Source organism: Diprion similis, chromosome 7 (genome assembly GCF_021155765.1).
Source record: "Diprion similis isolate iyDipSimi1 chromosome 7, iyDipSimi1.1, whole genome shotgun sequence".
In the NCBI taxonomy this organism is placed as follows: Eukaryota; Metazoa; Arthropoda; class Insecta; order Hymenoptera; family Diprionidae; genus Diprion; species Diprion similis.
This window is the reverse complement of record NC_060111.1, coordinates 8,127,427-8,199,515: the sequence shown is the minus strand read 5'-3', so window position 1 is coordinate 8,199,515 and position 72,089 is coordinate 8,127,427. Positions and strand designations below refer to the sequence as shown.

Sequence of the window (72,089 nt, the reverse complement as noted above, 5' to 3'; positions counted from 1 at the left end):
TTAATTATTCCGTGGAATTCGAAACCCAATTTATCTTTCGTCTTCAAAGGCCAATTTATTATTTCATCCTCAAAGGCTTTAAGCATGAATTTTCCTGCCGTAATATCCTTGTAGGTTCTGGTACCTTATCTTTTAACCGTCCAAATATGTTATATCACCATTTAGTCAACCTGATTTGTAGGACCTTCAATAGATAATAATAATAGGAGTCTATGATTCATCAGTGTGATGATTTGTCAGTATCGAATATTTCATTAATCGGATTTTGGCGACATTTCTATTTGGATGAATTATTTATACATGGCAAACCAACTTTGTAGTTGGTTTGATACATTTTTTGCGATGTGAAACTCCGATTTTCGGATTGTTTTTAACAGCAAGTATCGAACGAAGATGATATGATTGTTTAGGAAACAAGATACAGAGATAGTAGCGAAAAGAGTGTGAAAATCTGTGAATTCCACAAAAAAGTTTCCAAATCCGTCACATCTTCAAAAGTAGTTTAAAATTGTTGAAAATCACGGAAAACTGGCGCATTTTCTTAAAATTTTTCAGAAGCTTCTGAGTCCTTTCCCCAAGTAACAAAATCTGTCAAGTCCAATAGAAGGAACAAAATTGTTCAAGATCACCATTCTTTGCGGTTTAGTAAATCGGAGATACCATTTAAACTCTTAGACAAAAACATTATTCAGAGTATTCAGAGTATTCAGATCTTCAATTACCAGGATACGTTTTATTCTTCAAACGACAAATTTTTTGCAATGTTCTTTAAAAAAATTTTCGTGACTTCAACGAGCTCAATCGTACTCTTAAGAAATCATTAATACCCTTCAAATTTTCCAGTCCAGTGAAATTATTCTGAAAATCCGTTGTATCCACACACCAATTGATTAGTGATAATGGTTGGAGGTGGATGGCAGCTTAATTACGACGATGTATTCCCGCTGGGGTGTCTGGAGTTTGTAACAAGAAGTGATTAGCGTGAGGTAATTAATTCGTGGTTCGGAATCCCGTAAAAATTAAATACACCGGATAGCTTATAGTGTTATCGGCTCAGTAGAGGATCTGCGGCAACATCACGAATGTCCGTTGGGTAACGTTTAACGGAGGTTTACGCAGGTTGTTAAAGCGGGGGACTTATGCCAGTCGACTGTGAACTGCGGGATGCTATGGGATGTCCAATAATAGCTCTTAGCGTCAAGCATTTACCGACAAAGTACCTGCCCACCCTCAGGTACACACAGTGTGCAGGTGATCACGGCTGACCGGATACCTCCACACAGGTGAATCTATCCACGTGCGCAAATGGATGCGCGTCATACATTGACGCAGGTGTTAATTAATGGTACTGCTTCAACGCTGAGCTCGGTCGATCCGTAATACACGAGGAGGATTGCGTCGACGACAACCCATCACAGCATGGTCCTTTTGGTAATCCAATAACCATCGCTCGACGGTGTCCTTCTTTCTCTGTTGGAATCTGAGGATGAGGCAAAAATTCCTTTTACATTACGTTTTGTGTGACAAAAATTACCGGTGACATTCATTTTCTACAAGAGCTCCGTTAGCAAAGTGCTGTGGGAGGCCAGTTTCACAGGGTGAATAAGATGATGCAGATGTGGTCGGTGGAGGGGGTGAAGTAATGAGGAAGTTGCTTCTGATAGGACCGAAACTCCGCGGAGCGTGTCCGAAGGCTCAAGAGCTAAACACGTATAAAGGATCCAACGTCGTTCGTAGGATTCTGACTGGCCCACCCGCTGCTGGGCAAAACCACCGCAGTGCCCTCCAGACGACCAACTTATAAGACTAATTAATGCTCCGGATATTTACGGGTGTCGTACTAGGAGTTCCGCGGGCCACACTCCTCTGCTCTGGAAACCAATTATAAGTGTCCCGGAAGTTGGAACAAACTGCGGAACCAGCTTGGAAATTGTGAACTGGTTCCTGATGGTGCTGCAACCCCTGAAAAGTCGAATGATGTTATACGTGCATTGTTGAAATGTTGATGATGATGATGATGATAAGTCAAGGTTAAACTGTTGAAAAGTCATTTGTTCACAGATTCTTCACGTTCATGACTTCTGAGAAGGTTCATGGTTCTACATACAGTTTTAAGTTCACGTCTAACTTTGGCAGTTCATTATCAATTATCACACTGATTCCGCACTGTCATTAACAATGTAATGTTGGGGATTAGATGTATTTTTTTTACCATCTGAAATCTTCAGATTCAGAAACTTGTGAAGCCGTCAAGGACGCGGTAACAAAGCGTTTCAACCCTCAACCTGCTAAAGCGATCGTTGACTTGGTACTAAGACTTAAATTTTTTCCAGCCAGCGTTCTCGTCAAAACGAAAGGAAAGTGATCCAAAATTAACCAGAGACAAGCCTGTTAAATCGTCAGATAGGAAACGAGCAAATCTCTTGTTCGTATGGAGATTGGAGAATATCTCAAGTGCAAGTATGAATGAAATACTGTGACATCAATTCATGCACAATATCTGACGACGACCATCAATGGTTAAGGCAGTGTTCTGATTGATTTCGATGTTGACGTATATATCTTCAAATATCGAAGTCGACGTATCTCAAACGCGAAAAAGGGCTTCACAGCCCCATTCCATACACAATTATAGAAAACATGACAATAATTTCGATTGAACAAATCTATCGAGGCATTAGCTACGGGCAATTGCATAACTTCGAATAGGCAAAGTGAAACCATCAGTCGGTGAAGGTAATTAGAACGCACTGCGTTGACGATACAACATAAATCCATTTTGCCCACCCCATCCATCCATCATATCCCACCGTAACCTGGATATAGTGATCCCATAAAAATCTACCTGATCACTACTTCCTTCTACTACAGATATACTAGAAACTGAAATTTTACCTTCAAGGCAGGTATTTCTGTGAAATTGTAACTTCACAGAAAATGTTCGAAGCTGTCTTGAAATTTCATCGGAGTAAAATACGTCAGCAATTCCTATATCGACAAAATATTTGTGATTTGCCAGATTATTTTCACAAGATTTTCAGAGAGTGAAAAATAATTTTTTGTCGATAGACAGTAAACACCGTTAAAATTATTCAGTTATCGTGAGCTTGATAGATTATTCGTGAATATAGTTTTCACGGAAGTCGTACTTCCATATTACACTGGGGTTGAAGTCAGTTTTTAATAGTTGACAATAGTAGTTTCAGACAATTTTTTCCTGTTATCGTCCTAGAGAATAACCTTCACCCTGATTCCGTACTATTAATTTTTAACCGCTTTTCGATAGTCAAATATCAAGGAATGATGACTTATTTTCGTATTTGATCAGATTCATACACAAATGAGTAACATAAAGTACTAATCGATGAGATCTGCTCACATTCATATCATTACGGAACGATCAAAATATTTTGCAAACAAAATAGGATAATTTACTGATTCCGATCCAGACAAACCCTATTTTAATACTTCCAATTACATAAATTCGAATAGTAATAAATGTTCGGATAGATCAGTTGTAATTACTGTGGTCTCATAAAATTGATCTAACCTTCATTACGGTATTGAAATAGTTTCATAAAATACGTAAGAACTGCAGTCGAGTCCGAGAAATTCGACGAAATTTTGAAGGGTAATGTGCGTTTGGGATGTTGAAAAAATAATTGCTCAAGTTTTTTTTTCCAGGACAATACGTACATGACAATAAATTCCTCTCGTAGTCGACTTACTATAGGGCTGATACAATAAATATGAGCGATACATTAGCCGATGAAAGACTCGGGTTCCAAGTATGAGGTATCTGTTCACTTATTAATATCTTGTTGTAGTAGTGCAACCTGTATATCTTAGGGGAAAATATCAAGACGAGCTCGGAGGTGTCGCGATATCAACAACGAACCAAGGCGTGTTACATTTTATCCTAATTAACGTCACTGTCATCAAGTATAATTAATCGCTTTGCAAAGCTAGAGACGCAACGGAAATCCGAGGCAAGCCATCTTGGATGCAAGAAAAACAAGTCTTACTCATTCATCACTCTGCAAATCATTACCTTCATAAATACACGTCGTGGTAATAAATTGAGGAAATATAATTAGGTCGATTTTTTACCATGGCATGCATTTTTCATTACCAGATGAAGTTACGTTATCTGGTGAAAACTACTTCACCGTGGAATCAAGATTTCGTTAACCTGATATTACGCGCGTGTTGGAATGGATAGGAAATTTTAAGCCACGCTATATACTGACGACACACATTTTGAGCCCAGTTCCATGAGATTTCATGGTGAAATGACGAAATGGCAGCTGATCTGGTTTTCGATTATGAAGAACACCGAAATCTCATTTTCACGACATTTGTTACCGACATTACGCGCATGTCGGTAATGAATGCGTGTAATGTCGGTAAAAAATCATCGGCAGGCATGAAAGGTCAGTAACCAATGTCGCCAAAATGAGATTTCGGTGTACTTCGTAATCGAAAACCAGATCAGTTCCCATTTCGTCATTTCAGCATCAAATCTCATGAAACTGGGCTCAAAATATGTGTTTCATCACCGCCGAGTGACATCATACCGGATAGTTCGAACCATTCAGTGCAACTGTGAAAATTTGGCCAATTTCTGTGGGTGGTAACCAATCTGTAGATTTTTTTCCAAATTTTGAAAAAGTAAAAAGACGCTCCACTTTTTGCTAAAATAAGGCATTAATTGCCTAAGTTTCACTCTGATCGCTTGAGCGGTATAGGAGTTTTGCTTCCCCGCGTTTTCGAGGTGTACGACGCTTCTTTATAAGCACTTTAAGCCCTGTCAAGCCTGATAAGATGGGATGGAGCAACGTCTCCTTGCACGCATGTCACAGCTTTGCAGCAAAAGTAGTATGGGTAGGACATGTTGATATGGTTGGCGAGAAATAGTCTGGTTGTGATAATAACGTGAGTGTCTGAATGTATAGAGCAATTGATATAGAATTGTAATTCCACCTGCAAAACGTTTGAATCCTCTCTTGAAAAGAATTGATTGAAAGCTGATTATGCTTCAGCGGCAAATATGAATAGTGACAACATTATGTGCGATGATTGAATTCGATTCGTTTGATCTCCATGGCTGTGAGCACACGTGGGCATCGTTAGCTCGTTTGCTCACAATAGCACTCAAAACTATTTGTCGCACGATAACGTAAATAATATTGAATTGGAACTGATTGCAGAGGGATTTCCTTCCGATAAGCACTAAACTAATATTTGTACCGTCGCTTGTTTACCCAGAGACACTCTGAATACAATTATCAAATCGAATTTCATCTCGACAGCAAAATATAATTGCAAATTTTAACGGGCTTCATAGATTTGGTGAACAAATATTGCATATTTTCTACGTATAATGTGCGTGATTACGCTACTAAGTTTGTAAATGTCATGAATCTTAAAATCTTAAAGGTCAAGGGTTACCTGAATGTGGGCTTACTAGTCAGTAATCATAATGTAGATGTTAACTTCACGCCATACGAATATCCTACATGGTTTCATGAATGGTCTCTTTTAATGATTCCACAGTACTTCATCAGTCGCTTATTGCAACATGATCATCTCAGCTTCGTTTCATGCTAATTGTTTTATCAAAATTTCAACCGCCCACTGAAAGCGCTTGCAATGATTTCGTCATAGTCCAATAAAAATTCATCAGTCAACCACTACCATGAATCACATGTGTATCCCCATCTCACTAGAGTGAATCGATCTTCGTCCCACTTCCGTTAAATCCAACCATTATGCACTATCCAGAAACTCGTATATTACATCGTACTAATTCCACTTAGAGGCACTCAAGCAGCAGCTTGAGTATCGTCATAATAAGCTACTCCGTCGGTAACCACTTTCGGACGTGTACCTAATTGAACAACTTGAACGTCAATGCCTATATAGAATACTCGATGTCGATTCACTGTTAATACTTTCTTTCCTCCCTTGGAACATCCGAGAGTCCATCGATCCTGAAGCAACGATGAAAATTATGCAGAAAAACTACTGTTATCAGTCGGTTCATACTGGGCTAATTGGATAAATGCCGTAATTAGTCTAACTGAATGACCATAAGTGGACAGCATTTTTTCTGTTTTGTTGGTCAGGGCTGGACGATCGGGTTGATGGCTTATACAATTGAAACAACGAAATTGGAAGAATTCTTCCCAGAATGAATCTCTATTTCAATTTTACTTCCGGTTCAATTATTTTATACATTTCCAAGGTGACATAACACCAACATTACCATTTTTTGCTGCAGTCTTAGGCATGACTATAAATAAAAATAAATAAACAATATACCGACCGTGGTAGCGTAACACCAGCGTGCGAGACTAGGAAACGGAAGGACTCAGGTTAAAATCCCCAGGGAATCTAGGAGAGAACCTGAGCGACAGCCTGCAAGAATATAAGCCAGGTCACTTCGTACAGGCGCAGGATCGAGAAGCTGAGGTTTGAACATGTACTATGTCAGGCTACACCTGGGCAAGGCTTTCTGCAGACTTCCTGACCCTTTGTGCAAATGCAAGAGTTTCTATTGAATATTTTCTGTCGGCTGCAGGTGTATAATGGTAGTTGGAGACCATTGACTTCATGGGCGCAGAAGAGCAAAATAACCTTCTGCGGATACACCTTCTAGGGTAGGACCGGAAGTGCGGATATTGTTGTTGTCGTTGTGATCATTTTCGTTATCTTAGTTTAAAATAAGCAAACAATTGCATATTATGCATACTTCGAAATTGGGCTAATAGTAACATTAATTGCAGTGTTATTGGTGTTATTTAAGCAAAAGATCATCGGAAAAATATTTCTAGAGAATCATCGCTGAACCGGAAAACTTTACTCTGATTTTTAACGGCGTTCAAAATATATTGCGTGGTTCAGGAACCGGATTATTTAACCAAACGTAGGTCGACGATTAATGATTGGATCTATTAGAGAAGTTGATCATTCTCAAAGTCCAATGAGAATGGATATTATAAAGCTGGAAGAAAAATCGTTGCACAGACTTGAAAAAATACACAAGAATCTGTGAAATTCTGTAAGTTGTTTTACAAAGTACTTCGAAATATTGCAGTGTCTGTCACGAATTCACTAATAATGAAAATTCGTCAAACTTGATGAGTCTAGTGGAGTAGTTAAACGAATCGGTTGTTTCAATTCTTATGAAGTGTAGTCAAGTTCATAAGCCAGACTTCCGTTTTTTCTAATCAATATTTGGGTCCGTTGACCTAATGAAACTTGGTTGAAAAAAAACAGACAAAAAAAACACCTAACGAATGTGACTGTACACGCGGCTTCCTTACTTTGTGAAACGAGCTGTGCAATCCGAAAAAGGAAAACGGGAGTGTTTCTAGGCGAGTGGATCTGGTTAGGCTCGGTGCAGGACGCGAAGTGGTTGATCCAAGCGAAAGGAACGAGGAGGGCGAAGGTCGCCGGGAGTGGCATGGCGCGCATTAATGCACACCGCCGTCCCTGCAATCACGAAATTCACCCGCGACTGCCACAGGAGCACCACCGCGTCACCACGAACCCCACCACGGTTATCGTGGTGGGGATCACCGCCGAGTGTGACGCGTCACGTGCCAAGCGTCCATGGAAACGAGCCTTTCCCCCTTCAACACACCCAGCAACCCTGCTGCCTACCCTCCAGGCGCGCGACACTTCCATGAACCACTCTCTAACCCAATTACTTCTGTTTTCAGAAGTTCAACGTTGAAAGAGCCGCAGTAACGAAAGCGAGCGACCTGTGAGGGGTGGCCTCCTGAAGGAACCTCGGGGTTATCTCCCAACGTTGTTAATGCAAGAAAGGATGCTGAAAATGTATTTCGCAGAGTGGGGGGGAGGAGACGATGTCACTCTGGTGCTCGCAGTAGAGTCGTCTAAAAGGGAATTTACGTTTTTTCATATTCCAGTAGGGTATCCAGCTAAATTCGTTTTTAAATTCTCGGTGCAAAAGCGTTCTTTGAATTTGAAATCAATGCGGTAATTTTCGGATGATTCCTTCATTATATTCACTGAATTTGAAAAAAATAATAATTCTTTACAAATTCATTGTATCAGAGTTTAAACTTTGGGGTAATTTCAAATAGAGCAGACCTGTAACAGTTGACTTGGAAACCAAATATTCTCTGTTAGTTGAAAAACGTTTCGAAATTAACGACGAAGTATGTTGGGTGGCCTGCTACTGAGGAGAATAAATATTGGTACGAATTATTGGTAGGTAGCGCGTTTAAAGTACTCTTAACTGAGCAAGAACTGCGCGTGTTGCCAAATTGTGTAGATTTTAACCAGCAGTAGTTTCATTATTTATAATCTATGCTGAAGCGTTCAGTGATCGTTTTTCGGAGTCACTTTAAACTGATTATATTACTTGTGTTGACTTAAGTGATTATGACCCGGTAGGTCTGTTTTACCGATATTTTCACCCCTTAGCGGTAGGCAACTCAACATAGCTTGGCATTTACTTGGAAGCACTCTGTATGCGCGAATTTTCAGTACTTACGGACATACCACACATCCACCTAGCCTAATTATCTATATGAGAAATCAGTTATCAGACAAATTGGGTAAAACACGAGAAACCGAAAATTTAATATCATCTTTCACTGTAATGTTAACGGATTCCAAGCTTGTATTAACAGTAACTAACATCTAACTTTTGATTCCAATAGTTAAGAACGTAGCGAATTACATTTGGTGATTCCGAAAGTTTTTTCCAATTCATTCTCGTTAGAACTGTCAGTAAGACCCATTGTCTTCAGCAGACTACCATGGTTAACGTTTTGTGATAAGTACGCTTATAAACAAATGCTCTAAAGAGATTGCTTGAAAAATCAGACATATGTCAGAATTGTATTTGTACTGACGGTGAAAAAATCCAACCGTGGTACCACAAAAAAACAAACCGATAACGGACTATAAATTGGAAACTATAATTCAATACGAACGGGCATAAACAGTAGCTGGATCCTTTTTCAAATCCCATGAGCGTGATTACCGACCTCCCCCCTCCCTGATCCCCCAGTTTTTTCCGTCTCTTTTTCTCTCTTCATTCAAGGGTTAGGGAACCTGCCTAATTGATGGTACAACTGAGATTTCCTATCTCATCTGCCCGTCGTGTAATTCCAGAACTGTCGTTCCTTGTTTGTTATCATTTAATTGAACAGCTTTCTTTCGGTTGATTTCAATGATCACGTAAGTGCTAAATTGTTCGATGGAGGATCCACGAGTTTTCCAAGGACCTTCAACGAGCTCTTGGATGAGTAGGAACTAGAGTTACATTAATTAGAAAAAAGTTGACATCTGTGATTCGATGATGCAGAATTTTATCTGTATACTCGTTTCACTCAGTATTTTATCTATTTCTTCCATCAGCTTACCACTCATTTATTTCATTCAAGTTTTCTCATGCTCCGTGACTGCAGCGTCGAGCCATGCCCTAAAAACCTCGAACAATTACGCTAATTAGAGAAGGAAGGGGGACGGCGTCACGACGGATTTCGCACCGTTCCGAAGTTTGAATGAATTACAAAACAAAGCTCACGGGATTAAGAAGTCTTGTAACTTTCTTTGTCTTTTTTAGTTCAAGTGGTTGTTCACTTTTAAGCCAGAGAAATGTGCTCCTTGTTGCGCGTTCAATCTCTTGAATTATATCCACGGTAGGGTTTCACAGCTTTAATTGCAAAGTAAAGGTACGCCTCGAAAAAAATCCTTTCGGAAACTTCGCAAAAATATACTTTTTACTGTTTTTCTTTCTCTCTCTCTCTCTCTTCTTTCAGTATTGTTTTTGCCGCTTTTACGTAGCACGGCATTCCTGTATAAATTGGTGGAACGTTTCGGATTGAAGGCTCAATCATTTCAATCAACGAACAATGAAATATGTCTGACGAAAAAGTTTGGCCGTAAAGGATTCTACGATCCAATCACAATCTATGAATTTATGGTCTACGGACATATTACAGCAACTCAGTAAAACTTTTGATATTATAAAATGGTATCTATTCAGCATTATCACGAAAGCAAAACGAGCAATCAGCTGAGTTCGAACTGATTGTCTTTTTGATTTTTTTACAATCTGTAAATGCTTCAGACTCTCTCACTTTATCATCGGAACAATTAACGTGGAGAGGTTCGATTCAACCGATGTTGGCCTTTTGAGTTGCCTCAATAAAATCGCATTTAGCCAGAATAATTATTCGGACGAAATTAAACCGATGGAAAAGAGAACTGAAGTAAACTCTTGGAATAACAATCGTCAGAATCAGATTAGTTACTTTGCTTTGTAACATTACTTGAAACATTAGTCTATAGGTACTTTAAAAAATGAGCTACTATTTCAACTATGAAACGTCGTTGCTTCATTTGAAAAATTTAATATACTTGTACTATTTTTTTATGAAAAAATATACTTCTTCGTTTCGTCTTATCCTTTATCGTACCAAAAATCAAATAAAAAAACGACGAGTATAAGAAAAAAGTTTTAGACTCTACACAATTACTGTAAAGTTTATTGGAATCGTTTCGAACCGATACAGAAAGAAACTAAAAATTTATCCATTGACTGAAAATTCATCAACGTCAACGTTAAATTGAATGAAGACAAAGTCAAAGCGATGCACTAGAAACGATGTATCAATTCTCAAACTAATTAGAGGTTCACATAAAACGTTTTCAGATTAGTTTAAATCGAGTGCGAGTGACTTCGTCTAATTTTGCCAAAGGCAAGGCGCGAGCGTTCAATTAGACGCTGTGATTTAATCCTGCATATGCAAAGTAGTCCCTTACGATGCACTGCAGTTGATGCACATGCCACTGTGTGAGGAATTCACGTATATCTAGGTATGGAAGCCTGCATGTTGATTTAACTGAAACATCTGTCCCATATACATGCCGGATGCAGAAATTCTACCCCCTGCTAACTGCACGGTGATTTGCCCGTGGATATACGCGTAACTACCTAATTTCAATTCTCGTGTTAATATTCATCCCCGGCTAGTCTATGTTTGATAAATATTCAGTATGCCCGGCGTAGCTAGGGAAGCGCTTTGAGCTGCAGTATTCCAGAATCGGCCATCGCGAGTATCGCAGTTTTAGAGAAATATGCCCAAGCCAGCACTGCATACATGCCCGTAATTATTATTTACAGTGAGAAGTTGATTTTTGATGAGGTTTTTTTGTTATAAACAAATTACGAAAATTCGTTCAAACTCTAGTTGAACATAAAGTGGGATTGTAGTCTTGTACTTCGGTGGTTTGTTCTTGATTATCTGAAAAAAAATTTCCGGTAACTTTCTGTTACCCTCAGCTGAGAATTTACGTTTACACTTTGAAACGATGCTCTGATTATCCTAGACTATAATAAACAAGGTATACGTTGGGCGCCAGACGCTTTAGCGTCAATTTTTAGACAAAAATAACGTTTTATGGCTGGCTAGGCTCAGGTACTCACACGAACTGATGGAGCAGCAGTATCCAAGGCAGTTAACGATAATTGAAGAAGTAAAAGAAATAAAGAAATAAGCTCGAGTCAAAGAATCACCTTTTTTCTTTGTTCGTCAGTTGAGTAAATCCCTTAAAGAAAACTTATCGTTAAACAGCAAAAGAAGGTGAGAAGGACGGAAGATAGTAGAATTTAAAGCAAAAAAAGAAGCCAACGATAATGCAAAACAATACAAGGTAAAAGATAAACGGTAGCGATAGAACAAACGATAGCGGTAAGGAAGAAGGAAAGGAAAGGAAAATTAGCTGAAGGAAATCACCAACCTTAGCGAGCGAAGTGATAGCGAAGCTGTTTCCTGGCGGGTTGAGCGTAGAATAGACTAAGGATGAGTTCAGAGTCCGAATCACCGTTGTCGCCGTTGTCGTCAGGTGATTCTTCTTCCATTTGATTGGTCGTTTGTTCCCCACCACAAAAGTCATCCCTCTGTGGCGAATATCGGTTACGACTTGGTCATGCGTTTCCAGAGATTGACGCTAGATGGTGCTCGTGAATTCAACGTTGACACCAACTCGCACAATTTTTCAGCTGCTTCACCTTACTTACTGTCTAGGTTGCCTATCATTGAAGATTCCCTCGACAGAGGCAGGTACGTAGGCTGTCTCCACGAAGGTTACCGAATGGAGAGCAACGTCTCATTGGTTCCTTCCATCATCGGCTTTGTCGTATAGACATCCCGAGTCGAAATTTAACGCCACACAAGGATCTCACGAGAACTTCATTTAACCCTAAAATGCTGCATTTCTTTCGATAACTACGAGCTTTAGGCGCTAAAGAGGGTTTCAATTCCCATGAAAAACCTCTCAACGGTGGAACCTGAAGGTGCTAAGCAGGCGTTAAATTTCGACTCGGGAGTGACCTTCTTCCCACCTCTTATCATGGAGGCCAAGGAGTCGCAGGACTTACGTTTACAGCAACTCAATGTTCGTGGATCATGACTCACAATGATTATAGTACTTACTGATAAGAAGGCTGCTTCAGTCCTTGGAACGATGGCTTTATCAATCTGGACGTAGAGTTTTGGAAGTCGGTCTAATACCTGGCAGTACCTGGAATACCTTGCCAGGGACGCGTTTCAAGAGTTTTCTTCCACTTTGTGCCCTTATGACGGGCCATTTTGAAATGCCACGTTAAAAGCAATACCCAACATTCCAAGTAATCATGCTACTTGTCTTTCAACTCGTTCAAGTGAATTCTATTCAGCTCGCCTACGACAATTACATATATAGTAAATCAGAAATAAATTAACGTCTTTGTATAAAACGAGATTTTATTAAGTGAAAGATATTTTGATGATGATCATTTAATTGACTATATTTTCTCGAAATTTCAACAACATTTCAGTGTAATATTTTTTTTTTTCGAATATAATTGTGAAGTGATCGAGCAAACGTAATTTTAATCGGCTGATCAACGTGATCATGTCCATTAATTTCTGTACAAAAAGCTTGCATCAGAATTTTGTAACAATGGCCTCAAATAGCTGGAAGAAATATGTTATAAGTCTCAACACTGGTCGTTTAAAGATTGAAGCAAATCTATCGTATTAAATCTGATATTATACAAAATGATTTTGAGATTTTTGATAACTCCAAATTAAATTTAGATACAACTGTTATCATACTAAACGTGGTTTGCTATGCCAATTGTGAGTCGCAAAGATCTTGGTCCGAGCTTTACCGAGCTGAACAAAGCATCAAGATGGGTATATTTTCAGACGTAAAAGAGTGGCGAAGTATTTTTGTTCCCTTTTCACCTCCTCCTGCGCTCTTTTCTTCCCTTTTACCCTTTTCCACAGTATTTTTCTTTCTTTTTCGTTTCTCGTGCCGTATACGAAGAGAGATAAAAAGGGCGAATTTCGCGTGCTGGTCCGCCTGAGATAACAGTCCCAACCCTAGGATGCCGGATGAATAATTCGAAGCTGACCAAAGAACCGTGAGACAATGAAACCAACCAAGCGAAGCGACAAGCGACTTTTCCACGTGCATATTCGACCATTTCAACTATCCTGAAGGTTGAATAAATGACCGGTTTAACCCAAAAGGACGCTGATGATTCTGGGTTGAGGAATTTTTTACTTTGGTGATAATAATCTTTATTTGGAAGGGCTTTACATATCAGCTCGATTAATGATTCATGATTTTTTATATGATTTTCAGCAGATAATAGCAGTCCTGAATTTTTACAGATTTTTTTCTTTCAATCGTTAAATCTTTATAGTTATTTAGAACAATTTCAAAAGGACGGTTTTTTGAAAATCGACAAAAATTCTTGAAAATCTTCATCCAAAATCTTCAAGACGGAACAATTGTTTTTCTATTTTTGTAGTACTTTTAAGCATTTTGAAAAAACAAAGCACCATGTTCGAAAGTTCCAAAAACTTTTTAAAAAATTACAGAATATTCTATCTTTAATTCTGAAACCTTTCACGTAGGAAAACAGAATTTTTGGTAATTTTTAAAGAATTTTCTGAACGATAAAATATGATGTCTTGTTTGTTTAGAATGTTTCAAGTTCTAAGCAACGAAAATATTTAAAAAATTGTTTCATCATTAGACGAGTAGCAAAATGATCGCAACAAAAAATCCGATTTTTGAGAATTTTTTGATACTTTGCAAAATAGCTAATTTCTAGAAAGCATGAATAACCATTAAAAAAACCAACGTCTGAAAGTAAAATTCAGAAAAAAATCGTTGATTTTTGAGATTGGAAAATCTTACAAAAAAAAAAAAAATTGTCAAGCGAATGAAGAATGACGAGGGGAAAATCATTGATCGTGCCGACATGGAAAGTTTCACTTATTTTCCAAAGTTTTGAAATAATTGGTCTTATCCTATATTCATAATAATTGTAAAATTGTTTTTAACGTAAAACAAAGATTTCAAACGTGCAATCTTCCCTCCACGTTATTAAACTCGTTTGATGTTGCCTGTCCATTATCGGGGCTCGTTTACGTTTGTCTGCGGGCTCGAGATTATCATTCTTTTTATTACGTCCTTCTCGTTTTACGCTTCTTCCCGTTCCACTGTCTGGCCTTTTTTCTTTCATTGCTTTCCTTTATATTCTAAGGTGTTCTCGTAATGTCCAACATACCTCTTTGTCTCTTATCTCCATACTTTATATATTCTTTACACCCTTTTCACACCGGGGCTGAGATTTTTCTATTTAATTTCGCGTCCGCTTTTAATCATAACGTTTAGGTACACGATTCGAGCTCTGTTCGCTTGAGTAAAGGCGAGAAAAATATCTGAGAGAAAGCTGACAAAGATTTTCGTTCACTTTTCATTATCATTCTTACTATTATTTCTCCACCTTTCTTTCGACATTTTTTTACTCCCTTTGTACCCCTATGCGTACCTTCAACGTTTGTCACCTCGGCAATAAATTTTACTGACTCGGTATTTGCTTCGTAAGCCCGGATCATCACTTCACGAAGACACGGAAGAACGGATGCCTCATACTCCGGTACACATCATAAAAGAACTTCACGATTCATCACCATACACGAAAATCTTTACACAAAACTCACGAACTTTATTGCAAAATGTAATCCATGCAATTAATCAAACTATAAATATATCGAATATTGGTATAAAAATGATTATTATCGAGAAGAAAATAGTAGTGGGCATCATATTAGTTGATGAATTCGAAAAAGAAGATCAGCGTTCGAAAATATTCGATAAATCACACTGATTACATTACCTTGCAGGTTTTAATAATTGGATTTGTAAATTTTATCTCATTTGTAACGAATTACGATTTGTGTATTCGAAGGTAATCTTCTCTTCTCTCTCAACGCGTGGTTGCATCGATGTCATGGATGATTTTCATGGGTTGATGTAATCTACAATGTCGTTTTTGTTTTTCTGCTATTTGCTTGTTTATAATTCTGTTTACAGTTTGATTGCCAAGGCCTGTAACGGCTCCCAAAAGTACTCTCGAAGCAGATCAACCCCATGCTGGTAACGAAACTCATAGTCCATTGGTAGTTCCCCTCCACCTCCGTGGCTAGTCTCTCTGGGGATTAGAACCGAGTTGATTGTACTAGAAATTTCACCGTCGAAAACGGTGATTAGTTTACGCAAGCGATCTGAGTGAGCTTTTATCACGCGAATTCGATCTTTCTAAGGCACAAATGTCAAGGACCAGCCGATAATTAGTTCCGAGAAGTGTCTACTCGTAGAAAGTATCTCCATCTTTGTTCTTCCCGATAATCGAAAAGGATGCTGGATCAGATGATTGCCGGTTAATCTCTTTAATCAGTTCTCTTCAAGCTGATTCAAACCATCGATAACAAAATTAAACCTCAGGTGACGTTCCCCCAAGAGCCAAGAGCAAGGAACACAAAAAATTATGAGAAGAAATTTCGAAGATTGGAGAATCGCTTGGAGGGGAAGCCTGTATTGATTCACTGGTACACAGAAATTGATCGCAAAATTTTCTGATTATTATTTGTTTTATTTAAATTATTGCTATCGCCTTCGATTTTCCCGCCACCGTTATGTCAGAAGTAATTTAAGTAGAAAATTGCAATACCGACTCGACTACGGTCCTCTGTTCAAGTCAGCGTGCAGAGTCCGTGCCTGCCTTACCCGTCCCCAGTAAAAAATATTCTGTTTTACCGACACATGAGGACTTCATGAATTTCGTATCCTCCAAAAGTACCTCCATGGTGCAGGAATCTGATGCCAAGGACGTTAAAGTCGAAACTATCAGCAAAAATTAGAAGCACTCTTAAGTGTGTCTACTATAAAACTACGTCTACAGAAAATTTGACTAAAAAACAATTTGACTAAAAACTATTCGACTCAAAAACAATTTGACTTTAAACGATTCGAATAAAAACTATTCGACTAAGAACAATTTGACTAAAATAACCTGGATACAAAACTTCGATGAAAACGGAGGTCGTGTAAATGATGGGTATGAATTATTGCAATCTATCGATTATAGTACGAAATTATTGTTTATATGTATGTGGTAGCGATACTAGCCACGTGGGTACTCATCCCTTCAGCCCTGAGTTCAGAGCGCACAACAATTGGGTGAAGCAGGAGCCGATGCGAATCGTACGCGGACCGACTTACTTCTGATCCATTCGACTGATAACAGCTCGCTTTTATTACCATCAAACCACTAGCGCCATCTGTCGGCCCGGAATGGTTTGCCGAGGTTATGTGACAGTGCTTGAGGCTTCTTGTCTCACTATCGCGTCCACATGTATATACTCGGAAATCCTAAAACTCCAATAGTTATTATTGCATAAATTATTCCTAAAGTTCCAAAAGTTTCTTTTTTCCTGATCTTTGAGAAATAATATGAGAAATTATTCAAAAATCTGGTAAGATTAAAATATAAACTTCTGGGTGTCCAAAAAATCAAAATAAATGTTGGTATAAAATTGGATCTCCTCCTCCTGATGGGTCAAAAAATGTTGAATTTAAATTTCGATCTCTTAATAATATAGTAATAGCTCCTGCTAATACTGGTAAAGATAACAATAATAAAATTGCTGTGAGCTTTACTGCTCAAATAAATAAAGTTAATTGATCCAATTTTATTCCTTTTAAGTGTATATTTAATATAGTAGAAATAAAATTAATTGCACCTATAATAGACGAAATTCTTGCTATGTGCAGAGAAAAAATTGTATAATCAGTTGACGGTCCTGAATGACCAAAATTTCTTGATAATGGAGGGTAGATTGTTCATCCTGTTCCTGTACCTGAATCAACAATTCTTCTAGATAATAATATAATTAATGAAGAAGGTAAAAGTCAGAATCTTATATTATTTATTCGCGGAAAAGCTATATCTGGTGACTTTACGTAGCCATTCGTTTGACGCGTACGAGGCTCGTGACGATGTGACATAGTTTACTCATTCCCGATTACACTTGAGTCTCGCGACCTCACGTGATTCCTCTTAAGCGTTGTTTAATCGCGTCCACTAGCTACAAATATATCGATTTTCAATTATCAATTTTCACCGGAAAATTCGAAATTTAAAATGAACTGAGGTACGATTGATTATCGCTGGTGTTTACAGTTTCAAATTACATTATGGGATATTCGAAATTCTTTGAGTTGAGAACATCTTTTCTGTGAAACTATATTATTAATATCACTAATGGTGGGACCTTCACTTTAAATGATACACTGAGTATGTACAAAAAGAACGCGACCGAACTTATCCGGAGGAAACGTGATCTTTTGACGCGAGCGACGAGCTGAGCTTTCAGTGGGGGTTTATAGTTTCTCGGAAAAATATTTCTCTACACCCCCGAAGCTGAACTTATTGAAAGGAAGACCTGTATAGGGATTTTTTTAGACAGTTGATACACATCTCACTTGAAGGATTTGACCTCGAAGAAAGGAGCGTGTCGTAGGAGTTCCAGGCACACCATGTATACTCACTAGGGTGTTCTTTTTTTATGCTGTTGACAAATTTTCGCCACCCCATCCCCCAAATTAACTTCAGATAATTCAAAAACAATTACCTAATTTTTTCAGATTCTTAACTCAACTCTAAGATAGTCCGATTTGTGGTCGAAGTTTCTTATGGAAATAACATGGGAAAATTTTTTTTTCTCAGTATATATTTTATTGTAAAAGTAATAATGGTTGAAATAAATTTGTAACTGTAAGGCTTTAGTCGGCATTAGTGCTACTATCTGGAAAAAAATTTACATAATCATACCACGAAATCTCGACGTATTGCACACCCTCGAAAGCTGAGTTTTTTTGCATTTACAGAATGTGGAATTCATCTACATTTGATGGTATCGTAATGTAAATTTTTTTACAAATAGTAGCACTAATGTCGACTAGAAACCTCACAGTTACAAATTTTTTCAAACATTATTACTTTTACAATAAAATATATACTGAGAAAAAAAGTTTTCCCATTTTATTTCAATAAGAAACTTCGACCATCTAAAGGCAACAAAAATTTTTTCCTTCTTTTCGATCTGTAATTATGCAACTAATATATCGTCTTTAAATTCTCGTTCGCTATTCGGTGTTTGCGCGTCTATTCTGAGCTTTTCAAGCTTTCCTTCCTCCTTCGCCCTCTCTTTTTATCACTTAAGAGGCTGGTTTTACGATTACAATATGAATTTTTTAAAGTGGATTCTAGTGCCACGCACTTGGAAAACATTGCTTGAAAAAAGACTAACTAATTTGTATGTCTAATAGGTACTTAATTTTTTCAATCGGAGATGTAAATTGCAAGACGGAAATTAATTAAAAACTAATTGAGGAATCAGAGAATCAAGTTTTGGGGAATTTATTATTCGATCATTATGAAAATCAAAGATCCGATGACGAAAAATTATTTAAATTTCACTCATTTCAGTCGATATTCAAAAAATGTATGATATACGTGGTACGATTAGATTTTTTTTTTCAGATTTCACTAGATAAATGCAGAGTATCTACTTTAAATTTAACAAAAAATCGATCGATAATTATCTATAACTTGTACGCATTAATACTCTAATTAAGTGATATACTCTAATCGTAATTTTGAAATACTTATCTCACATTAGTTCCACAGATTGGACTGCATTTTCTTTCAAGATTATTGCAAACTCGAAAATAATTTTTTCTTTCATTTCCGGTACGACTTTGGTCGCAATAAATACTCTCAACAAGATCCATACTTTGTGAGATAAAGATGAACACAAAGACTGACAAGTTTGCAACAAATGAGGCCTTATCTCAATCGCTTGTGGTTAATATTATCAGAAAAAAACCGGACGTAGTCTTCAGCGTGACGTATCGCGTAACATGCTAGCTCAAAATGCGATTGGAAAAGACCTCGTTTTAGAATACGATTAAAAGATACGCTATTTCAGTTCTTGATTGGAAAAAGAGTTATCTTAATTACACATTCATTTTTACTGAAATGAATTATTCTATATGTAAACTTGGATGTACGATAAAAATTTCATAATTCAAATCATCAAATTAAAGCTCTCAGATATATACGACAAATGATTTAAATTTCCTTTATTACATAATCAGCATTACCTTTCATCTTCTAAAGCCTTCAACTTTTGTATGAAACTTTTCTCGTATCTCCTCTAGTTTACGAGATTTTCGATTGAGGAGATTAAAAAAACCACCCGGCATCGTCTTCTTAATTACCCTATTTAGTTAATACTGCGTAAATTTGCTCATTTTTTGGGGTTAGATTCTTTTGAAATGTGTAAACAATTTTTTGCTGTTATTAGAATTTTTGAAAGCATTGATAACGTCAAGTTTTCAGAGAATCTTTCTTCACTGTTCAGCCAATCCCTTTGCACAAGGGCTGCTCGTAAATCTTACGCGATGCTACTTTCATTATCTTTTTACTTTCACAACCTACTTAAGGACGTGTGATACAAAATCTCGATGTACAATCTCAAAAAAAAAAAAAATAATAAATCGCACGGCGTACTCCTTTCAGGAATTTCAATATTATGTTACAATTATGACCTCATGAAATAGTCGATAAAAAGAAGAAAAAAAAATTGAATGTCTTTTTGAGGCACTGGAGTACCTTATGAATTATAAAAAATATATGAAAATGAATAAATGAAAACAAAATAATAGCAAGTTAGTACTTGATAATATGATATCGACACTAAACATGGAAAATAATTTTTACACACATGACGATGGCTAGTCTTAGTTTTATCTGAAATTTCTTGTAATAAAGGAAATTTAGATCAATTATTCAAATTAATAATCATGATTCACGGTCATAGTTATTCAATTTAAATGTCAATATTCTTCGATTTTTTATTTTGCGAGTATAAATTCGAACATGCTTACCAAATTTCAATTATTACTGCAGTATGTGTAAAAAATGCATATTCAAGTGCAATGCATCACGACATTCGTTCTATAACTTTGTGTCATGAATGATATTTTTCCTCCGCTACACTCTTGTGTTTCTGCTTTAATTTTTTTGAATTATTTCGGATACATTTATTTTTGCCGTACTTTTTCATTTTTTTAATTACTTATTAATAATCGTTCATTTTATTTGTTATTTCAATACCATTTTGTACCAAATGTCATATTTGGCAACCCTGAAGAAACTTTTGATTCAAGTTCGAATGAAAGATCTATTTTATTTATATCTAAAGACCGAGTTAAATTTTAAACAGTCTTGTCATATCGATAACCGATATTGTCAACGCCAATTCGCTCAGTTTGTGGATATCGACACGACTTCCATTCATTTATTTATAAATATTCCGAATCTCATTTCGAAGATTTTTTATTTTGTGTTATAATTTACCAAGTTCAAGTAAACGTGCAAAGTATTTTAAGAGGAAAAGATTTGGGCTATAATTATGAAACGTTCATGAATAAATGAAAAGTGAACGTAATAGGAATTAACAGTCGTGGCTGACATCAACCAAGTTAACGATTTTAGTTAAACAATTAACAGTTTCTTATCATGTGAAGATCCATGTCTCGAAGTAGGATAGAAGTGTATAGATGACTGATTTGTCTGGATGATGTATTATTCTTTTCAATTACAATCTAAATACAAATATTAGTTTGGTATTATACAAGTGTTTCGCTGAAAAACATTATCACTGTATTACACGGTTAGTTCTGTATTGACTGTGCCAACAATAGGAAGTTACATGAAAAAAAATTGCACATATTGTTCAGATAATTTGAGGGCACGCGGGGTGAGTAACAGAATACTTAAATTGCATTTGCTTAGAATTGTTTGCAATTTGTTGAACGATGAGCATGGATTTTTTTCATAATTGTTCACCGGATAAAGAGGAAAAATTATCAATTGACAAAATTGATTTTCAAGAATAATGACAAATAGCATTTTTCTGAAAAGACAATCCAGTTTAGTAATTTGAATTTTTTCCTACTTATCAAAAATCTTACTTCAGTTTTGAAATAGTTGTGAAAGAATAATGATATGGGTACTTGATGGCGAACTTAATCTTCCATAAAATCTGACACTTCCTGTCGGTTACGTATTGTTGTGCGGTCCAACTCCGGAAGTTCCGTGATAAAACAGCTGTCGCAACTCGATGGCTCAACTTCCTTACTCAATACGGCGTAAATGATAAAATGCGATAACAAAACGCAAGGATATGCGAAAATAACGCGATTTATATCACATTATTGCGCATACGGGATACAGAAAGTGTGAAATGGTTTCGAAGCACAAGCCACAACTTGTGGATAACAAATCCAGCCTTAAACATCTGGATCAGGCGAGTGCAGAATTCTCTAAATAAGTATTGGAGGAAAAATGAGAGTCGGAATATGATTCTCGAGTGAGTTATGCAAAGTATTATTGTTGAGATAATGGTTTCGAGCTGTCATCCAACGGTTGTAATCAGTAAATAATGAGGAATGATGCGTGAAGTAACGATAAGAGTGCCGGTGAACTGCTGTATTAGTCCGACTGACGGGAAATGAATCAAGTCTGAATTCAAGACAAAATCTTTTCCTGCTACAACACTTTGTTCAGAGAATTTGGCAATGAAACGGTTGGCACAACAACCTTTAGTTACATGGGTTGGTATAACAATAACGTTCGAAAGGTGATTAACTTCTTACAAAACATATTTTGTATCATATTTTATACCAAATTCTACAAAAACATTTGAAAAATATATTGATAATGAGTGAGCATCCATCTGGAAGAGAATTCTTCCATCACAATTGAATTGAATTTTGTGAAATGTAAACGCCGTTGATGCATTCCATTGATTCACCTGAAAGCACAGATAACCAATCATTTTCGATAAATGATACTAGATTAGGGCTAATTAATTTTAAACATTTGAAATATCCTGCGAGAGTTTGGTACATGAATTGCGACACAAAAATGAGCACATTTCTTCAGATTTTCGTGAATTTTTGGAAGCATAATTTATAGACTATTGACGAACTCACTTTTTGCTATGCTTCTCGTTGTCCATTTTCTTCCAATAATGAAGATGATGGTGGAGACAGTGATGAACAGCGCAACTGCTACTCCGGTGCCAATTGTGCTCATATGAAATGACTTTCCTCTGACGAGGTTACACGCTGAGTCTGAAAGTATAGGTTGTTTGTGTACAAATTGATGAATAAATTGAAAAGAAAACAGATCAACGATTTCATGACGGAATTGTTAGTGACTTAATGATCAAATCTTTCACAAACCAATAGGAATGTAATAATATGTCGCATCCGCAGTAAACTGGGTCAAGTTGACGAACGTCATATTGAGTTGGTCAATGCATTCCGAGCGACATACGGGCCCCTGCCATTCCACTGGAGGATCTTCGGTTGTGTAACCAGTCGAGTCGTAATCCCAAGGATCGGTCATAACACTGCAACACACCAAAAACATGCCAATGTTACTCAGCACTGTGTAATCGGTATGATGTGTTAACAGAATGCATGATATGCCAAAGAAGTACGGATCATCACGTATCGATGAGATCCGCGAAAGAACAATGCACATCTCTTTTAATATTCTAGAATGGAGTTGTGGATAAAAAATGCTGTGCCACTCATTGTGAGTTTGATTTTGATATTTTTTGATGAACTGCGCGATGTGAGAAAATGCAGAATACCAATGAAATTGTCATGAAAGTTGAAATTTGTTTTGCGATGTCTTAGGCATCGCTGTGGTGTATCAGAGTATTCTGACACGCTCGGGAACATAACATTCTGTAATTTCGTTCGATGCCAATCACTTGCAACTATTTTAAGTGTGACTTTGACTGAATGAAATAAGCCTGAAGAATAAAAATGTTCTTAACTTGTTTACGGCAAACTGGTATGAGGGACAAAGTGTGAAATAATATATAAACACATCGGAAATTGGATTCACAACATGGGTTCTGCACTTCATCCGATAATTTCCCCAAATTAATGTTATCCGGCTGGTTCGGTGCAGCCATGTTCCGCATTGAATCATAGACACGTGAAATCAAATTACGCGACACAGAAAAAAGCGAAACCTGCAACTGAGGACGAGTTCATGAATTTTCGGCTGTTGCCGATGTTTGGAGAGTGAAAATCTTGGTTGAATAAATTTCAGGCGAAATACCATAGGTCTCATAAATTTTCGGGATTGGTTTGAAATTGCAATGAAACTGCAGCTGTGAAATTGAAAAACATTTTCTTCGGATAGCCTAATTTTGTTATAAAAACATGATGCTCACCTGACTGCTTCAGTCGTAGCTGAAGAGTAGGAAGTCGAAGAATCCCGAGTGAATTCCGTGATAATGCACAGTGATGGTTTGTCACAGAAATTTCCTACCCAGCCGTACGAGCAGTTGCATCCTTGAACAGTGCACAATCCATAAACGCACCCGGGTTCGCAAGTGGGCTCGCATGTTCCATTTTCCGACTTGCTACTTTCAAATCCGTCATTGCAAACGCATTCATCAGGCGCCACACAGGTTCCATGCACGCAGCGTTCGCAGATTGGTTCACAGTTACCCGCGTCTTCTGTGGTATTGGTATAACCTTCGAGGCAACTACAGGTTCCCGGACTTTCGCAGAATCCATTGATACAAGGGTCGTTACATACCGGGTCGCAGTCTGTTGTATTCGAGTTGTACTCAAAACCAGGGTCACAGGTGCACGTGTAGGGTGCGGTGCATGTCCCGTTGGAGCAAATGTCATCGCACCAGGGCTTGCACATGGAAGTGTTTGATGCAAGTTCCAGATACCCGATGTAACCAGCGTCGCAATCGCAAGAGTTTGGTGCCTCGCATTTGCCATGAGCGCACTCGCTCTGGCATATTGGTTTGCAAATGTATATTGACTGGGGGGTGAGCTTGTAGCCTTCGTCACAAGAACACGTGTTGGGGGCCGTACAACTTCCGAAAATGCAGGTCGCATTGCAGATAGGATCGCAGATGAAGTCATCGCCATTTTCGGAGCGATTGAAACCTTCGTTGCAAGTGCATCTATCCGGAGCAGTGCATTTTCCGTTGACGCAAGGTCTCTCGCAAATTGGATCGCACTTATTAGCACCAGTCCTTGTGTAGCCAGGGTTACACCCGCAGACGTTTGGCTCGTCGCAGTACCCGTTTTCACACGGTTCGTCGCAAACTGGTTTGCAAATGTAATTGTCGGCTCCTAATCGATAGTCCTCAAAACAGGTGCATGTCTCAGGAGCTGTGCAATTTCCAAATTTGCAGGGCTCACTACACCTTGGCTGGCACACGAAGGTGTCATCTTGCGATTCTTCGAAACCATCGTCACAGACGCAGGTGTCTGGTTCCACACACTTTCCGTTCACGCATGTGTTCCTGCATACTGGAAGACATTCGTTATCTACACTTCTTTCATACCCAGAGTCACATCCACAGACGTTTGGCTCAAGACACCAACCGTGATCACAAGATGATGTACATATCGGTTGGCAAACAAAGTTGCTGAAACCTAATTCGTATCCGTCGTTGCAAGTACACGTGTCAGGTGCAGTACAGCGTCCAAATATGCATGCCTCGCTACACTTGGGCTCACAGACGAAATTATCGTTCTGGGACAACCGGAAGCCTATATCGCAAGCACAGATATCAGGTGCTACACACTTTGCATACACGCACGGTCGTTGGCACACTGGAATGCACTTGTTATTCTCATTTCTCTCATAACCAGAATTACAGGCACAGATATTTGGTGCTTCACACCAACCGTGAGTACAAGAAGATTGGCACGCTGGTTCGCAGACAAATTTATTCAAACTAAGTTTGTAGCCACTGTTGCACGTACACGTCTCAGGAGCTGTACAGTATCCGGATACACAGAGCTCACTGCACTTAGGCTCACATACGGAATGATTATGCTGGGATATCTCGAAACCTTCGTTGCAGGCACAGACTTCGGGGCTTACACAGTATCCGTTGACGCAACCTTCTTTACAAACGGGCTTACACGTGTTCGTATCAGTTATCTCGTATCCAGAATGACAGGCACACACGTTCGGTTTTTCACACCATCCGTGTTCACAGCCAGAAGAACAAACTGGTTCACACACGTGTGAGTCAGATATCGTTTTGTAGCCACTCTCACAGGTGCATGTTTCAGGTGCAGTGCATTTTCCAAATATGCAGGGCTTACTGCACGTTGGTTCGCAGACGAAGGTGTCGTGCTCAGAGACTTGAAAACCGTTGTTGCAGGAGCAGACGTCTGGCTGCACACATTTGCCGTTAATACAATCCTCCTTACACACTGGTACACACTTGTTGTCGTTGTTCTTTTGATAGTAGGGATGACATTCGCAGACATTCGGTCTCGCGCACCATCCATTTTCGCACCCAGAGGGACACGTCGGCTCGCATGTGTGTCCGTCGCTCTTCATATTGTAGCCCGAATAGCAGGTGCAAGTATTTGGCGCAACGCACCTTCCATGTACGCAAGGATTATTACATACCGGTTCACAATCATTGTAAACCAACTGGTAGCCACCATAGCACGCACATGTATTCGGTTTCGCACAATAACCGTGCTCACAACTTGATGAACAAGTTGGCTCACAAGTACCCCAACCTGTTTCCGAATAACCTGAACAGCATATATCTTTGGAATTCCATTTCCGATACCACTGCCATAGACAGAGAAATACAGAGTTCACTAAAATTTTCGGCGAAAGTCGGTTTAATCAGAATAATTACTACAATTGATAGCCAATCTCACCGCAGGTCTCCACTTTGTCCGATACTTCGTGCAAGTCCACAAAAAACATCCGCGGTAGGACTCGGAGTAGGAAACCGAATGAGTCGCAAATTGACTGTCAAGAAGAACAAAGTAGTTACAAAATTATGTATCGTGTGTTTAACTGTCTCATATGGCTGAAAAAAATCTCAAGGAGGTTCCACGTCGTAGTCAAATATGATGCAAGATTTCCCAGAACCCCTCTCTTTAACAAGTTTCAATTAAAACAAATTGACGTTGAAGTTTCGTAAATTTCAACAGAGATCATTTGCAAGTAAATTCAACTCGTTAGAACTCGTTGTGCCACAGTCGAAGAAGCTCTTTTCCGTAAGAATATATACCAAGTATCTTAAGCTTTGATATATTGAAAACAAGTTTACTGAATAATTTTAAATTAACGCAGTGATTCAACGGTACTCATTAAACTTCCTATAAATTATTCGAGAATTTCATCACTATTTTTAATTTCCCCACTTTCACCCGCAATTTGAATTCATTTTCTCAACTAAAAAATGTCGACTCTTTTGTCGGAGACATGTTCTGCCATGCTGAGATTAACTTTTTCTGAGTAGACGTATTTTATGGATAAGGAACCTGCTTGAAATCCACCAACGAATTATTTTGTCTATCCGGGATTCATGTATGGTAACTATGGGCAAGAGAGAAGCTAATATTTGAAAATTACAGCGTCGTATTTTAGATATATCTTACCTTACCGAAGTACGACACACTGCATTGGCATCTCCGATTAGAGAATACACCGGAGAAATAAGAGCAACTAGCGTTACTGCTATACGAAAAATTACCCGAACTGTCATTTGCGGTTCTTCCATTTCACCGAACAGCTTCGAAAACTACATCCAACTGACAATGAGCATCGAGACTGACACAGGGCTGCACGTGATCTGGACTCATCTGTCCCGTCACGCCGATGCCGGTATCAGAAAAGCCGGACGCAGGCTTCGGAGCATATTATCGAAGATATGCACGAGTAATTGTTCCGCAAAAATTCTAGTCAAAACAACAATCCAGAATTTTCTCACAGCTTTCAGTTACTCAGACTCGAAAGTAATCTCTCATGTCATCTCTTCAGTCATGATGTCGACCCACGCGATTCATGTCTAATCAATCTTCGCCGATTCTTCGTCAGCTATAACTATCGAGGTCATATTCAAGGCCTCCGTGTGGATGGCCGATGCCTGATTTAAGGTCCGGAACAGGAATTCATCTGGAAAATAAAACAACAACGAAAAGAGTAAAGGTCGACGGATATCCGCTCTAAGATTGACGATGAGTGTTGGTGGCTGCTGTGACTTTTCGTTTGTTTGGATGTGGGTATATAAGAATTTTACACCAGTCCTCTAGCTTACGATCTCTTGATTTCGGAGTATCGTTGATAGGAAACAAAAAGGAAAAGACAAGGCACCTTTTATGGGAGAATATATGTTTCTTTCAATGTTTAGAGTTTGGACATAATCAAACATATTAATTTCACTGACGAATTTAACAACTAGACATAAGATTATGTTGGATCCACTCTCTTATAATAAATTTCACATCCTACCTTGCTGGCTGACTGTTTCAAAAGGAAATGTCTGCGCATACCGGATGACGCAGCACGATGCTCTCAGGCTGCGTTTACATTTAACTTCGGTCTTAGGCCTATTTCTTAGGTTCTACATTTTATTTTATTAGGTAATTAGATTTAAACCTAACAGTGGCTTACATGCAGACGGCCACTTATCGTTTATGTTTTTACTGTGTATCTAGTCATCAGCGAGTTTCCGTTCGTTCTCAAGAATAGCTGACAAGCTCCCACGACTAAAATTCACATGATTTTATAACCAAAAGATAGGCATGATAAACTGCCATGTCTGTTCTTAATATGAACTTCTGGTTCACTTTTTTTTTCATACTGATTTTCAACTACGAATTTCGTGAGTAAAAAGTGATTGAGATCAATAAAAATGCTTTCTTAATGTAATTCTAGCGTGATTCATTGAGCCTAATGAAGCAGTCATCAATATTTACGATTCAAACTTATAAAAAATTTTGTGCAAAACCCTTCTTTTGCTCGTCGGTTGGGTAGACTACTTAAGACCGTCTTAAATCAAATTCAATACTCAGTTGGAATTGACTCTCAGTGTACAAAATTCTCTTCGGATCACAACGTTTTTTTTTTTTCCCTTTGAAATTGAACTCTGATAATCATTAAAATAATTTGTCAATTTGAAGTTTCTTGACAAAGATTTTTTCCCATCATAATCAAGTCAGTGACAAATGAAACGTAATCAGCATTACCTTTCCTCTCCGAAATTCTTCAACCAAATGTATGAAACTTTTCTCGAATCTTCTCTATTTTACGAGATTTTTGCGTGCGGCGATTAAAAAAACCACCCTGCACCGTCTCCTCAACTACCCCATTTAGTCAATACTGCGTTCATTTGCTTATTTTTTGGGGTTAGATCCTTTTGAAATGTGTGAACAATTTTTTGCTGTTATTAGAATTTTCGAAAGCATTGACAACGTCAAGTTTTCAGAGAATCTTTCTTCACTGTTTAGCCAATCCCTCTGCATAAGGGCTGCTCGTGAATCTCACGCGATGCTACTTTCATTATCTCTTTACTTTCACAAGCTACTTAAGAACGTATGATACAACATATCGATGTACAATCTCTAAAAAAAAATCGCACGACGTTTTCCTTTCAGGAATTTCAATCTAGGCAAAAACATCTGAAAGGTAAAAAAAATCCGCCGAGTTACCGATAACAAATTACAATGAAAATTGAAGAGTAACTTAGATAATGCCAGTCTCTGTCGTGAAATCAGGAATGAACCCCAAGCCCTACGATCTCCCAGCAAGTAGGTATACGTCGTGAAGTCGGACCTCGCTGTTTCGTGTAGTGATATCGAAACATCATTCCAAGCGCTACGTACTTGGCGGGCACATTTGCTCTGTATTTTTTATCGAAACGGTCATACTTATTCGTGACGTGTGTGATTCCGTGTAATAATTGCGTCTCTAAGGCCAGCTGTTATCGTCAAATAAATTCACTGAATTTCCTTCTTTCTTTTCAACAAAAGTAATTGTGCATCGGAACCACCGATTGATTGTTCAATATTTGAATAAGATCGCTCAATTTAACTAGCGTACGAGTTTGTAACTTTTTTTGCCACTCACAGTTCAAGTTGATATTTTATAGAATTAAGACTTTATGGGATTCAGTCTATCGATCAGTTAACTTTGAACAGTCTAAGATTCAAATATTAACGCGCTAGTCTCAATGACGTTTTAAGCACGGTGTCGATGGGCGGATGGAAATATGGAGATTTAACTTTGAGCAGACACTCTGCGAAGAGGCGCCCACCCGATCAGTCACAACGATAACAGATATTCCTTGTAGAGTCGTATTTCAATTTCTTTTTAAAGTCTTTATAATTTCACTAAATATAACGTATCGTCGGTGTGACAATAGTCCAATCTCGGTCTCAATTATAATACAACGAATTATCATACATCGAACCCTGTGGGAGGACATTTGTAAAATCAACGAGGATTATCCTAACTAGAGAACCGCATTTTTCTCAACAAACTTCACATAAGCACACGATCGTAAGTTTATCGTGCAGCGGACCGTTATTCCTCATCACAAACTCAGTTAAGTTTACTGCCTTTACGATCAATACATAAATTTATTCTTATCTGGAAAAATTCTGTTTAACTTAACTTCACTCTCTTATATAATTTAGCTTCATTTGTACAACAGAATTTAAATTTATCAGAAATATTTAACATAACTATACTTGGCTGATCTGTGCATTTTAAATAAATGAATGTGAAGAATGAATGTATAATAATCTCGCTAGTAGAAATGTTTGCATGTAATTAGCCATTAATTTTAATTTATGTATGTATAATCTGTTAAACTGTATGACCTGATTTGACATAAAATTTTCAAATAAAATAATTTCTTTACAACAGTCATATTATTGTATAGTTTAGATTTTAGACTGAACATATGCATTTCAGTAAATTTTTTTTCACATCATTTATTCGTTTTATTGTATCGTACCAACCAATGAACTGATGATAAGCGAACCACAACTCTTATACCTATTGTGATACGTAGCATTCGTAGTTGATAACTGTATGACTTATCCGTCATGAGAAACCAAAATAGTAATGCGGCTAATTCAATTTGCGCATGATTACATAAATAATAATAATAACTACCACCAATACCCGGTAAGATATGGCCGCAAAAAGTCTTCCGGAGACTTGAAGGAGGCTGGCGAGCGAATTGTTTAGTGACCATCATTATACGTCTGCAGTCTGTTCGAAGATGTTTGATAAAAACACCCGTATTCGCACTAGGAACAAGGGAAATTACAGAAATCCTTGCCTAGCTGTAGACAGACCGAGTCCTCAACCTCAACTCGCTGACTCAATACCCAAACGACATAATCCGTGACAATATACGTCTACCCCGATTTTCTAGTAAGAAGTGAAGACACTGCGAAGTGAAAACGATAAATGACAATTTTTTTTTTTTTGCAATTTCTTTTTTTTAACCGCCTAACACAACAAGTATAGCCGAAATTTGTCAGTCTCAGTACATGATTCTATTTTATACAGTTTTGAATTCTTAACACTAATTTACTCATTAACAATACATGTAGCTGTAGCATATGTTTTTTCATGAATTTACATTCAGAAATTAATCTATAGCTCTGATAAAACAACAACAAATCGTAGTAAAGGTTGTCATCTTTCTGTTAGAACACTACGGTGAATCGTCACGATAGTGCATATCTAAAGTACAACACCACAAGTGTTAAAATAACTTTACAAGTAACACAGTACCTAATACATATTTAACCAGATACTATACGGTGAATAGAGAATTTAAGGTATGTGTAAAGTACTATAACAATGAGTACTCTCCGTATTATATGTACAATCTATTGGGTGTCTTACTTCGCAAGTATTGCAGAACCTAATTCAACCGATTGGAGAAGTCTCATAGCGTTTAGAAGATTTCATACCACTCTCAATGATTTCAGCATTTTCAAATTGATTCTTTACAAATATCAGCTATTCCAAATGCTCTTAACAACTCCCAGCGATTTGATGTAAAATGATTACACAGTTAGCTGAACAACTATTAAAATTTCATCTGTTTCAAACGATTTTTGAACGATTTTTGAACGATTTTTCAAGTTTGTGGGTGATGCAGAACATTTAGAACAATTTTATTTTAAATACAAAAACCACCGGTAGATTCTAAATATGACAAGGTCTTATATATTTAAAACAATTCCAACAATTCTGTGAGAATCCTTATGATTTAAATCTCTCAACAGTTTATTTTATATTCGTTCAGCTACGAGCTGAAACTCGTCGATATTGTATATATGTAAATTCATTATTTACGTATTGACGAAATAAAAAAAGACAAAAGTCCGATGAGACACGTCTAAATCTTGAAGGACTGGCCACTCCTTTCGCAAGGATTATTTTTTGATGTCCAAGTATAGTTTAAGATTGTGTAAATCAAAAAAAAAAAATTACCGATTCATTTTGAAACAGTCTAATATATATATTATATATATATATCTAAAGATATAACCATTGTACTGGCACCGCCGATTTAATACCCGTCATATCCTGCCTAGTACGTAAGGATATTCTTCAATCTGTTGTACATATATAGATGTTATTTATAATTATTTATTACGAGAAGCCAAGTTGATTGCAGCATACGCTCTTATATTTCTGTTTTCCTTAGTGATCCGAACGACACTATAAATAAACTGCAGTTATTACTATAATAAAGTGTCCGATTATTTCAATTACCCTACTCCTTCCTAAACTGAGCTGACCTCAAGCAAAGAAAAGGTTCCGTTTTATTACTGATAAGTACTACACCGTGCGACAATGAATTGAAGTAAACTAATCAATAAATACGTACAAAACATAAAATTCAATAAACGAACAGGTTCTGCATTTGGTAGAGGTGAAGAGGTTGAGGCTAAGCTGTTCATATATTAAATGTTCTGTGTATAAATATAATCCAATAAGAATTAACGAAGTAACATACCGTCCGATATGAATGAAGCATCGTGAGTATTCTTCCAATAGCTTTGATTAGCATTGTTTTATGCCAATTATGACGAGTAAACAACCTTCTTCTTGGCATTTGCTAAATAGCCATGTACGCATGTCACAAATGTGGCTGATTATATTCTGTTTGTTATTTCAGGCAGTTTGTTGAATTTGTATCGTATTGCAGAATATCTCATCTTTTCTTTGGTTCGATTCTGAATTTGCACCTACCTTGGACGATCCGTTTCGTGAAATCACAAGAGCCCGTAATGCCCCTAACAATTGACCTTTAGAAGGCTGGACTGGCTCTTTCAGAAGTCAGTAGATAACTCGGAAACTCTACGAGATGTGTAGAGTACACCATAAGCATAACTGATTTTCACGAACTTTGCAAATTGATTCTAAGATTGGATAACATAAATAAATAGGTAATAAGTTATCATAAACATTTCACATTGACAGCGTGACAGAGGCATGAGGCGGCCATTTTGGTTAAGCGTGGGCAGCGCCATCTGGCTGTTGCATTATTAATTAATAACTGCCTTACCCAGCGGCCATTTTGTTTTATTAATCTTTTATCGACCCACTTCGCAACTTTATAATATTATACGGGCCGAATACGGATTCAGATTTATACGAAAATCAATAGGGGGCGGGATTTCGATGCCAAAATTCTGTACTTAAAACTTAAAGTCGATTCATACACGCGTTCGAGCGGAATTCTAGATATTATGTTACAATCATGGCCTGATGAAATAGCCGATCAAGTATAACAAAGAAAAATCAACTGTTTTTTTGAGGCACTAAAGTACCTTGCGAATCATAACAAATATATAAAAATAAATGAATAAAAACAAAATAACGGCACGTTACTACTCAATGATATGATGTTGATACTAGACGTGGAAAATGATTTTTACACGCATGACGATGACAAGTCTTAGTTTTTTCCGAAATTTTTGAAATAAAGAAAATTGAAATCAATTATTTGAATTAATAATCATGGTTCACGGTCATAATTATTCAATTTAAATGCCAACATTTATCGATTTTTTATTTTGCGAGTATGAATTCGAACTTGCTTACTAAATTCCGATTATTAATGCAGTACGTGTGAAAAATGCATGTTCAAATACAATGCATCACGACATACGTTCTATAACTTTGTGTCATGAATGATATTTTTCCTCCGGCAACACTCTTGTGTTTCAGCTTTAATTCTTTGGAATTTTTACGGATGCACTCATTATCGCAGTACTTCTTCAATTTTTTAATAAATTATTAATAATCGTTCGTTTCATTCATTATTCCGATACCATTTTGTACCGAATGTCATATTTGGCAACCCTGTAGAAACTTTTGATTCAATTTCGAATGAAAGATCTATTTTATTTGTATCTGAAGACCGAGTCAAATTTAGAACAGTCTGGTTATATGAATAACCGATATAATCAACGCCAATATGCTTACTTTGTGGATATTGACACGACTTTGATTCATTTATTTATAAGTATTCCGAATCTAATTTCAATGATTCTCTATGATTATGAAGATCCATGTCTCGAAGTAAAACAGATGTGCATAAATGACTGACTTGTTTCGATGATATATTATTTTTTTCAATCACAATCTAGATACAAATATTGGTTTCGTATTATACAGGTGTTTTGCTGAAAACATCATTATTATATTCCACAGTTAGTTCTGTATTGACTGTGCCAACAATAGAAAATTATATGAGAAAAAATTGCACGCATTATTTGGATAATTTGAGGGCACGTGGGATGAATAACAGAATACTTAAATTGCGTTTGCTTGGAATTGTTTGCAATTTGTTGAACGATCAACAGAAGAGGAGGAGACTTCTTTCATCACAATTTGATTGGATTTTCTGAAACGTAAACGCCGTTGATGCATTCCATTGATTCACCTGAAAGCACAGATAACCAATCATTTTTGATAAATGATACTAGATTAGGGCTAATTCATTTTGAACATTGGAAATATCCTGCGAGAGTTTGGTACATGAATTGCGACACAAAAATGAGCACATTTCTTCAGATTTTCGTGAATTTCTGGAAGCATAATTTATAGACTATTGACGAACTCACTTTTTGCTATGCTTCTCGTTTTCCATTTTCTTCCAATAATGAAGATGATGGTGGAGACAGTGATGAACAGCGCAACTGCTACTCCGGTGCCAATTGTGCTCATGTGAAATGACTTTCCTGTGACGAGGTTACACGCTGAGTCTGAAAGTAAAGTTTGTTTGTGTACAAATTGATGAATAAATTGAAAAGAAAACAGATCAACGATTTCATGACGGAATTGTTAGTGACTTGATGATCAAATCTTTCACAAACCAATAGGAATGTAATAATATGTCGCATCCGCAGTAAACTGGGTCAAGTTGACGAACGTCATATTGAGTTGGTCAATGCATTCCGAGCGACATACGGGCCCCTGCCATTCCACTGGAGGATCTTCGGTTGTGTAACCAGTCGAGTCGTAATCCCAAGGATCGGTCATAACACTGCAACACACCAAAAACATGCCAATGTTACTCAGCACTGTGTAATCGGTATGATATATTAACAGAATGCATGATATGTCAAAGAAGTACGGATCATCACGTATCGATAGGATCCGCGAAAGAACAATGCACATCTCTTTTAATATTCTAGAATGGAGTTATGGATGAAAAATGCTGTGCCACTCATTGTGAGTTTGATTTCGATATTTTTTGATGAACTGCGCGATGTGAGAAAATGCAGAATACCAATGAAATTGTCATGAAAGTTGAAATTTGTGTATCAGAGTATTCTGACACGCTCGGGAACATAACATTCTGTAATTTCGTTCGATGCCAATCACTTGCAACTATTTTAAGTGTGACTTTGACTGAATGAAATAAGCCTGAAGAATAAAAATGTTCTTAACTTGTTTACGGCAAACTGGTATGAGGGACAAAGTGTGAAATAATATATAAACACATCGGAAATTGGATTCACAACATGGGTTCTGCACTTCACCCGATAATTTCCCCAAATTAATGTTATCCGGCTGGTTCGGTGCAGCCATGTTCCGCATTGAATCATAGACACGTGAAATCAAATTACGCGACACAGAAAAAAGCGAAACCTGCAACTGAGGACGAGTTCATGAATTTTCGGCTGTTGCCGATGTTTGGAGAGTGAAAATCTTGGTTAAATAAATTTCAGGCGAAATACCATAGGTTTCATAGATTTTCGGGATTGGTTTGAAATTGCAATGAAACTGCAGCTGTGAAATTGAAAAACATTTTCTTCGGATAGCCTAATTTTGTTATAAAAACATGATGCTCACCTGACTGCTTCAGTCGTAGCTGAAGAGTAGGAAGTCGAAGAATCCCGAGTGAATTCCGTGATAATGCACAGTGATGGTTTGTCACAGAAATTTCCTACCCAGCCGTACGAGCAGTTGCATCCTTGAACAGTGCACAATCCATAAACGCACCCGGGTTCGCAAGTGGGCTCGCATGTTCCATTTTCCGACTTGCTACTTTCAAATCCGTCATTGCAAACGCATTCATCAGGCGCCACACAGGTTCCATGCACGCAGCGTTCGCAGATTGGTTCACAGTTACCCGCGTCTTCTGTGGTATTGGTATAACCTTCGAGGCAACTACAGGTTCCCGGACTTTCGCAGAATCCATTGATACAAGGGTCGTTACATACCGGGTCGCAGTCTGTTGTATTCGAGTTGTACTCAAAACCAGGGTCACAGGTGCACGTGTAGGGTGCGGTGCATGTCCCGTTGGAGCAAATGTCATCGCACCAGGGCTTGCACATGGAAGTGTTTGATGCAAGTTCCAGATACCCGATGTAACCAGCGTCGCAATCGCAAGAGTTTGGTGCCTCGCATTTGCCATGAGCGCACTCGCTCTGGCATATTGGTTTGCAAATGTAGATTGACTGGGGGGTGAGCTTGTAGCCTTCGTCACAAGAACACGTGTTGGGGGCCGTACAACTTCCGAAAATGCAGGTCGCATTGCAGATAGGATCGCAGATGAAGTCATCGCCATTTTCGGAGCGATTGAAACCTTCGTTGCAAGTGCATCTATCCGGAGCAGTGCATTTTCCGTTGACGCAAGGTCTCTCGCAAATTGGATCGCACTTGTTAGCACCAGTCCTTGTGTAGCCAGGGTTACACCCGCAGACGTTTGGCTCGTCGCAGTACCCGTTTTCACACGGTTCGTCGCAAACTGGTTTGCAAGTGTAATTGTCGGCTCCTAATAAATAGTCCTCAAAACATGTGCATCTCTCAGGAGCTGTGCAATTTCCAAATTTGCAGGGCTCACTACACCTTGGCTGGCACACGGAGGCGTCATTTTGCGATTCTTCGAAACCATCGTTGCAGACGCAGGTGTCTGGTTCCACACACTTTCCGTTCACGCAAATGCTCCTGCATACTGGAAGACATTCGTTATCTTCACTTCTTTCATACCCAGAGTCACATCCGCAGACGTTTGGCTCGAGACACCAACCGTGATCACAAGATGATGTACATATCGGTTTGCAAACAAATTTGCTCAAACCTAATTTGTATCCGTCGTTGCAAGTACACGTGTCAGGTGCGGTACAACGCCCAGATATGCATGCCTCGGTACACTTGGGCTCGCAGACGAAATTATCGTCCTGGGACAACCGAAAGCCTAGATCGCAAGCACAGACATCAGGTGCTACACACTTTCCATTCTTACACGGCCGTTGGCACACTGGAATGCACTCGTTATTCTCATTTCTCTCATAACCAGTGTTACAGGCACAGATATTTGGTGCCTCACACCAACCGTGGGTACAAGAAGATTCGCACGCTGGTTCGCAGACAAATTTATTCAAACTAAGTTTGTAGCCACTGTTGCACGTACACGTCTCAGGAGCTGTACAGTATCCGGATACACAGAGCTCACTGCACTTAGGCTCACATACGGAATGATTATGCTGGGATACCTCAAAACCTTCGTTGCAGGCACAGACTTCGGGGCTTACACAGTATCCGTTGACGCAACCTTCTTTACAAACGGGCTTACACGTGTTCGTATCAGTTATCTCGTATCCAGAATGACAGGCACACACGTTCGGTTTTTCACACCATCCGTGTTCACAGCCAGAAGAACAAACTGGTTCACACACGTGTGAGTCAGATATCGTTTTGTAGCCACTCTCACAGGTGCATGTTTCAGGTGCAGTGCATTTTCCAAATATGCAGGGCTTACTGCACGTTGGTTCGCAGACGAAGGTGTCGTGCTCAGAGACTTGAAAACCGTTGTTGCAGGAGCAGACGTCTGGCTGCACACATTTGCCGTTAATACAATCCTCCTTACACACTGGTACACACTTGTTGTCGTTGTTCTTTTGATAGTAGGGATGACATTCGCAGACATTCGGTCTCGCGCACCATCCATTTTCGCACCCAGAGAGACACGTCGGCTCGCATGTGTGTCCGTCGCTCTTCATATTGTAGCCCGAAAAGCAGGTGCAAGTATTTGGCGCAACGCACCTTCCATGTACGCAAGGATTATTGCATACCGGTTCACAATTATTGTTAACCAACTGGAAGCCACGATGGCAGGCACATGTATACGGTTTCGCACAATAACCGTGCTCACAACTTGATAAACAAATCGGCTCACAAGTACCCGAAGCTGTTCGCGAATAACCTGAACAGCATATATCTCTTGAAATCCATTTCCGATACCACTGCGATAGACAGAGAAATACATAGTTGACTAAAGTTTTTGGGAAAGGTCAGTCCAATTAGAATAATGACGACAATTGAAAGCCAATCTCACCTCACCGTTCCGCTCTCTCCCATACCTCCTCGCCCATTGACTGAGAAAAAAACAAAGTGGTTACAAAATTATGTATCGTGTATCTAACTGTCACATATGGCTCAGAAAATAACTCAAGGAGGTTCCACGTCCTAGTCAAATATGATGCAAGATTTCTCAAAAACCCTTTCTTTAACAAATTTCAATGAGAACAAGTTGACGTTGAAGTGTCATAAATTTCAACAGAGATCATTAGCAAGTAAATTCAACTCGTTAGAACTCGTTGTGCCACAGTCAAAAAAGCTCTTTTCCGTGAGGATATATACCAAGTATCTCAAGATTTGATATGTTGAAAACAAGTTTGCTGAATATTTTCAAATCATCGCAGTGATTTTACGGTACTCATTACACTTCCTATAAATTATTCTGGAATTTCATTACCATTTTCAATTTCCCCACTTTTACCCGTAATTTGAATTTATTCTCTCAACAAAAAAATGTCGACTCTTACTTCGTAGACATGTTCTGCGATGCTGAGATCAAATTATTTTTCTGAGTAGATGTATTTTGTGGATAATGAACCTGCTTGAAATCCATTAACGCACTATTTTGTCTATCCAGGATTAATGCATGGTAACTATGGGCGAGAGAGAAGCTAATATTCGAAAATTACAGCGTCGTATTTAACACGGGAGATATATCTTGCCTTTTCACAGTACGACACACTGCACCTGCATCTCCGTATAGAGAATACACCGGAGAAATAAGAGCAACTAGCGTTACTGCTATACGAAAAATGACCCGAACTGTCATTTGCGATTCTTCCATTTCACCGAACAGCTTCGAAAACTACATCCAACTGACAATGAGCATCGAGACTGACACAGGGCTGCACTTGATCTGGACTCATCTGTCCCGTCACGCCGATGCCGGTATCAGAAAAGCCGGACGCAGGCTTCGGAGCATATCATCGAAGATATGCACGAGTAATTGCTTTGCAAAAATTCTAGTCAAAACAACAATCAAGAATTTTTTCACAGTTTCCATTTACTCAGACCAAAAAGTAATCTCTCACGTCATCTCTTTGGTCATGATGTTCGACCCTCGTGATTCATGTTTAATCATTCTTCGCCGATTCTTCGTCAGCTATAACTACCGAGGTCATGTTCAAGGCCTTCATGTGGATGGCCGATGCCTGATTTAAGGTCCGAAACAGATATACATCTGGCAAATAAAACAACAATGAAGAGCGCAAAGGTCGACGGATATCTGCTCCAATATCTACGATAAGTGTTGGTAGCTGTTGTGACTTTTCGTTTGGTTGGAAGTGGGTTTATAAGAATTTCACACCAGTCCTTCAGCTTACGATCTTTTGAATTCGAAGTATCGTTGATAGGAAACAAAAAGGAAAAGACAAGGCACCTTTTATGGGAGAATATATGTTTCTTTCAATGTTCAGAGTTTGGACAAAATCACACATAATAATTTTACTGACGAATTCAACAACTAGACAGAGGATTCTGTTGGATCCACTTTCTAATAATAAATTTTACATCCTTCCTTGCTGACTGACTGTTTCGAAAGGAAATGTCTGCGCATACCGGATGACGCAGTATGATGCTTTCAGGCCGCTTTTACATTTAACTTCGGCCTTGAGCCTGATTCTCAGATTCTACATTTCAAAGTAATTAGATTTAAACTCAACACTCTTCCTCAATTGCTTTACTCCTTAATAATCTGAAAATTGTCGAGGGTAAAGGTTTTGTTAAAATATCGGCTATTTGTTCGTCACTGTTTACATGTTTTAAGGTAATAGTGGATTCTAAATGTTCTTGGACGAACTCACGTGGGATGTCCATGTGTTTCTTCCCCTTTGTAATTTTCCCTTCATGGGTGTTTTGCAACATACAGATAGCTGATCTGTTATCAACATATAAGGTTGTGGGTTTATTTAGATTTCTAATGCCTAACTCGCTACCTAAACGTCTTATCCAGCAAATATCATCAATAGATGATACTGCTGCTCGATATTCAGCTTCGGCTGTAGAATTCCTAGAATAAGTACACCACTCGTATACTTTCCAGTCACTGGATCTCCTCCGTAATCTGAGTCAATATAGGCTATTACGTTATCATCTCCGTTAAAGAAGATTCCAAAATTCGTTGTCCCGTTGAAATATTGAAACACACGTTTTACCATTTTCCAATGGCTCGTCATTCGTTTACTCATCCGTCTACTTAGATAGTCTACCGCGAAACTAATATCTGGACGACTAATTATAGTTGGTTTAAGTAAGCTACCTATGGCTTCACGATATGAATTCAGTTCATCAAGTGGTTGATCGTTTACAAATTTTTTTTCGTCAGTTATCATACCACGTTCCATCGGTGTGGATACAGGACTAGAGTTTTCAAGGTTGAATCGTTCGATAATTTTCTCGGTATACTGGACTTGGTTTACGAAAATGCCAATTAAGTTTACTTTTAATATTCATCCCTAAATATGACAGACGATTGCTTATTGCAGTATTAAACGTGATCTCAAACTTTTGATTCACCTTTCTCAATATTTGGACTAGTTCAGATTCATCTTTTTCACAAATTATTCCGTCATCAACAAATAAAATCATAATGATGGTTCCATCTTTATTGAAGTAGACACACGGATCATCATCAGTATTTTCAAATCCTAATGTTTTAAAAAACAAACCTCAAATACGACGAAATTTTCTCATTCCAATTTTTAGGCGGTTGCTTCAGACCATAGAGACTCTTAATAAGCTTACAAACGCGTCCTGAATCATCGTCAAATCCTTCTGGTTGATACATATATATATATATATATATATAAGAAGGCTGTTCCAACATCGAATGTCGTTAGCTTTATTTTGTTTGACGCGGCAAGACTTAGCAACAATCGAGTAAATGCATGACGAGCAACAGGACTAAACGTTTCAAAATAATCTATACCCTTTTACTGTTCAAATCCTCGCGCTATTCATCTAGCTTTCTCTGTACTATCGAATTTTTGACTAGAGGCTCAAATTCATTTTGCATTGCTGTGTACCAATTTTTATCTTTCCGTGCTTCAGACACGGATATATCTTCTACTTCACCTATCATTGCACAATTGACTTTCATCTGAAGTATCGTCATCAGGTGTATCGTATCCGGAATCCACCGACTCTATTACAATATTTTCATTTTCGTTTTCGTTTTCATTTAGAGGCATCTGCATTTCAGTATGGCTTTGATTTGACTTAAATTTTTCATCAAATATTACATTTTCAGAACTTGTCACATCATTTTTATCTTCAAAATAGATTCTGTAGTTCGGTGAATCTAAATCGTAACCTAAAAATTTATATACCTTTCATCGACTTTTTACCAATTTTTGTTCGTTTATGCTTTGGTTATAAAACGTAACAGTCACATCCAAAGATTCTTAGCTTTTTTATGTCAACCGTGCGTCCAAACCACAGTTCGGCTGGCGTCTTATTCTTTTGTGAGCTTGTTATTTGTTAATTGTGAATACTGCGTAATTTATTCCTTCGGCCCGCAAATTTTCATCTAAACCTTTCGATTGTATTGCAGTTCTAGCTGCCTCTACGATTGTACGCATTTCACGTTCAATTCGACCATTTGTTCTGGCGTATATGAATCAGTCTCGCTATAAAAAACTGTGACTTGTCGTTTGGTTGGAAGTGGGTATATAAGAATTTCACACTAGTCCTCTAGCTTACGATCTTTTGAATTTGAAGTATCATTGATAGGAAATAAAAAGGAATAGAAAAGGTGCCTTTTATTGGGGTATATATATTTCTTTCAATATTTAGAGTTTGGACACAATTTAACATAATAATTTTACTGACGAATTTAACAACTGGACAGAGGATTAAGTTGGATCCACTTTCTTATAATAAATTTTACATCCTACCTTGCTGGCTGACTGTTTCGAAAAAAAATGTCTGCGCATACCAGATGGCGCAGTACGATGCTCTCAGGCTGCGTTTACATTTAACTTCGGTCTTAAGCCTAATTCTTAGGTTCTACATTTTATTTTATTAAGTAATTAGATTTAAACTTAACAGTAGCTTACATGCAGACGGCAACTCATCGTTTATGTTTTTACTGTGTGTCTAGTCATCAGCAAGTTTTCGTTCGTTGTCAAGAATAGCTGACAAGCTCCCACAACAAAAATTCACATGATTTTAGAACCAATTGATAGGCATGATGAATTGCCATATCTTCTTTTGATATGAACTTCCGGTTCACCTTTTTTTCAGACTGATTTTCAACCACGATTTTCGTGGGTGAAAAGTGATTAAAATCAATAAATAATTTTTTTTATGTAATTCGAGCGTGATTAATTGAACCCAATAAAGCATTTATTAACATTTACGATTCAAACATATCAAAAAAATTATTGGAAAACCCTTTTTTTGCGCGTCGGTCGGGTAGACTACTTAAGACCGCCTCAAATCAAATCCAATACTCAGTTGGAATTGACTCTCAGTGTACAAAATTCTCTTCAGATCACGTTTTTTTTTTTTTTGATATTGAACTCTGATAATCATTAAAATAATTTGTCAATATAAAGTTTCTTGACAAAGATTGTTTTCCATCATCATCAAGTCAGTGACAAATGGAACGTAATCAGCATTACCTTTCCTCTTCGAAAGCCTTCAACTTTTGTATGAAACTTTTCTCGTATCTCCTCTAGTTTACGAGATTTTCGATTGAGGAGATTAAAAAAACCACCCGGCATCGTCTTCTTAATTACCCTATTTAGTTAATACTGCGTTAATTTGCTCATTTATTGGGTTTAGATCCTTTTGAAATGTGTAAACAATTTTTTCCTATTATTGGAATTTTTGATAGCATTGATAACGTCATGTTTTCAGAGGGTCTTCCTTCACTGTTCAGCCAATCTCTTTGCATAAGGGCTGTTCGTAAATCTTACGCGATGCTACTTTCATTATCTTTTCACTTTCACAAGCTACTTAAGGACGTGTGATACAAAATCTCGATGTACAATCACAAAAAAAAAAAAAAAATCGCACGGCGTTTTCCTTTCAGGAATTTCAATATTATGTTACCATTACGGCGTCATGAAATAGCCGATCAAGAAAGAAAAAAAAAAAATCAACTGTCATTTTGAAGCACTAAAGTACCTTGTGAATTATAACAGATACATGAAAATAAATAAATAAAAACAACATAACGGCAAGTTAGTACTCGATAATACGATATCGATACTAAACAAGAAATAATTTTTACACGCATGACGATGGCTAGTCTCGGTTTTTTCCGAAATTTTTGTGATGAAGGAAATTGAAATCAATCATTTGAAATAATAATCATGGTTAACGGTCATACTTAGTTGATTTAAATGTCAGCATTCTTCGATTTTTTATTTTGCGAGTATGAATTCGAACTTGCTTACCAAATTCCGATTATTACTGCAGTACGCGCGAAAAATGCATGTTTAAATACAATGCATCATGACATTCGTTCTATACCTTTGTGTCGTAAATCATATTTTTCCTGCGCTACACTCTTGTGTTTTCGCTTTAATTTTTTGGAATTTTCACAGATGCATTCATTATCGCCATACTTTTTGATTTTTTAAATTTCTTATCAATAATCGTTCGTTTCATTTATTATTTCAATACCATTTTGTACCGAATGTCATATTTGGCAACACTGAAGAAAATTTGGATTCAAGTTCGAATGATCTATTCTATTTGTATCTGAAGACCGAGTCAAATTTTAAACAGTCTGGTCAAATCAATAACCGATATCATCAACGCCAATATGCTTACTTTGTGGATATTGACACGACTTTCATTCATTTTTTTATAAATATTCCAAATCTGATATCAAATATTTTCTATGATTATGAAGATTTATGTCTCGAAGTAGAATAGAAGTGCATAGATGACTGACTTTTTTGGATGATATATTATTTTTGTCAATCACAATCTAAATACAAGTATTGGTTTGGTATTATACAGGTGTTTTGCTGAAAAACATCATTATTATATTCCACAGTTAGTTCTGTATTGACTGTGCCAACAATAGGAAGTTACATAAGAAAAAATTGCACGCATCATTCAGATAATTTGAGGGCACGCGTGGTGAATAACAGAATACTTGAATTGCGTTTTCTTGGAATTATTTGCAAATTGTTAAACGATGAGAATGGATTCTTCTCTCAATTATTTACCGGATAAAAAGGAAAAATTCTCAATTGACAAAATAGATCTTCAACAATAATGACAAATAGCATTTTTCTAGAAAGACAATCCAGTTTAGTAATTTGAATTTTTTCCACTTGTCAAGAATCTTACTTCAGTTCTTAAAGAGTAGCGAAAGAATAATGATATGGGTACTTGATAGCGAACTTAATCTTTCATGAAATCTGATATGGATTTATTGACTTAATCATTCGGAATAATTCCGCATCGGGTTTCTTATTAAGATTTTCCAGTCAACAGAACAAAGTACAGATACGCTTCAAAGACCATTTGACGAATCGTGAAAAAGTGTTGGAACTTCCGAAATCAACGAATTCACAAAACCTGTTGAACGGCCGAACCGTTCACCAACCATCACAAGGTCAAATCAGCGATTACGCCGTTGAGATTTACTCAGAATATCCAACACCCCACGAACATTCCGCTTCCCATCGGTTACGTATTGTTATGCGGTCTTACTCCGGAAGTTCCGTGATAAAACAGCTGTCGCAACTCGATGGCTCAACTTCCTTACTCAATACGGCGTAAATGATGAAATGCGATAACAAAACGCAAACATACGCGAAAATAACGCGATTCATATCACATGATTGCGCATACGGGATACAGGTGTGAAATGGTTTCGAAGCACAAGCCACAACTTTCCGATACTTTATCCAGCTTTAATTATCCGGATCAGGCGAGTGCAGAATTCTCGAAATAACTCTTGGAGTAAAAATGAGAGTCGGAATATGGTTCTCGAGTAAGTTATGCAAAGTATTATTGTTGAGATCATGGCTTTAAGCTTTCATCCAACGGTTGTAATCAGTAAATAATAAAGAATGATGCGTAAAGTAACGATAAAAGTGCCGGTAAATTGCTGTATGAGTTCGACTGACGGGAAATGAATCAATCTGCATTCAAGCCAAAATCTTTTCCTGCTACAACTCTTTGTTCAGTGAATTTTTTCTGACACATAGAATAAGCTAGAGTAAAAGTGCTTCACGAATGTGAGTCATTGCCGCTCTGATTTATTCGCTTATATTAGGTATTTCCCATGACAATCATGAGCCATTCCAATGATACTAATCGCCTTTCTTCGTTTTGTCACGAACACGGCAATGAAACGGTGATTAACTTCTTACGAAAAATATTTTGTATCATATTTTATACCAAATTCTACAAAAACATTTGAAAAATATATTAATAATGAGTGAGCATTCATCTGGAAGAGAATTCTTTCATCACAAGCGAATTGGATTTTTTTCCAACGTAAACGCCGTTGATGCATTCCATTGATTCATATGAAAGCACAGATTATTGACCATTTTCGATAAATGATACTAGATTGGGGCTAATTAATTTAAACATTGGAAATATCCTGCGAGAGTTTGGTACATGATTTACGACATAAAAATGAGCACATTTCTTCAGATTTTCGTAAATTTTTGAAAGTATAATTTATAAACTATTGATGAACTCACTGGCTGCTATGCTTCTCGTTATCCATACTTTTCCAATAACGAAGATGACGGTACCGACAGTGATGAACAGCGTAACTGCTACTCCGGTGCCAATTGTGCTCATATGAAATGACTCTCTTGCGACGAGGTTACACGGTGAGTCTGAAAGTATAGGTTGTTTATGTACGAATTGATCAATAAATTTAAAAAAAAATAGATCAACGATTTCATGACGGAATTGATAGTGACTGAGTGATCAAATATTTCACCAACCAATAGGAATGTAATGATATGTCGCATCCGCAGTGAACTGGCTCAAGTTGATAGACGTCATATTGAGTTGGTCAATGCATTCCGAGCGACATATGGGCCCCTGCCATTCCACTGGAGAATCTTCGGTTGTGTAACCAGTCGAGTCATAATCCCAAGGATCGGTCATAACACTGCAACACATCAAAAACATGGCAATATTACTCAGCACTGTGTGATCGGTATGATGTGTTAACAGAATGCATGATATTTCAAAGAAGTATAGATCATCACATATCGATAGGATCCGCAAAAGAACAATGCACATCTCGTTTGATATTCTGGAAGAAAGTTATGGATAAAAAATGCTGTGCGACTCATTGTAAATCTGATTTTGATATTTTTTAATGAACTGCGCGATGTGAGAAAATAAAATACCAATGAAATTGTCATGAAAGTTGACATTTTTCGACGTCTTAGGCATCGCTGTGATGTATCAGAGTATTCTCACACGCTCGGGAACATAACATTTCATAATTTTGTACAATGCCAATCACTTGCAACTATTTTAAGTGTTACTTTGACTGAATAGAATAAACCAGTCATAAAAATGTTCTTCAGTTCAGCATTAATTCATAGACACGTGAAATCAAATCACACGACACAGAAGAAAGTGAAACCTGCCACGAAGGACCAGTTCATGAATTTTCGGCTCTCGCTGATGTTTGGCGAGTGAAAATCTTGCTGAAATAGATTTAAGGCGAAAAACCATAGGTCTCATAAATTTTCGAGATAGGTGTCGACGTCATAATCTAACTTGACTGAAATTTCAATGGAACCGCAGCTGTGAAATGAAAAAATTTTCTTTTCGGATAGCCCAATTTTTCTCATTGTTCGGAGAGATACCAACTGTTAATATGTATAAGCTATAAAAACATAATGCTCACCTGACTGCTTCAGTCGTGGCTGAAGAGTAGGAAGTCGAAGAATCCCGAGTGAATTCCGTGATAATGCACAGTGATGGTTTGTCACAGAAATTTCCTACCCAGCCGTACGAGCAATTGCATCCTTGAACAGTGCACAATCCATAAACGCACCCGGGTTCGCAAGTGGGCTCGCATGTTCCATTCTCCGACTTGCTACTTTCAAATCCGTCATTGCAAACGCATTCATCAGGCGCCACACAGGTTCCATGCACGCAGCGTTCGCAGATTGGTTCACAGTTACCCGCGTCTTCTGTGGTATTGGTATAACCTTCGAGGCAACTACAGGTTCCCGGACTTTCGCAGAATCCATTGATACAAGGGTCGTTACATACCGGGTCGCAGTCTGTTGTATTCGAGTTGTACTCAAAACCAGGGTCACAGGTGCACGTGTAGGGTGCGGTGCATGTCCCGTTGGAGCAAATGTCATCGCACCAGGGCTTGCACATGGAAGTGTTTGATGCAAGTTCCAGATACCCGATGTAACCAGCGTCGCAATCGCAAGAGTTTGGTGCCTCGCATTTGCCATGAGCGCACTCGCTCTGGCATATTGGTTTGCAAATGTAGATTGACTGGGGGGTGAGCTTGTAGCCTTCGTCACAAGAACACGTGTTGGGGGCCGTACAACTTCCGAAAATGCAGGTCGCATTGCAGATAGGATCGCAGATGAAGTCATCGCCATTTTCGGAGCGATTGAAACCTTCGTTGCAAGTGCATCTATCCGGAGCAGTGCATTTTCCGTTGACGCAAGGTCTCTCGCAAATTGGATCGCACTTGTTAGCACCAGTCCTTGTGTAGCCAGGGTTACACCCGCAGACGTTTGGCTCGTCGCAGTACCCGTTTTCACACGGTTCGTCGCAAACTGGTTTGCAAGTGTAATTGTCGGCTCCTAATAAATAGTCCTCAAAACATGTGCATCTCTCAGGAGCTGTGCAATTTCCAAATTTGCAGGGCTCACTACACCTTGGCTGGCACACGGAGGCGTCATTTTGCGATTCTTCGAAACCATCGTTGCAGACGCAGGTGTCTGGTTCCACACACTTTCCGTTCACGCAAATGCTCCTGCATACTGGAAGACATTCGTTATCTTCACTTCTTTCATACCCAGAGTCACATCCGCAGACGTTTGGCTCGAGACACCAACCGTGATCACAAGATGATGTACATATCGGTTTGCAAACAAATTTGCTCAAACCTAATTTGTATCCGTCGTTGCAAGTACACGTGTCAGGTGCGGTACAACGCCCAGATATGCATGCCTCGGTACACTTGGGCTCGCAGACGAAATTATCGTCCTGGGACAACCGAAAGCCTAGATCGCAAGCACAGACATCAGGTGCTAAACACTTTGCATTCTCACACGGCCGTCGGCAAACTGGAATGCACTCATTATTCTCATTTCTCTCATAACCAGTACTACAGGCACAGATATTTGGTGCTTCACACCAACCGTAAGTACAAGAAGATTCGCACGCTGGTTCGCAGACAAATTTATTCAAACTAAGTTTGTAGCCACTGTTGCACGTACACGTCTCAGGAGCTGTACAGTATCCGGATACACAGAGCTCACTGCACTTAGGCTCACATACGGAATGATTATGCTGGGATATCTCGAAACCTTCGTTGCAGGCACAGACTTCGGGGCTTACACAGTATCCGTTGACGCAACCTTCTTTACAAACGGGCTTACACGTGTTCGTATCAGTTATCTCGTATCCAGAATGACAGGCACATACGTTTGGTCTTTCACACCATCCGTGTTCACAGCCAGAAGAACAAAATGGTTCACACACGTGTGAGTCAGATATCGTTTTGTAGCCACTGTCACAGGTGCATGTTTCAGGTGCAGTGCATGTTCCAAATATGCAGGGCTTGCTGCACGTTGGTTCGCAGACGAAGGTGTTGTGCTCAGAGACTTGAAAACCGTTGTTGCAGGAGCAGACGTCTGGCTGCACACATTTGCCGTTAATACAATCCTCCTTACACACTGGTACACACTTGTTGTCGTTGTTCTTTTGATAGTAGGGATGACATTCGCAGACATTCGGTCTCGCGCACCATCCATTTTCGCACCCAGAGGGACACGTCGGCTCGCATGTGTGTCCGTCGCTCTTCATATTGTAGCCCGAATAGCAGGTGCAAGTATTTGGCGCAACGCACCTTCCATGTACGCAAGGATTATTGCATACCGGTTCACAATTATTGTTAACCAACTGGAAGCCACGATGGCAGGCACATGTATACGGTTTCGCACAATAACCGTGCTCACAACTTGATAAACAAATCGGCTCACAAGTACCCGAAGCTGTTCGCGAATAACCTGAACAGCATATATTTTTTGAACTCCACCTCTTATACCACTGCGATAGACAGAGAAATACATAGTTGACTAAATTTTTTTGGAAAGATCAGTTGAATCAGAATAATCACGACAATTGAGAGCCAACCTCACCTCATCTCCCCACTTTTCTCGATACTTCCGTGCCCATTTACTGAGAAAAAAAACAAAAGTGGTTACAAAATTATGTATCGTGTGTTTAACTGTCACACATGGCTCAGAAAATAACTCAAGGAGGTTCCACGTCCTAGTCAAATATGATGCGAGATTTCACAAAAACTCTTTCTTCAACTAATCTCAATTAGAACAAGTTAACGTTAACGTTTCATAAATTTTAACAGAGATGATTTGCAAGTAAATTCAACTCGCTAGAACTCGTTGTACCGCAGTCAAAAAAGCTCTTTTCCGTGAGAATATATACCAAGTATCTTCAGCTTTGATGTGTTAAAAACAAATTTTCTGAATATTTTCAAATCATCGCACTGATTTTACGGTACTTATTACACTTCCTATAAATTATCCCGGAATTTCGTTACCATTTTTAATTTCTCCACCTTTACCCGTAATTTGAATCTATTCTCTCAACAAAAAAATGTCGACTCTTTTTTCGGAGACATGTTCTGCCATGCTGGGATCAAATTATTTCACGCAGTAGACGTATTTTGTTGATAATGAACCTGCTTGAAATCCACCAACGCATTATTTTGTCCATCCGGGATTCATTCATGGTAACTATGGGCAGGAACGAAGCTAATATTTGAAAATTATAGATTCGTATTCAACGCGGTAGATACATCTTACCTTCCTGAAGTACGACACAATGTATTGGCATCTTCGGATAGAGAATACACCGGAGAAATAAGAGCAACTAGCGTTACTGCTATACGAAAAATGACCCGAACTGTCACTTGCGGTTTTTCCATTTCACCCATCAGTTTTGAAAACTACATCCAACTGACGATGGGCATTGAGACTGACACAGGGCTGCACTTGATCTGGACTTATATGTCCTGTCGCGTGGATGCCGGTATCAGAAAAGCCAGACGAAGGCTTCGGAGCGTATTTGTAGGGTATATATGAGTTTTCCGGCTGGTAATGCAAATAAATCTGCACATATACAATTTCATCATCAAAATGCCGGATATCGGTTACGGGACGACGGTGGGGGGGGGGGGGGGGGGGGGTACATAAAGATTTCCCCCACGAAATGTAGGTTGAGTCTTGTTTGATGGGGGAATTGTGGTGGGGATGGATGATATGTATAATGCCGACTCATTTCAATTGTTACCCTGTTCTCATCGTCTTCTCGTCGTGAATTGTTCGCACTTGTAAAAGAAGAAACTCTCACCGAAAACTCTATGGATTTAGGAAAAATCAACAACCTCAGCCGCCTGAAGAATATGCCGACCAAGAAGATGTCGGAACTTGAAATTGGAAGGGTGTTTAACGTCAGCGGACTACGACGAGTGGTCAAACCAGAATCCGGCCCTGTGTTCTGGCCGAGATTGAGCGGGAAATGCGACGTCTTTTTACCACCAAGATTCGCAGAATATCTGTGAGACAATCCAAATAAGCTGACTGAAATTAGTAAAATGGCTGGGGCAAATCGTCTACAGTTGAAATACATCGGGGGACAGTTTCAGAAGTTTGAATTTTCGTGCAGTTAGGGGCCATAAATAATTTACATCATCCCCTCCACTTCCACCAAATTCGAGGGGATAATACCTGGTGTACGGGGGGAACGAATAGTCAGTCTTCTACAGATATTTGAAAAAAATCGAGCTCAACATCCCTCTGCAACGTGGAGATGATCCTGGACGTGCAATGTTTTATCGGTCATGGCAACCAGCTTGAACCCAAAGAAGTCGCAGCCATTTACATAAACTGTTCGGGTTTGGAGCACATCCTCATTAAACCACCCGATGATTTGACCAGCCTACCAATCGAATATAGAGTTACTGGTTAACGCCCAATCATCACGGGATACCATGGAATGCTGGAAAGAAATCTCTCGGTGAAGTACCGAAGATTCGGAGGAAAATAGTGAGAAATGGGTGTTACGTATACGTCAAAGGAGCGGAGAATAAAACATGGTTGACGAAGATCCTCGGTGGTACAACGCCGGTTATTAATATGGAAGATTTGCACATCGCACCCCCTATACTGGAAGAATTGAAATATATGAAAGCGGCACCCTGGCAGGACTTAAACAACGGATACTTTCCATCGGACAATATTTGGAAGCACGTGGTTCTCCCATTTCTAACATTTTTGGAAAAAATCGAAATTTTTTCGATTATTGTCACTTTAAATTTTTGAGCAAATTTTTTTTCCAACTTTTGAGATCTCATAAACATTCATAGAAAATTTCAGGATGGGATTATGTGAAATGAGCTAAATTTGAAAAAAAAATTTTTTTGAAATAGCAAAAAAAAATAGAAAATGAAAGAATCCCACTCCGAAAAAATTTGAGAATCTATAAAAAATGATACATTTTTTTATAAAAATTGAATGAAAAAAATTAAAAGTGACAATCATCAAAAAATTCGCGATTTTTTCCGAAAATATAAAAATAAATATCGAAGATGGATGTTGATCATTCTAATCTATTTTTTTCTAAAAAGTATATTAAAATACAAAAATTTCAAAAAAAAAACGTCACGATACGTCAATTTTTAAAAAAGTTATGGCAATTAAAAAAAAACATTTTTTTTTCAAAAATTCATGATTTTCTTTTGGTTGGGTAAAAAAATTTGAAAAAATTCTGAGAGACGTCTTTGATGAGGTAGAAAATGATTAAAAAATTTCAGCGAAATTGAAAGGGCTCGGGTTCAAAAGTGGTCGATATGGCATGGAATGACCCAGGTATACTATATGATCAATTATTATATAGAAGCTGCAAAACTGATTGTAATTGATGATCTAATTGTTATTTTGAAACTTGACACGCTCTTCCCACCACCGTCCCGTAACCGACATTTGGCATTTTGTAATAATTTTTTTAAGAATCTCGTATGTGTGACAGATTCATTTTAACAGCTGCATCCGGCATTTAGAATAAAATTTTTTATGCGCAGATTTATTTACATTACCAGACAGAACTCTGACGAGTAATTGCTTCGTAAAGATTCCAGTCGAAACAACGATCAAGAATTTTTTCACAGTTTTCATTCACTCAGACCAAAAAGTAATCTCTCACGTCATCTCTTTAGTTATGATGTTGGACCCACGTGATTCATGTTTAATCATTCTTCGCCAATTCTTCGTCAGCTATAACTACCAAGATCATATCCAAGGCCTTCGTGTGGATGGCCGATGCCTGATTTAAGGTCCGGAACAGAAATACATTTGGAAAATAAAACAACAATGAAAAGAGTAAAGGTCGATGTATATCCGCTCTAATATCGATGATAAGTGTTGGTAGCTTACATGCAGACATCAACTCATCCTTTATGTTTTAACTGTGTGTCTAGTCATCATCGAGTTTCCGTTCGTTCTAAAGAATAGCTGACAAGCTCTCACAACGAAAATTTACATGATTTTATAGCCAAATGATAGGCATAATGAATTGCCATGTCTTCTTTTAGTATAAACTTCCGGTTCACCTTTTTTTCAGACTGATTTTCAACTACGATTTTCGTGAGTAAAAAGTGATTAAAATCAATAAATAATTTTTTTTATGTAATTCGAGCGTGATTTATTGAGCCTAATAAAGCCTTCATCAATATTTACAATTAAAACTTATTAAAAAAATTATTGAAAAACCCTTTTTTTGCTCGTCGGTTGGCCAGACCGATTAAGTCCGCCTCAAATCAAATCCAATACTCAGGTGGAATTGACTCTCAGTGTACAAACTTCTCTTCAGATCACCAGGTTTTTTTTTTTTTTTTTTTTTTCTTGAAATTGAACTCTGATAATCATTAAAATAGTTTGTTAAGATGAAAGAGAGATTATATAAGAATACTCGATGAAATAACAGAGAGACAATTTTGACGACATAAAGATAATTTACATTTACAATATTGATATTACACACTCTTTGATGAATAATTTATGTATGTAATAAGCGAATGATTGAATGTATGTTTGTACTATTCGATCCAGTAGCCGTTGATTCAAGTTGAAGAAAAGATGATGTACAATAAAATGCAGACTTTTATTTCGATTTTTTATACTGACTTATAGTAAAAAATTATTTTAGCATTTGGTGATGGAAAGTATATTAAAAAGTCTTTTTTACAGCATGGGCATTGAAAAGTCGACTTTTTGTGGCAGTTTTCGTTCCGTAAAGTGACGCTTTATACGGCAGTGAACAAAGTTGCGGAATAAAGTCTTTATTCCGCAGTTTTGATGCGCAGTTCGAAGTGCGCATTCCAAACTCCCGAATAAAGTAGCTTCGTCGAACAAATCGCGACATAACCTCACTCTTCGTTTTGCTTTTCAATGCCCATAGAGTCATGTGGGGCAAGAGTGCGCATTTTTTTTTAATTATCGTAAAATGATAATGTTTGCATGAAATAAATTGAAAAAAATTTCCCTACTCTACTGCCAACGGTTTTATAAAAAAGCAATCTGCGTACACTTGCCCCACATGACTCTACTGTAAAAAATATTGTATGCGGCATGCCCGTAAACCGTTTTTTGGCTCAGATAATTTCAGTACTCGCTTCTGGCTCGCTTCTGGCTCGCCTTCAGCTCGTCCTGAAATCTTTATCCTTGCAAAAAAAACAGGCGGTTTACGGGCATGCCACATAAATAGCTATTCTAGTTCGCCGTGCAAATTGCTCACCTCATCACGACTGAGGTATAGTTACATAGCTTGGGTTACTAAAACTGTCCAACGGATTTTTCGGTTGATTATTTTTTTGCTGTGGCATATTAATGTAATGATCTGGTTTGGTTAGATTGGCTGGGAAATTAATGTAATTATTTCCTATGTTTTCATCCTTAAAATTTCGATTGGAGGCTTTCAGTTCATCTTGAAGCTGATTCGGCGGGTTCGATGCAGGACGATTGTTGATGACATTAGAATAATTCTTGTCTGTTGCAATTGTACTAAATTTCAAATCTTTCTTGTTTAATTCAGCTTCCTTTTCTTGTGGATCTTCTCGCGTTTTCTCTTCCCTAGACTTTTCACCCGATCGGATTGAATCAATCGCAGTCTCGTTGCTGGTAGAAGGAAAATCAAAATGATATTCACTGTCTTTTGTTCGCGGGCTGAAAATGTCTGAGTCTCCGATCGACTTTATTGGGCTCATGGGCAGATAATTTGAATTTGGCGATGGCTCCATCGTTCCATCACATAAATCTTGGTCATTTGTATTTGGCGCGAACATCATAGTCAGGTAATCGTTTTGGCCATCCTCCAAATTTCTGTTGTTCATCTCAGTATAAGTATCGTCCTGCTCGCAGTAATGCTGGAACACACGAACAAGGTCACCTTACATTTTCTCGATTTCCTTCAGCTTGTTGGAACTTCCTTGATGATCAGACTCCGGACATGAAAGTCTAATCATCCTAATAATTCGTGAGTCAGAAACTTACCATTCTAACACTTTCATTCAACAGATCGCCAAGCTTTCCTACGAGCTCAGGAAATGTAGGACGCAAGGACGGCTTGGCGTTCCAGCATTCTAGCATAAAATCGTATCTGAAAAATGCACGAATTATCTCCGGGCAAATGCGAACAACAGAAAATGCTCACTTTTTTGTACTTTGTAAATAGTACTTTCACCAGACTCACATTTCGCTGGTTGCATATTCTGGTTTCTCCATGCGATACCCTTCGACAAGTCTGTGATATTGCTTCTCAGCATCCATCCCGGGATATGGCGTATGCGCAAGCGTGAAAAACTCCCATAAAACTATTCCAAAGGACCAAATATCCGATTGTGTTGAAAATATTTTATCTCTGATGGATTCAATGGCCATCCATTTAATTGGTAGAGGACTGTTTTCTTTCTTTTGATAGTTATCATCCTTGTACATATTTTTAGCTAAACCAAAGTCGCAAATTTTTACCAAACGATCGTCCGCAAGCAGAATATTTCGCGCTGCTAAATCACCGTGTAAAACCTAAAATAAGCAACTTTATGTACAAGTGCCAAAACGGTGTCAGTTAGCACATTAAGGTGCTTATAAAGACCCGTTGTACACCCGAAGACGCGGGGATGCAAAACTTCTCTACCGCTCAAGCGATCAGAGTGAAACTTGGGCAATTAATGCCTTGTTTTGGCGAAAAGTGGAGCGTCTTTTTACTTTTTCAAAATTTGGAAAAAAAATTTACAGATTGGTTACCACCCACAGAAATTGGCCAAATTTTTACAGTTGCACGGAATGGATCGACCATCCGGTATGATGCCACTCGGCGGTGATGAAACACACACTTTGAGCCCAGTCCCATGAGATTTGATGGTGGAATGACGAAATGGCAGCTGATCTGGTTTTCGATGACGAAGTACACCGAAATCTCATTTTGGTGACATTTGTTACCGATATTACGCGCATGCCGGTAATGCATGCGTGTAATGTCGGTAAAAACTTACCGGCCGGCATGAAAGTTCGGTAACAAATGTCGCCAAAATGAGATTTCGGTGTACTTCGTCATCGAAAACCAGATCAGCTGCCATTTCGTCATTCCACCATCAAATCTCATGGGACTGGGCTCAAAGTGTGTGTTTCATCACCGCCGAGTGGCATCATACCGGATGGTCGATCCATTCCGTGCAACTGTAAAAATTTGGCCAATTTCTGTGGGTGGTAACTAATCTGTAAATTTTTTTTCCAAATTTTGAAAAAGTAAAAAGACGCTCCACTTTTTGCCAAAATAAGGCATTAATTGCCCAAGTTTTACTCAGATCGCTTTAGCGGTATAGGAGTTTTGCTTCCCCGCGTTTTTGAGGTGTACGACGCTTCTTTATAAGCACCTTAAGAAGACCTAGAAACGGGCAACAGATCCGAGTTCGCCGCATGGATCGTACGTAAAAGTGTGAAAGCAAAACTTGAAAACGACAAAAAAATCCGTGGGTTTCATAAGATTCACTCACTCTTCTACTGCTGAGATATTCCATGCCTCGTGCAACCTGCCATGCCCAACAAAGTAAGTCTTGGGTGCAAGTTGGTTTCAAGTTATAATCTCTGTAATCACCTCGATAATTGGATCGCCACCCAGGCTGTACTGAATTGTTACTCAAAACAAGACCGTCTGGGGACATGTTTATGTCAACGAAATCTGTGTTTTGGTAGTGGTCCATTAGTTCGGCACCATTATTGGTTTCGGTTGACCTGATGCTGACACTGCGAGAAAATGCTGATAACGTGCGTGCATACCTGTGTAATGAATGAAAAAATGTTCCATGGTAACTCCAAATAAATGGATGAAAAATACAACTCATCATGTCTTGTGAATTACAACGAACATTTGAGGTATATTTGAACTTTCATAAACGTATGGCGTTACAGTTGAGACTCTATGGGTCACATTCTGACATGGTAGTTAATTCGCAAACCATGTACTGCAGGATTATAAACGTATTATAATGCATACCTCCTCTGTTCACCGACACTATCACATCTAGCTAAAAGTTCTATACCGATTTTTATATCAATTTTTTTAGTAGAAGGATCGATCTGGTTGATAAAACTATCTCTGTGACGTTGCAAGTAGTTGTGCAAATTCCCGAAGCGGCAGTACTCCACAATCACGTATAGTTCACCTATGGACAAGCGTTAACTGGTCTTCAGTGTTTGTAGTATTTTAATGAATAAATTCACTGCCTTCGGAAGTAGATACGGTGACTTTTGGAGTGGAAATAAAATTGGAAAACTCACGCTTGGTGAGAATGTTTTTGGTGCAAGCTCCGAGAAGGTTAACGACGTTCAAGTGTTGGCCGAGGTGTGTCATGATCTTCAGTTCGCTAGATAGGGCTTTCATGTAACTTGGCTCTGCCGATCGTCGAACCATCTTCACAGCAACGGTGGTCACTTCTTCTTCGACGCGAATGCCTTGTGCCTCGGCTTTCATCACCACACCGAATGCACCACTTCCTAATTGCTTGCCTGTTGAGCAATGGTAAGATATGATAATTGCATCGCTTTCTCACAATCTGGTTATCAGGCGCCATCAGCAAGTCGTTATGCCGATTCAATCGAGCCAATCGAATGTACGTACCGAGTTTCAAGCGTTCCCGAGGGAATTCCCATTTTTTATCGTAAGGCAATAACTCGGCCTGATCATCGATGTTCAAATCGGGATTCAGGCATTCGACCGCTCCTTCGACAAAAGTAGTCAATCCTGCCTCAAGTAGCTCCTTTTTCAAACGCTGTGAAATATGCATAAAGTTCATATTTATCCACGCGAAATTGGCGTGCTTTAACCTTTAGATACTCACTCTGTCGTGTTTCACTTGAATTCCCATATAAATAATAATTATGACACTGATTATGACAAGCACGCAGATCAAACTAATCCAAATTACGTAACTTTGTCCTGAAAATACCACAATCGTTATACATCGAAATAATCGTCGATGATTAAATACACGCTGGTCGTTATAAATTTTGCATAAGTTTACCTTTGACTTCAATTTTCACGGATCTTTCATCGCGGTTAAGTCGATTCTCAACTCGACACGTATAAACTCCACTATCTTGCTCGAAAAAGGATTTTATGTGGAACTGAGATTTATCTTCCGAAATTTTGTACCCTTGGCTGCCTGCTATTACCTTGCCATCCTACATTTTAAGGGAAGTAAGCCATACATTTCTGATGGTGTTTTATCGTAATCGTAATACTTTAATATAGAGCATGATAGTGCACATGTTCATGAAATAATATTTACAAGACTTCAACGTGGAACATCAACGAATTGACAAGTTTTAAATGCACTGTGCATTACGTTACCTTCAACCAGACTGTTTCTGGTTTTGGCATTCCGACAGCTATACATCTCAGAACTATGCCATCTTTTTGTTTTTTATCCGTGTCTATCACTAACTTTTTAGTGTTTATGTTCCATTCATCTATTCTCGCTCCAATCCTAGCTGAAACAGTCAAAAAACGGAAATAGTTCATTTAAGTCAATTCGAGTATAGATTCTTTTCAAGTCATGATCAAAGTAGCTTTACATACCCGTCACTGATAAGTTATATGCCTCGGATTTGAAATCCTTACTCTTGTCGAAAACGTCGCAAACGTAAGTCCCTTCGTCTGATAGATTCACTCCGCGTATTTCAAGGATGGATTGATGCGTAAATTTCGTTTTATTGCTCAAAATCCTTATTCTACCGGTTTCAAGTTCTACAAAGATATGTTAATGCGCTTTACTTATTCGTTTTGATATTCGTACTGTTACTGACTTCGTTCGACAAGTCGTACTTACCCAAATCACTGATGTTCCATCCGAGAATCTTACCGTCACTAAAATTGTGATAAACTGAAATACCACACGTGATATTGATGTCGTCACCTTCCACGACAGATTCGAGAGGTATTATACCGAACGATGCATTAACCTCTGAAACAGCCAAAAATTGATGAAACATCCTGACTAAATCAATTTACTGTGGCAAAAGTGCTCCTCAGTGGGAATTAAAACTAGTATCCTGAACTACATGACGAAATTTTCCGGTAAAGACTCTATAATACTAAACTATATTTTTTAATCCGGAAGTGAGGCCAGGTTTACTGAAGGCCTAATCTATGAACATTCATCGAGCAATATGCGGTCTTGTAATCTCCTCTTAATATATGTTTGTTCACTAGAGTTTTGTTGGGTACTTCTACCATCTTTTGTTACAAGTGACAGATTCCACTAGTATGGAATTTGAAGCATTTGAAGTCTTGAAAATTAGTTAGTAGAATGATTCTCATATTTTGTAATCGGTCAAAGTTGTTCTCTTTAATCGATTAAAAGAGTAAAGAAGAGTCTGACGAAATAATTTTTTGCCTTTCATTATCCTAAATTTTTTTCTATCAATTGATCTACCTTCGATACAGTTTCCACCAATTCATTGTAATGAAATCTGATTTACTACACAGCATTCTAATCCCTATTGAAAAACGAAGAAATTGATGAATGTTTGTACCTCAGATGATCGGATAAAACAAAAATTATCAGTCTCTGCAATACATATATGGTGTGAGGAACATACCAGAGACGTAGATTAATTTCGTATCTTCGACACAGCCAATATCGTTGCAGCTTTTGCATGTTAAATTTCCTGTATCGTTTATCTTTATGTTGAAACGTGATACCGAAGTCACCAAATCGATACTTCGAGAATCTCCAGATTCCTGGGTAGAAAATAGGTATTTAAGAATTGTGTACGTCAAACGCAGTGGAGTAAGTATTCGTAGGATTATTTGCGAGCATATATAAATCTCGAGGAAACCTGAAATTAACAAGGAAGATTTATAAGTACTTACCGGAAAAAATACAGGCCTACTTCCATTCAATAATGGATAGTGAGGCCATTCCATGTAACTCCATGTCACGTTTGCTAATGGATGACTGACTGTTGTGCACAAAAAATTTTTCGACTGGCCTGGTGCAACGTATGCCATGGAAGGGGTGATACAGGGTTGTGGTGAGGCTAAGAAGTGTAAGAAATCATTAGTGCAGTTTTGACATGAACAAACATGATGAGCTGTGTGAGTGAAAATGTACGATAGAAAATATCTTACCATCAATTCTCAAGTGAAGATTCATTTTTTTCTCCTCATTTTTGGTCCTCACGAGAATGACGTAATCGCCATTATCCTTCACCTCCGAATTATGTATCTCAAAAAGGTGGTTTAGATTTGAGCGTTTTACCTGGAATCTGCTGAGTTTCGTCAATTCGATTTCTATGTCTCTATCATCTTTCTTCTTGTACCTACATAAAATTAGCGCAACATTTTAGATTTTAGTACAACAGCAATCAAACTATGAAGTAATCCTTTACTAACTATGCAAAGATTTCATCTTGCACCATGGGAAACAGCATTCATACGAAAATGACCCGGATTCACTCCACGTCCAGTGACACACATACTCGAGACGGTCAGTTTTTCAAATTCTATCAAAGTTCGTGAATATATTGTCCTCGATCTCAGACAACTTCTCTAATTAGCTTTTAGATTTCGGTGCGAGTATTTTTGAAGTTATACGGGGTGAAAGTTTTAAATCCAATAAACCGCACTTCGGAACATGGTAATTAATTACGCTTTTCTTGGAATCAAGTATGTTTTTCAATTGATATAAATATTCGAATGGATATTTCCACCTTGATCTGCACTATTCAAAACTTTGGAAAAAAAATACCAGCCTGTTTCTTGTTCGATTTCCAATAGAAACTAAACCTTTTACGATGGAGAAGCAATGAAGTGCATGCGAAAAAAACACGGTACCTGAAAATTTGTATTGCGAAAAATTCTTCTTAGGATATTCCTTTTTAACACCATAATTTTTTTATTCGATGAAGTCAATTTGCTGAAACTATAAGAGAAGTTGCGTACAAGAGATTATTTTTACCGGAATGATCCGCGGCACACTATCGGGCCATGCTTTTGTGCCATGGTCAAAAAACAAAACAACTGCCAAAGCTCTTATTTTTGCAAAAGAATATAATTCTTGCAGTTTTGTAAAAATCGACTGATTACTGGGTTTCATGATATTAACCATTTTCAATTACTATTTAAGAATATCAAATCTTCCGCTATATCAACAACGTTGCATCAGACAGAACTAAAAGAATAAGATTTCATTACTTTTGACAAACACTGCATTATTTCTTTATTATCAGTGGATATTAAACGAGGAACATAATGTGCGTTTTTTTTTTAAATCTGTGGTCCTGCAAGTCATGGTGAAAAGTCCATTTGAATATTTATACCGATAACAAAGGATTCCCTCACAATGAAGTGAAATAGATGTACATGTACATTATAGCACAAGAGCCAAATTCATTATCTTTAAAATGTACCCCATCTGGGCCCTGTGCAATGAATAAGTCCAAAGATATGAGTATTAATAATTTTTGTGAAATTTGGAAATATCGATGTGAATGTTTCTCCCACAGGTGTGCGGTTTGACGTGGAATGACTATCCGCATCATCTTATTTTTATTCTCACAACATAATTTGACAAGAACTGAAATATTTCTGATAAATTATCTCGATTATTAGACAACTGAGTATGGAACTGTTCAATTGTATCGAATCAACGCTCACCAGTGCAGCTCAGAGTATTCGGGATATGTGTCAATTTTAATATTCCATTTGGAAGTCTCTCCCACTTTTCCCACAATTGAATGAGAACCATCACTGTCGTAGATACTTATATCGATGAAAGAGTAATCCGGATCTGCCAGTGAAAATTTTGGCATACATTAATGCATCATTCTGTAGAAATTGTGAATGCGCTCTTCTGTGCAGACCGATTGAAGCAATTCACTATGACAATCTGACGATACGATATCGGTCTCACTTTGTATTATGTACAGCCAGCGTTAACGATTCCGATACTTACTCCAAAATTTGATGTGACGCGTGTCTTCTGTATCCAGATCGCCGCGATGTTCCGGTAGGAAACAAGTATAGTCACCGCTATCACTTTCCCTTACACTTTTAATTGTCAGATTGGAAGTGCAAGTGACTTCGTCTGCTTTCGTAACGACTGTGAGCTCGGTGGAGTTTCGCCCCTGATTCAGGAATGTCATTGTCATCAAATTTTTCTGATCACCCACCACACTGAATGAATCTATGCGACGATTATGTCATGGCATATGTACGTGCACGTACAGCAAGTCTTGGAATGAAAGGAAGTACGAGGTAATTTTAGCGAAAAGCGATCGAAAGGTGCATTTCCACGAAGTTACATTTCTCTTTACACATGTGATGTTATCGGCGTATAATATTATGTAGCTACTCTGACTCGTATTGTTCCTTAGTTATACCGTACATTGAATTTTTATACTAAATAAATTTTCCGCCGAAATTTTACAAACATCCATGGGGTTTATTACTGTAACGGCGCTGTTGAGTACTTCACTTACCTGGACTGATTCGGGGAGTTTCCAGTCAAGTGGGTGTGTTCCGAGAGTTTGCGGTAGTGTAACGGTGACTGTGCAAGTTATATTTTGATCTCTCCCCCAGACCATGTGGTGTAACGCGGTTTCCTTAATCTTTGGTTTGGGTTTTGCGACGTCATCTGCATGCAACAAAAAATCATTACTGCAACGAGCAATCATTTATTATAGTAAACTCACTTATATTTATTTAATACTGACATCCAAATTATATGAATACAATTCGATCATATATGAGCATTAGCAGAAAAGTGTTTGAAATGCTTTATTGGGAATACATCTAATATATTCCAATACAACCTCTTTACTTAATGAGGACGGAGACAATAAAAACGTTGACTCACCTTTTATTTCGGTTATGCCATACTCAACTGGTCCTACACCGTCTAACGTGTTGTTCTCATTGTTGATTGCGTGACATTCAACTAACTGCTCGTCCAAGGATTCTACACCGTCCGCCACAATGAACCCGATTTCCGGATCGAACTGTCCCGGCACATCCTTTGAATTTTATTCAAACGTTTAAGAATTGTCAATCAAGTATCATTCGTTTGTAATTTCAAACTATTAGAAGATTAATATTGCCTCTTTTACGTCAAACTGACCTTTAGTTGTCTAGATTCACATTAAGAAAAGAGATATTGAAAGCCCCATTAATCGAAATGGTGTTAATTTCAACGGTTCATGTAGTTCATTAGACTATTAACTCGATAGTCGAGTTAACTATTTTCTGGCGTAAATGATGTCAATTTTGCATGCGCTGAAGGAGAGTCTACACTATCGACGTACTTTTAGAATACAATAATTTTCATCAGATATTTCTCTCGGTGCAACAGTGGAAATTACACCATTGATTTTGAATGCATATTCACTTACTTCGTTCAGCAAACGAAGCGCTACTTTCCAATGAGGCGACGTTGTTCGACATGGAATGACTGGCTTGCCTTTAACCTTTACGTCTCTGTATGGGACCGTCTCGGCAAACGGTTCCGTAGCTGGAACAAAGAGAATTTTGCATTTTTATTTTACCTGAGTACCAGTTGTTGTTATTGTTCTTCAGTGTTGTGACCGTATTTATTACGTGCAATTTGAAGTTCTGGCTGCAGATGATGCAGAGGTGCGTTAATCTGGGTAAAGACTGATTAAGTACAGACATTAAAATAATCAATTCGATTGGCTTGCTTCTCTGGCACTTTGGTCGCAAAAGAATTTGTAAATGAGCGGAATAAGCCAGAGTAGGAAATATCGTTAGAAAAGTTTCAAGGGCAGCAGAATTGCAACCGAAATAGCCTAGGAGGCTGAGTTCTAAAATTTTTATTGAAAAACTAATTCATTAAGAATTCATGCTGTAATGGAAATAATCTTTATTAGAAATTGAAATAAATAATGGAAATTTCTTTCTATTAAAATTAAAATTAAATTATTATTGGAAATTATTTACCATCGAAAATTCAAATTTAATGGATACAAGAGAATTGTTACTTGTTAAAAATAGACATTTAATGATCAACCCTCAGCTGGTATACTTTTCAACTGGCACTAAAATACATATCGCAATTAAACTACTGGTTATTTCAATTTTCATAAATTACCAGAGAGTGGTTAAATTGTTTTTGGAAAAATAATCCAGTTGATTTTGAATGAAAAAAAATTTAATACAAAAGAAGTAAATTCCAAAACAAATCGAAAAAATCAAGATATTCAAAAAAAAACACAACTCATTAAATTTTCTATTAAAAAATCTCAAACTTCAATCGAATTCACTCAAATATAATACGTCAAGTGAAAAATTGTTCGACAGTAGTCGCTGGAAAAAAGATATTTATTTTAACACATAAAAAGATAAGTTTTTATGAAAGAAATAATTTTTTCAATGGAAATAGGTTAAATCATTCTAAAAAATACAATTTATTCTGAATCAATGTTAAAAAATGAATAAATAATACATAAAAATTAAAAAGCTCGAAGACATAAATTTTCAAATGAAAATCAGCGGCACCAACACAATCACTACAGAAGAGAAGTCTATTTTCATCTTTGCTATGTTGTGTATCGACACAATTTCTTAAATATAATTCGCCTCATTTTTATCGATACATTCTTTCATGCCTGGGAATTTAAACTACGACCCTAAACAATAAAGCAATATCAAGCAATGACTTCCAGCGCGGGCTTCTCTTATTTTATAATTCACCGGTTTTACCAATTCACAGTACTCAGTTGGTATAAGACATACGTGAATACCATCACTTTCCTCCTATGTACAAAATTTTCACTCTTACAACCACGACTTCCGGTAAAAATTCTCGACTCATCCTAAATTCCTACCAACTACAATAATTAATCAATACCGGAAATCGACGAAACAGCAAACTCCTACACACTTCACATTTTCCAAAAAGCTTCCAAATTCTTTCTTCTATCATCACCAAAAAGTCAGTTCTCGTCAAGACATCAAACCAAAAACAGTTCACTTCAAATCCTCGAGCGAAAAACAACTACCTAACAATTTCAATTATCAACCAAATACCTAAGCCGAATTAACTATCAAGTCAACTAATCAATAATATATCTTATAAACAACTATTCCGAAATCTGACAAATTCAACAGGTAAACCAATAGACCATATCAACCTCACTATAGAAATAACGATAGAAATTTATAAACTACTACGAATAATATTACCGTAATCTTGTAACCAAATATCTCATTGTTAACGTTTAAATAAATAGTTGGGTTTTCCAAAAATCGATTCAACAAATAATACCCAATTTAATACCCTCACTTCACTAAAGTGTCGTGCGAGACAATACACGGTAAAAGACTCTTCAATTTTTTCCTTTCGATTAGTACAATTCTAACCCAATCAAACCAAACCTAACCTAACCCAACCAAATAATAAGAATTATTGATACCTTGTTTCTTGAGAAAAAATTCTAACACCGTAATGTGTTCACGCGTCCGCGGCACAATTATTGGAATCGCGTCTCGCACGACGTGAACTCCTACAATTCTAATTAAAGGATTGTAGGTACTTCTGGATAAGATATTGATTGACTCGGAGTATAATATTTATATTTAAATATATTTAAGTACGAATCAATATGGTGAGAAGTTTACAGTTGTAGTTAGAAAATTGGTTAGAAGTTAGTTTGTTGAATGAATTTCGTTTGTTTTCGATAGTTTAATAACGAGAATATAAGTTAGATATTCCCGGAGCCAATGATCTTGAGTTCAGTTTCGGGGCGATGGTACTAGTGTGTACCACCGTGAGGATCGTTTTTGACTGAGGTTTTAGTTTCGAAATATTTCTGAGGTAGATGATAATAGGAGTGGGAGTTTTGGTTTAAGGGTAGGAGACGGAAGTCAGAAAAATTCTTGGTCCTGATTTCTGATTGGTAGGAATATAACAAATTTTCGGATTGGTTGAGAAAATGAAAAGGAATGGCGTAGAAAGTGGGGAGAGGACCAGGTAAGAGTGTAAAAGTTAAACAATAGGCGACTGTGTCGCAGCCGCGTTGTCCAGGCTGGTTCCCGTACACATCTGTTGACCAACTGAGTGTCGTAAAAAATGGGAAAAACCCATGTGGGTGAAATTCGTGCTATGATTTGACTCGCCAAAAAGGTATTTATTACTTGATTTGAAGGTCCCGAATAAGTATATTGTTTGCCAGATGTGGGATAGTTACAGCTGCCGGACAGCGCGGCACGGACTGACCTGGCTAAGGCCATATACCGGGTTTGGCATGTCCGTACTTAATCTAATGACTCTACAGCATTTTTGCTATGAAATGTATACGTCGCAACAGTAATGTATGTGTTTATTTTTTCAAACTCGATTCAAAGAAAAAACTGGGCCCTTGGGCCCCTAAAAGAAGACAGATTTCTTTAGCAATGCACGTCCACAAACATCCCTTAACTAGCTTACAAGTTCCTACGCATATTGAAGGAATCTTTGTTAATCAGTTTTCACCTTCAATTATTCCATGGTTCTATCGCTTTCTCACCCCATTAAATCCCCAACAAAACTGACCTAACCTAACCTAACTCCTGCTAGAAACTTGCTCAAAGTTGGATTTTAGTCACGAACCGAGTAAGTGTAGAGATGAAAATTTCAAATCCTTTCTGCAAAATACTTTCTGCAAATCTATGGATTCAAAAAGGGGTGCCAGATCACCGATTGTTAGTCACTGCGAATGATGGATGGAAATCACGTCGGCAGAAGGAATATGCGTTTCGGATTCTCAAAGGGATCAAAATGATAACTATATGCTTTCTACAAATCATCGCGTGAAAAAAAAAGGATTGCACAACCGATAGAGACACGCAATCTTAGAACAAGTATTACTAGTCGTTAAATTTTATGCTGCCATGTGTGTTCTTGCAGATTACAGTTGGTTGTACTGGCTTCCAAGCAAGACATGTTACAATTGGATACGTTAATCTTTCCGTACAGCTCCACTTAGTTCATCAACCAAACGGGCGAAAACCCTAATATTTAAGCATAGAAAATATAGCTTACAATTTACGTAGATATGAATCCAAGCGATGTCATGATGAGCGTGTTGAAGAGTTTGGTCAGTGTTGCGGATTTTGATACCCTCCTCCGCACAAGCATACCATCCTGTGTCTCTTCGAGTAGCATTATGACAAACGAAGGAGACAGTATCCCAACCGAAATTCAGATCATTAATGCACGGGTCTGACTGCTGTAGGGTGTAAAGGTATTAGTGGTAGAGAGATATTTGTCGTTTTTTTAACGCGTTAACGAACCATCGGCACGAGTATAGGCATGGTGGCAACATTTGATACTTGCATGTGGAACATCCATGGTTGAAAAGTGGAGTTTGCTGTCACCCTTACAGGATATTCTCAGTTCATTTCCTTCTTGAATGATGCCGTTCTTTGCGTTGGATTTTATCCTTGGTTTCCGTGCTGCAACGCCTACGTCAATACATGTACAGACGGACTGATCAGCCTTATGGTAAACATAGAAGTTCCATGAGTAAAAAAGGTAACATTCACAGGACCGATGTGTACTATGGACCTTGCTCGATGTAAATATCTTCAAAAGTGTTCTCTGTTAAGGTGCTTATAAAGACGCGTTGTACACCTCGAAAACGCGGGGATGCAAAACTCCTGTAACGCTCAAGCGATCAGAGTGAAACTTGGACAGTTAATGCCTTATTTTGGCAAAAAGTGGAGCGTCTTTTTAGTTTTTCAAAATTTTGAAAAAAAATTTACAGATTGGTTACCACCCACAGAAATTGGCCAAATTTTTACGGTTGCACTGAATGGATCGAACTATCCGGTATGATGCCACTCGGCGGTGATGAAACAAGCGTTTTGAGCCCAGTTCCATGAGATTTGATAGTAAAATGACGAAATGGCAGCTGATCTGGTTTTCGATTATGAAGAACACCAAAATCTCATTTTAGCGACACTTGTTACCGATCTTTCACGCCTGCCGGTAATTTTTTACCGACATTATATGCTTACATTACCGGCATGCCCGAAATGTCGGTAACAAATGTCGCCAAAATAAGATTTCGGTGTTCTTCGTAATCGAAAACCAGATCGGCTGCCATTTCGTCATTTCACCATCAAATCTCATGGGACTGGGCTCAAAGTGTGTGTTTCATCACCGCCAAGTGGCATCATACCAGATAGTTCGATCCATTCAGTGTAACTGTGAAAATTTGGCCAATTTCTGTGGGTGGTAACCAATATGTAAATTTTTTTTCCAAATTTTGAAAAAGTAAAAAGACGCTCCACTTTTTGCCAAAATAAGGCATCAACTGCCTAAGTTTCACTCTGATCGCTTGAGCGTTACAGGAGTTTTGCATCCCCGCGTTTTCGAGGTGTACAACGCGTCTTTATAAGCACCTTAAAGAGGCGATAACTTATGTCTCAGTAAACGGCATCGCTTGCCCTACTTTCCAACTATCGTCAATCATTGAAAAAGAAGCATGTGTGATCACGATTGTGGTTTTCAAAACACACACACCCATCGAATATGCTGGCAATCTGAAAGTATCTTCAAAATGTTTTCCAATCATCGATAAGTAGCACGATAGCTAAATTTTTTAAGTAATGAAGGTAATTGTAATTTTCGGGGTGATAGTTCTATACGCGCAGAAAGTCTTTAATACTAACTCTTCCGTGTAATCATCGGTGAAATTTAAATCATTGATTCCAAATGTCTCATATGCATGTATGAAACCTGAATCGATTTGAAGAGTTTTTGAGGAACCCAATTTCATTGAATCAATGAAAAAATTATTGAATGATTAGTCAAAGAAACTGGAAGCAACACAATTCACTTCGAGAAACAAGTATAAACGAAAAAATCCTACGCCAATACGGAAATTTCACAACAAATATAAATTTCTGATGTTGCTATTTGGAAAATTCGTACTTTCAGAACGGCGGAAACGTGTTTGTCAGGAAAAAAATTGTACGCAGAATGTCCAGCGGATTTTTAGTTGGTTTTCTCTGTGGTCGGAAAGGTTAAACCCAAGGCGTAGTTTTGATGAGGAAACCGTCACGCAATTTGTATCTTTATTTTACAGCCTTTGTGATGATTATTTGACAAGATCGAGTGAGTGTTTTTCGTAAAGAAGCAATCCAGTCATATCGACGAAAATTAAGTCAAGTTTGTAATAGAAAATTTGTAACGTTTTCAGATTTTCCAATCCTGAATCAAGTTATTCCAGAGCTCAGTTAAGGGGACATGTCAGTGAAACTCTAAATTTTTTCGATTTGCTTGAAATTTGAACTGATAATAAAGCTCAATAAAACAAGTGGATTTCACTCGGCTCCAATCAGTTACGTTTCACATGTATCCAGTTATTCAAAACAACGTCAAAAAGTGGTGTCTTTCGAAAAACTCCTTGCATCGCAGTTCTCATCGTAAAAATGTGGAAAAAATCCACAGCCATTAGAGGAGCGTAGAGAACAGAAGTTGACATGGAAATTGCAATCCGACGAGTTACCACGTAATTGTCGCAAGAATTGGTTCTTAAAAATTTGTGTGTTTTTTTTTTTTTGAAAATTGTCAATTATGTGGTAACTTGTCGGATTGAAATTTCCATGGTAACTTTTGTTCTTTACACTCTTCTGATAGCTGTGGAATTTTTTCAGTTTCTTACGATAAGAATTGTGACGCAAGTTTTTCGAAAACAACAATTTTTGACGTTATTTTGAATAATAACCACTTATTTTATGGAGCTTTATTACGAGTTCGAGTTTCAAGCAAACTGAAAAAGTTTAGTTTCACTGACGTGTCCCCTTAAGATCTTTTACTTCAACTGATATAAATATCACATAGCTCGTTTTTGCATTATAGCACTTCTTATCACTCATGAAAGTATCATAGAAAGGAAATCCGCGGTGGTTTCAACGGACCGCATTCAACGGGAAAACAGATAGTTAACAAAGAGCCGATTAAACTTGAGTCATTTTACATCGCGTGATAATTGACGGATATAAAAAAATCTTGTGGTCAGATTCCAACGTCAACTGCACACTCCGAATTAGATTTTACTTTGTCGGAGTAGTTCATTTATCATACAAGTTAATGTTCCCAATGTTCTAAATGTATGTCCAAAACTGATTTTGTGTTTACCCTAAAAAATCTAACTATTCAAACTTTCGGCATCATAGATCAGTGCGAAGTCAAAAATTTGGACGGCGAATACAGCTTGCGAATACAGCTGATTTTTATTGAATAATCTTATTTATCTGGGTTTTTATGGATTGATCTTAGTTATCTATTTCCAGTTCCACTCTACTGATGGTTGTTAAAAAAAATCAAAAATCAAAAATCAAAACCGTGGGTTATTTTTATTTCTTTCTGAAAACGTGGTATTATTAAGAACCTATTATTCGATACTGAATGATATTTGTTTTCTATAATTTGATTATACAATATAGAGGGTTATTCATAAAAAATGATCGATATTTTAAATAGAGCTTAATTAGTCGAATATTTTGTTAATCAAACTGGTGATTCATTTCGGTAAGAAAGTAATATCAAAAAAATACTACGTTTGTTATTTCATGTTATATATTTATATTATATTGTGTGTTTGTAACTTTTTCGATAGTTGAAATATTTAGACGTATATACCAAAAATCTCACCTGTTTGAAAAGCTTGTGAATATGTGAAAGTTTGTTTCAACATCTCGAATTTTTGTTTCTTCTTTCCATTTACTTTACCAAACAATACATAATCGAGAAAAACATAGTGTTTCACTTTTTTGTAACTGTCCTCACGCGACTCCTGAACCAAAAATTTATGTGCGGTGAGAAAAAAAAAAAAAAATACGTTTTTTAACGCCAATAAAACTGCAGGTTGCAAAAAAATGGTAAAAGTTATCCTGAGATAAGTTTAGAAACGTTAAAAAAGTTGATACTTCAACATTTTCGTAAAATCTCACGTTGATGCCTGAAAACGTTCGACTAAATATTTATCACATCTGTGATAGTGTTCAAATGATACGAAAGTGATAAGACTGCATGAACTTATTTCAGAACTTGACAGTCTTTTTACACGACATTAAGACTTTCCTTAAAAAAAATAGGTCAGATATTTTGTCCCACCAAAGCAGCAAATCTGGCACGATGAGTAAAAAGATGCGCCTGCTGGTTGCATGTAAAATACAAAAGTTACAAGAAATTGTGTCACCTTATGCAGTGTGGTTTGTAAATTTACCTTCAGGCTGTCCTGAGACGATGAAAGCAATAACGCATGTCAAAATGATCCAATCCATTTTGATGCACTGTTCACGATTCACACGATCACAAAATCATGAGTAATTTTTGTTTTTGGCGAAGCAGTGTGTCAGCACTGCGATTTCAATTCAAATCTTCGAAACTCAGAACGCAAGCCTGCGCCATTAGTACTCACAACTTGGTGAGTCTGACAGCCAATGCGCGTCATAGAAGAATAAGCGGATAAAACAAGTCTCAGAAATCCCCTCCATTGCCACGACATTTTTCTCGTCAGTTAACACGAATTTCTGCAAAGTGTGGTACGGCAGCACTTGGAGAAGGGCACCAAACGGTCTCTTTTCGGGCGCTAACAGGGCTTCCCATTTCCGGGATGCCAGGAAATTGCCCCCTCTTGAGGCGTTCATTTTTCAACTCAATATTTTGGCCTGAATTTTGTGACTCGGGGGTTTTTGGGGTCGCTGATCACGAATCTGATGTCAAAATTTCATCATTTCTAAATCCAACATGGTGGATGTAAGATCTAAAAAAATATCACGGTTTTATTTTTTTGTGTTTTTAATTTTTTAAATGTTCTTTCTTTTTTTTTGGATTTCTTCTCCTTTCGCATGCACGGGCTGGACAGATTCGGTCGTGTGTTTGTGAGTGGGTTCAATAATGTGGAAAAAATTCAATTTTTTCATATTTTGACGGTCATACGAAGTAACAAAACGATCTTTTCAAATTGTAAATAAACTGTAATAATGCTCAGACGTCGAAATTCTTAAGGTGGGACGCTGTGACTGAAAGGATTAAATTTCCACACCTTTTCACGGATGCCTAAAAATGTCCTGTTGGGGCGTTAGTCGGCTGATCGAATAGCTTTCACATGTA

At 37.8% G+C, this 72,089-nt stretch overlaps 4 protein-coding genes across 4 annotated transcripts; all 4 read right to left on the bottom strand.

Annotated features, from left to right (window-relative positions):
- Positions 1-22,155: 22,155 nt before the first annotated feature.
- LOC124407948 (neurogenic locus notch homolog protein 1-like) lies at positions 22,156-27,056 on the bottom strand. Its single transcript, XM_046884560.1, has 6 exons — positions 26,935-27,056; positions 26,206-26,299; positions 23,718-26,113; positions 22,708-22,877; positions 22,456-22,596; positions 22,156-22,274 (listed from the first exon to the last, which is right to left on the bottom strand). The coding sequence occupies exons 1-6, from the start codon at positions 27,054-27,056 to the stop codon at positions 22,216-22,218; spliced, it is 2,982 nt and encodes a 993-aa protein (XP_046740516.1). The 3' UTR covers positions 22,156-22,215.
- A 7,144-nt stretch (positions 27,057-34,200) lies between these two features.
- LOC124407947 (fibrillin-1-like) lies at positions 34,201-38,185 on the bottom strand. Its single transcript, XM_046884559.1, has 5 exons — positions 38,168-38,185; positions 35,675-38,070; positions 34,693-34,862; positions 34,441-34,581; positions 34,201-34,259 (listed from the first exon to the last, which is right to left on the bottom strand). Exons 1-5 carry the CDS (start codon positions 38,183-38,185, stop codon positions 34,201-34,203), a joined length of 2,784 nt encoding a protein of 927 aa, XP_046740515.1.
- A 1,943-nt stretch (positions 38,186-40,128) lies between these two features.
- Positions 40,129-50,245, bottom strand: LOC124407946 (fibrillin-1-like). The gene is made up of 7 exons (XM_046884558.1): positions 50,215-50,245; positions 47,040-49,380; positions 46,117-46,286; positions 45,865-46,005; positions 40,700-40,830; positions 40,443-40,587; positions 40,129-40,247 (listed from the first exon to the last, which is right to left on the bottom strand). Exons 1-7 carry the CDS (start codon positions 50,243-50,245, stop codon positions 40,129-40,131), a joined length of 3,078 nt encoding a protein of 1,025 aa, XP_046740514.1.
- Positions 50,246-53,606: 3,361 nt separating this feature from the next.
- Positions 53,607-71,257, bottom strand: LOC124408212 (vascular endothelial growth factor receptor 1-like). The gene is made up of 24 exons (XM_046884975.1): positions 71,200-71,257; positions 67,299-67,426; positions 67,005-67,191; positions 63,358-63,476; positions 62,826-62,982; positions 62,370-62,603; positions 61,923-62,048; positions 61,625-61,757; positions 60,098-60,288; positions 59,840-60,006; positions 59,566-59,707; positions 58,794-58,928; positions 58,544-58,711; positions 58,316-58,455; positions 57,987-58,146; positions 57,804-57,901; positions 57,584-57,734; positions 57,244-57,471; positions 56,960-57,128; positions 56,460-56,742; positions 55,157-55,488; positions 54,958-55,063; positions 54,177-54,830; positions 53,607-53,648 (listed from the first exon to the last, which is right to left on the bottom strand). Exons 1-23 carry the CDS (start codon positions 71,255-71,257, stop codon positions 54,207-54,209), a joined length of 4,236 nt encoding a protein of 1,411 aa, XP_046740931.1. The 3' UTR covers positions 53,607-53,648; positions 54,177-54,206.
- Between the last annotated feature and the right edge of the window lie 832 nt (positions 71,258-72,089).

What these genes read in the sequence shown, in the direction of transcription:
- LOC124407948 (XM_046884560.1), bottom strand. Translation starts at nt 27,056, where the DNA reads ATGGAAGAACCGCAAATGACAGTTCGGGTAATTTTTCGTATAGCAGTA. An exon ending in GGACAAAGTGGAGACCTGCG is followed by an intron (nt 26,114 to 26,205) that starts GTGAGATTGGCT and finishes TGTCTATGGCAG; the next exon opens with TGGTATCGGAAATGGAATTC. An exon ending in ATATTATTACATTCCTATTG is followed by an intron (nt 22,597 to 22,707) that starts GTTTGTGAAAGA and finishes CTATACTTTCAG; the next exon opens with ACTCAGCGTGTAACCTCGTC.
- LOC124407947 (XM_046884559.1), bottom strand. An exon ending in GCTACGACTGAAGCAGTCAG is followed by an intron (nt 34,863 to 35,674) that starts GTGAGCATCATG and finishes GGTGTGTTGCAG; the next exon opens with TGTTATGACCGATCCTTGGG. An exon ending in AACGAGAAGCATAGCAAAAA is followed by an intron (nt 34,260 to 34,440) that starts GTGAGTTCGTCA and finishes CTGTGCTTTCAG; the next exon opens with GTGAATCAATGGAATGCATC.
- LOC124407946 (XM_046884558.1), bottom strand. Translation starts at nt 50,245, where the DNA reads ATGCCAATACATTGTGTCGTACTTCAGGAAG. An exon ending in GCCACGACTGAAGCAGTCAG is followed by an intron (nt 46,287 to 47,039) that starts GTGAGCATTATG and finishes GATGTGTTGCAG; the next exon opens with TGTTATGACCGATCCTTGGG. An exon ending in TAGTCCAAATATTGAGAAAG is followed by an intron (nt 40,588 to 40,699) that starts GTGAATCAAAAG and finishes AACCAAGTCCAG; the next exon opens with TATACCGAGAAAATTATCGA.
- LOC124408212 (XM_046884975.1), bottom strand. Translation starts at nt 71,257, where the DNA reads ATGGATTGGATCATTTTGACATGCGTTATTGCTTTCATCGTCTCAGGA. An exon ending in GAAATTAATCTACGTCTCTG is followed by an intron (nt 58,929 to 59,565) that starts GTATGTTCCTCA and finishes TGGCTGTTTCAG; the next exon opens with AGGTTAATGCATCGTTCGGT. An exon ending in AGTGTCGGTGAACAGAGGAG is followed by an intron (nt 56,743 to 56,959) that starts GTATGCATTATA and finishes TTCATTACACAG; the next exon opens with GTATGCACGCACGTTATCAG.